The sequence below is a fragment of the Polypterus senegalus genome, chromosome 4 (assembly GCF_016835505.1).
Source record: "Polypterus senegalus isolate Bchr_013 chromosome 4, ASM1683550v1, whole genome shotgun sequence".
Classification (NCBI taxonomy): domain Eukaryota; kingdom Metazoa; phylum Chordata; class Cladistia; order Polypteriformes; family Polypteridae; genus Polypterus; species Polypterus senegalus.
Genome location: NC_053157.1, coordinates 252,220,916 through 252,293,004, shown reverse-complemented (window position 1 = coordinate 252,293,004; position 72,089 = coordinate 252,220,916). Strand labels below are relative to the sequence as shown.

The 72,089-nt window shown below is 40.0% G+C and overlaps 2 protein-coding genes across 2 annotated transcripts in view; one reads left to right on the top strand and one right to left on the bottom strand.

The window, feature by feature from the left end:
* Positions 1-938, bottom strand: part of LOC120528485 (zinc finger and SCAN domain-containing protein 2-like) — a 422,905-nt gene extending 421,967 nt beyond the window's left edge. The window contains exon 1 of the mRNA XM_039752663.1: positions 852-938. The gene's annotated coding sequence lies outside the window, so the exon portion shown is untranslated. The remainder of the gene's footprint in view (positions 1-851) is intronic.
* A 24,101-nt stretch (positions 939-25,039) lies between these two features.
* Positions 25,040-69,136, top strand: LOC120529047 (tripartite motif-containing protein 16-like). The gene is made up of 7 exons (XM_039753108.1): positions 25,040-25,528; positions 29,730-29,825; positions 54,111-54,344; positions 57,892-58,051; positions 62,624-62,689; positions 66,536-66,567; positions 69,011-69,136. The coding sequence occupies exons 1-7, from the start codon at positions 25,520-25,522 to the stop codon at positions 69,134-69,136; spliced, it is 723 nt and encodes a 240-aa protein (XP_039609042.1). The 5' UTR covers positions 25,040-25,519.
* The last annotated feature ends 2,953 nt before the right edge of the window (positions 69,137-72,089 follow it).

The window sequence follows — 72,089 nt, the reverse complement described above, 5'->3', positions numbered from 1 at the left end:
TCAGATAAACGATGAGATTTGTTAATTATAAACAATGCAGCATAACTATTATATATGTTGTTACTTTTTTATTTATTCTCACCAAACTTTACATATCTAGATGGAAGTTAATATGGTAATATGTTTACAATAATTCTGATTAAAGTACACTGTCAAAATATATTAATGAACAAACTGAGACACATTGGCCTTTTATCACAAAGCGTGTGCGCTGTCATTTAGGACACAATGCATTGTTAACGTGACGCACTCTCTACTGACGCGATGTCACGAAAACAAAGAAACAGCGCAGTCCATGTAACTCACAGCCTCCTTGATTTCTGACCTTATGATTAGTTGTCAAGATCATATAAATAAAGTCATTTTAAGAAGATGACAAGTCTGCTACAGTCTGTTCAATAAACGCTCCGTTTAAAATGTTTTCATATACAGAATATAAAACAGAATCTCAATGAAGCGGGACTCGTGAGTAGTAACGAATAATATGTGACTCTGATTAATCATAATTCATAATAAAAACTGCGACTTCCTACAACGGGCACTGTAAACGTAGACATTTCAATAACTCATTTAGGAGGCTTGTGTGTTCATTTCAATATCGATTTAAGAGCTCAGTAAGCCACCTGTTGTACTAAACGGCCGCTCAAACAACACTTAACAGTAAATCGTCTAACAACTCAATATAAGACAATGAAACGAAGAGGCCGCGCCGCCGACAATGAAGGCTCACGCTGTCCTGCTGCGTGTTTGGAAGGCGCTGATTGGCTGAAACTGTTTATAGCGAATTGTGCCAAGATGGAAGTGCCGTATAGCGAATATAAAAGAAAAGACACATTTAACATTCAACCTACCGACAGATTTTACATACACGAACTGCTGATTGGGTGTTGACATATAAATGTAAAATGCTCTCAATTGAAAGAGGTGTTCCCTTCTTAAGTGCTCGCGTGATTTTGATGCACGGTGGTGCGCATGTGCATGCAAAAGATTTTTTTTTTTGTAATAAAAGGAGACTGCATAACCGGTATATTTTACGCTGGTCATTAAGCTTCAGAGAGTGTTGTTATTTTTTCGATGTCAGTATATTACCCAAGTGTTGGCTACTCTGTTAATAATTTTCTTGTCATCTCAAGGACATTTAGTCTACATGTCAACAGGTTATGGGCCCAGGACACGCGTAAGTTAATTGGCAAGAAATTTCGAGTCAGACGGCATGGCGGGTACTGCAGACTTACGGGCTACTGGAATTTAAAAGAGAGAACAGGGTAACCGATGGAATAGGGTTAGTGTTCGAAGGAGGAGAGAAGAACTATGAACTGTGGGAAACAACATCTTTGGGCTATCAGTGGTTACAAGGGTTAAAAGAGACGATACTGTACGAGCCAAGTGAAGACGAAGACAGAGAGGAAGACGCTGAAAGAAATGGTGAGGCATATGCTGAATTAATACAGTTTCTAGACGATAAGAGCCTCTCCCTTATTATGCGAGAAGCTGCAGATGATGGCAGAAAACCAGTAAAAATCTTAAGAGACTGTTACGCTGGTAAGGGCGAGCCACGAATAATTAGTTTGTACACTGAGTCGACCTCATTACAGGAGGCACATGAAGAAAGCATGACCGATTATATAATACGCGCAGAGGACGCCATTACAGCGCTAAGAAGTGCGTGGGAAACATTAAGTGACGATCTCCTGAGAGCAATGATTTTGAAGGGCCTTCCAGAAACATTTAAGCCGTTTACTGTGTATGTGACACGTAGCGATGAGACTATGACCTTTGCTAAAATTGAGAAGTTACGAAGAAACGGAGAAATATATCGTTTGTGCATTAGATGATCACGTGATGAGAGTACAGATTAAAGAAAGGCTCAGCAGCGCACCAGCACAAAGCCGGGCGGATATTATATGCTATAGTTGTGGTCAGAGAGGACATATAGCCAGAGTATGTCTGAAAAGGCGTTCTGGACAGACCAAGTGGTGCAGCTATTGCAAAAGTAAGACACACAGAGATGCAACGTGCCGATGGAGATGGCAATGACAATGACAATGCAAAGCAGATGGCTGAGGAGGACACCAAACACACTTACGCTTTCAAGATAAGTGAAAACCTGAGCCAGCCAAGGCTGAACCTAAAAGGCTTGATGGTCGACACAAGAGCAACATCCCATATCATTACAGACATCAAAAGGCTTAAGACATTTGATGACGAGTTCCAGCCAGGGAGGCATACCATGGAGCTGCTGATGCAACCAAAACCAAAGGAATCGCGCAATGGAGAGGAGATGCGGAAGTGGAGCTGATTGACAGCAGAGGACGACAGTGCACAGCGATACTCAGAGAAGTGCTGTACATTCCCTCGTACCCACAGGACATTTTCTCAGTGAAAACAGCGATGGCCAGTGGAGCCAGCATGATCTTCCAGCAAGACAGAGATTTAATTCAGCTCAAAGACGGTCATTCATTTGACATCAAAGAGTATAACAGACTGTACCTATTAAACACGGTATACCGTGATGGAAACGATGACAGTTGTAAAAGTTGTCAAGCTGTGCAGACATGGCATGAAATTCTTGGCTATTGTAATTATGATGACATATTGAAGCTACAATATGCTGTTGACGGGTTAAAAATCAAAGGTAAAGGTGATAAGACCAGTCTTACCTGTGAAGTTTGTACTCAGGGAAAATGAACCCAGGGTAAAATCAGATGTCCTGACAAAAGAGTCAAAGAAGTACTTGAATTAATTCACGCAGATTTAGCAGGTCCAATTGACCCAGGATCAAAGGGGGGTATAAATATCTGATGGTATTCACTGATGACTTTTCCAGTGTAATAATTATCTATTTTTTAAAGTATAAAAGTGGTACTGTGGTAGCTTTGGAGAAGTTTATTGCTGACAGTTTCCCTTATGGGAAAATCAAATGTGTGCGGGTGGTCGGACAATGGTACAGAATTTAGGTCAGAAAGCTTCAAATCACTGCTGACCAAAAATGGTATCAGGCATAAAGCTTCTTCACCTTACTCACCTGACCAGAATAGTCCTGCTGAATGACAGCGGAGGACACTATGTGACATGGCCAGGTGCCTGTGCATTGAGAGTAACCTCCCCAAAGAGCTATGGACGTATGCGATGCCAACAGCAGCGATAATCAGGAGCAGGTGCTACAATCGCACCAAACAGATACCATACTTTCTGTTGACATGGAAAAGGCCTAATGTTTCTGGGATGCATACTTTTGGGTCAGTGTGCTATGCATACAAACAAGACAAAAAGAAGTTAGACAGTAGGTGTGAGACAAAGTGTTTCTGTTGGCTGTGACAAGTATAGCCGAGCCTACATCATCTACTATCCAGATACTGGCAGGGTCCTAAAGCACAGACTAGTGAAATAAATTGAGAAGGGTAGGATAGAGCAGAGCACACAAACCGACCGGGAACAGACTGATGACAGTGATGATTATGACCTGAGGAGGGGTAATACTAGGCAGATTAGCAGAATTATTAGTAGTTCTGACATTACTGATGAAGAGTTCATGCAAATCAAACTGGAGCAGATAACCAAGACTATCCAGGTACACACTATCCCAGCTGAGAGGATAGGAAGCCAGCACACTTGGATGATTATGTATTTGATATAGATAACAATGACCACCCAACAGTTAATATTGATTATTGTTAGAATATTAAAGTGCCTTTCATCTATCTATCTATCTATCTATCTATCTATCTATCTATCTATCTATCTATCTATCTATCTATCTATCTATCTATCTATCTATCTATCTATCTATCTATCTAAATAATATTAAACAGCTTCAATAATGATCAGTAATTTGACCACAAAGGTGCCACAATCCAGTGAGTGGAAGAATGCAATGAAGGAAGAAATGAACTCCTTGAAAGAAAAGAAGACTTTCACGTTAATCACCTTACCTGAGGGTAACAATGCAATGGTTGGGGTCGATGGGTATCTGCCATTAAGAACAATCCTGATGGTTCTGAGACGTACAAAGTGAGGTGTGTAGCTAAAGGGTACAGTCAAGTGGCAGGAGGAGATTATAAAGAGACGTTTTCTCCAACTGCAAATATGCCAAGCATAAGAGTTTTGATCCAAATAACTGCACATCAGATGGATGTAAAAACTGCATACTTGCATGCGCTGATAGACTGTGAAGTGTATGAGGAACAGCCAGAAGGATGTTAGGTTGATTCTGAGAAAGGACAAAAATTAGTAAGCAAATTAGAGGAATCATTAAAACAGTCAGGCAGGAATTGGTACAAAATGTTACACGATCACTTGTATAAAAATGGATTTATACAAAATATGGCTGACCATTGTGTGTATACCAAAGAAACTGGATATGACAAAATAACAATCATTATTTGGGATGATGATTTGATACTAGCTGCAAGTGATGGAGGTAATGAAAAATGTAAAAGAAATGCTAACAGAGAAGTTTAGAATGAAGACCTGGGAAAACGGAAACATTTCTTAGGAATAAACTTTGAGCAAGGAGATGATTTTGTAAAAAAGGACCAAGAGGGGTATGTTAAGAAAATTTTTAAAAAGGTTTGACTTGACAGAATGTAAAACAAGAGCAACACTTTGTGAGCAGAACCTGGAGTATGATAAGTCCGTTGATCCCAAAAAGGTTTAGAGAACTAGTTGGCAGTTTGCCTTTGGCAAAAGGATTAATAGCAGCTGTAACCTCTATGTAAATGTACAAATATGCAAATTAACCCTTGTATCTTCCATAAATTGCCATTGAGACTGAGCTTTTTTATTTATTAAAATGCTCTTGGTTGGGAAACCTGATTAGATTTTTTTTATTAGTTTTGAAATATTTTGTGAACAGTTTTGTTTAATAAAACAAACATTTTTTGTTGTCGACGATTTTATCTCCGCGTTGGTAATTACCGAGATTGCGTTGCGCAATTCTTGCTTGTGAATTTGTTGAGCTAAAAGCTTATTAGCTTTCTCTCCATGTTCATAATAATGATGTCTGGATTTGTAAATTAGTTGCTCAGTTTCTTTAGTTGTCAAGAGGTTTAGTTCTGAATGTAGAGCCTGCCTCCTCTTATGTAGAGTCTCGCTTGGTAGTCTGGCGTGTTCTTCATCTATTTTAGTAATTTTGCTTTTTATCTCTGCTACTTTCTTGGCTTCAAATTTATTTCTGTTGGGAAAGATATGAGATAATCTGCCCTCTTAAGAAGGCCTTAAGAGTTTCCCGGAGAATTCCTGCAGAGATCTTGGAGGATGTATTTGTCTCTAGAAATAATTTGATTTGTTTGGATATAAATTCCGTACAATTCTCATCTGCTAATAGAAGCGGGTTGAGACACCATCTTGTGGTGAGTGTATGGGGCTTAGTAATTTTAGCTCCAAGATCATCGGTGCATGGTCAGAAATAACAATAGCATTGTATTTGCAAGATTTAATCTTAGGCAAGAAGTTATTGTCTATAAAGAAGTAATCAGTTCTTGAGTAACAATGATGTACTGGTGAGTAGAAAGAATTTGGGTTTAAAAACCTCCAGGGGTCTGATAAGTTGTGATCAGTTATAAACTTTGTAATTATCTTTGCAGTGTTAGATGCCGTTCCCCCTGTGTAAGAAGTCCTATCTAAAAGTGGATTTAGAACATTATTAAAGTCCAATAAGTGGGTCTCCTGTAAAAATATTATTTTAGCATTTAGACCTGTTAGGTGAGAAAGTACTTTCTTTCTCTTTAATTTGTGATTCAAGCCTTTAACATTCCAGCTCACAAAGTTAACTGTCCCATCATGGAGACACTGATTCTGAGTTTTTGATATCATTTTATAGTCTTAACTGGAAGTGAGACAGCTTCGGCCTTAATTTCCTATTTCCCCAAGAGTTGTTGCCATGCAGCTTATTATTATGTTGGTAGTTATAATTCTAAAGATTAAGAGGATAGATTAGGTATAGATCAAGCCTGCTCTCTTTCTCTCCCCTCCTTAACCCCCCCAACCTCCCTTTTTGCCTCCCCAAGCGAGGCTAAAACCCACTTCATGCAGTCCCAGTCCTCTGACATACCCAGAGACAGAGCACGTCCAAAGCAAAACAAGCCCCCTCGCAGTGGCATTTTAGGGTTAAAAGATAGAGATATCTATTACCAATATAGTCAAAAAAAAAAAAAATATACGGTAATCCCTCCTCGATCGCGGGGGTTGCGTTCCAGACCCCCCCGCGATAGGTGAAAATCCGCGAAGTAGAAACTATATGTTTCTATGGTTATTTTTATATATTTTAAGCCCTTATAAACTCTCCCACACCATTTATAAATATTCCCCGCACAGTTAAACAGCATAATCCCTTTGTATTCTCTTAGATATTAGGGTAAGATTCATTGAAATTATGTATATAAACACACTTTTCATACACAGTAAAACCTAAATATTATTTTAAAGATATCACGTATGTTACAGCCATTACGATAGACAGGCCACCAGCAATAAATGCGTACAATGCAAGAAAAATAGTATACAGTAAATGTGTGTACAGTGACAGTAAACGTACGTGCATGTACTAAGTACTGTAAGTAGAAAATTAATTATGTTTACTCACCAACAATGACTTGTCCGATAATGATTAGTTTAATTTTACTGCACAACAAAGGAGAGCGTTACAGCCCCTAAAGGAGCCACTTCAGGTGATTGTGTAGCACTGCCGTTGTTCTTCTTCTGGCAGTCTTCAATCCAAATCCCTAAAGCAGATTCAATCCAGACTACTGCCTTATTACATCCACTTACAACTCGTTTTGCACCCTGGTTAAAAGGACACTGCGGCTGTAGATCTTATATTCCTTTCCTACTTTTTAAATAAAAAGAATCGTAGCCTCATTGATGCTGTAATGGCATCCTACAGCGGTGTAGCTTTTCCATTCCTTCAGCATATCCAAAACGTTTACCTTTTCGGCAATCATTAACATCTACCATTGGCGTTTGGGCACGGCCCCTGAAGCAGAAGCAGATCGTTTTGGAGCCATAATGAAGGGCTTGACTATGCACAAAGATAAACACAAAAGAGCACAAAAGTTAACTCTTTACACAGCGAAACACGTTGATGCTGAATGAGCGAGACAAGACTTCCTGGTTAACACTGCATTCAGCACACAGGAACTTAACTGCGTGCTCTGATTGGTTAGCTTCTCAGTCATCCGCCAACAGCATTCCTTGTATGAAATCAACTGGGCAAACCAACTGAGGAAGCATGTACAGGAAGTAAAAAGACCCATTGTCCGCAGAACCCGCGAAGCAGCGAAAAATCCGCGTTTTATATTTAGTTATGCTTACATATAAAATCCGCGATAGAGTGAAGCCGCAAAAGTCGAAGCGCGATATAGCAAGGGATTACTGTATATAGTCTTCAGCAATCTTAGTGCATTAAGATAATACACCCAGATAATAAACCCGGGGGGTGGTGTTAGAAATCTGTCCAGAATAAGCATAATAAGTCTTAATGCAATAATAGCAATAACAATAAACCAAGGGTATAATGTTGAACAGTCTCGTTTAGGGTAGAGATAAAATAATTAGCTAAAAAAAAAAGAGAAAAAAGAAAAAGTAATTAAGCACAATAAAACATAAACAGATAGCGCCCTAGTAATACTAAGTAATAATGAGAATATATGATGATAAAAACCCGTATTTTAAACAAATAGATCAGACAGTAGATTATTAGCCCTTGCTAACGGTCATGACTCACTATTATCTATCAGAATAGTCCCGGGATCAGCTTTCTTAATTCCTTTTCTGCTTCTTTCTTGCTAGCAAAGATGTAGAATTGACCTTGCAATTCCACTTTCAGTTTGGCCGGATACAAGAGGCTGTATTTGACGTTGGCTTGCCGTAACCGCTGTTTAATGTTGTAGAAGGCTACGCGTTTAGTAGCTGTTGCTGGAGAGAAGTCAGGGAAGATACGAATGTGGTTATTTTCATATATAATATCTTGCTTGTTTCTGAAGAGTGCCATCACCTCTAGCTTAAATGATAATCTTTCAAAGCGAATAATAAAAGATCTGGGTCTAACGGTATTTGATCCGCGTATGCGGTAAGCCGCTGCTATCTCAGATTCTGCTTTAAAGTCCTCCCCGATTATTTTAGAGAAAAGTTCAGCTGCGAATTTCACAGGATTTGGACTTTCTCGATTCTCAGGCAGACCTTCAATTCTGACATTATACCTTCTGCTTCCATCTTCCAAAGCAGCCAGTCTGTTTCCGAGTTTTTGCATTGGGCTGACATTTACTGCTTTTTCTTCGGCACTGGCAGCTAAATTTTTGGCTATTTCAATCCGAGTCATGAATGTCTCTTTGAGATCCTCCAATTGATCAGTAAGCGTACTCAGTTTAATTGAGTTTTCCTGAAGGTGCTCTTCAATTTTACCCAGCACCTGCCGCAGCTCCAGTTGCATTTCCTGTCGCAGCCATTCATTTGCCTGTTGCAACTCCTGTCTCAACTCCTGTGTCAGTTTCTCATTTGCCTTTACCCTTGCCTTCTCATTTGCCTTCTCGCTTTTCTTCATATCTTGCATGAGCTCAGCGAACATCACCTGCAGTTTAGACATTTTAATTGTGCTTTCTTGTACCGTAGGTGAAGCGGCAGGCTGTACTGTAGCCAGTGTCCCTGTCCCGGCTCGCGTGGAATAATTGAAGCCGTGGACTGCACGGCTTTTTCAAGTTTCAGGTGATCTTCACCGATCAATGAGCTTTCGAGATCTGCACTCACGATCGTATATTCGCTCCCCTTTTCACTCTCAGCCGGCGACGATGTTAGCCGACCGTGGTCCCGAAGAGTCTGTACTTTCGCCCATCTGATCCAGGTCTGTCCCTGAAAAGCTGTATCTTGAACTAGGGCTTGCTGATCTTAGCTTGGGTGCAGCTTTAGTTTTCGATTCTTTCAGACCCCCTTTCTTGTTGGCCATGTTTATATATGCTTACATACACTGTAGCAGTCCCCTCGGGTTGAATAAATACAGGATATCTCAGGATAATAAGCAAATAATATGAAAAATAACACCGCTGCTAGCAGAGCTCCACTTCAGACGTCCATCTCTAGCATCGGATGAGACCAAAATATAATGCACACTTTCAGAGACTACTATAAATCCTTATATACTACTGAGTTTAAAGAAGACAATACACAATTTAATGCATTTCTAGATACATTACAAATACCACAAACAGACACTTTTAGTGCGGAGGAACTCAAGAAACCTCTGGCGTTATCAGAATTACTAGATGCAATAAAGTCACTCCAAGGCGGGAAAGCAGCAGGCCCTGATGGCTACCCTGTAGAATTTTACAAGAAATTCTCCGCTCAGCTAGCTCCTCTCCTATTAGCAACATTTACAGAAGCCAGAGATAACCAATCTCTTCCTCAAACCTTTCGCCAAGCACTAATCACCGTTTTTCCAAAACAAAATAAGGACTTATCACAATGTGCATCATACAGACCAATTTTACTTCTGAATAACGATGTTAAAATACTCTCTAAAATCATAGCTAGAAGGATGGAGAAAGTGCTCCCCTTGGTAATATTACAAGACCAAACTGGATTTATCAGGGGCCGACACTTATCTTCAAATCTTCGATGCCTGTTTAATGTAATATACTCACCAACTAAATAAAACACCCCAGAAATATTATTATAATTGGATGCAGAAAAAGCATTCAACATGATTGAATGGAAATACCTTTTTACCACAGTGGAGAAGTTTGGGTTTGGCCTGAACATTTGTGCATGAATTAAATTACTGTATACTAATTCAGAAGCTTCAGTTTGCATCAACAACATTTGCTCAGACTACTTTAAACTAGAACGTGGTACTAGACAAGGATGCCCCTTGTCACCGCTGCTGTTTGCAATTGCCATTGAACCACTGGCAATACATTGTCGAAGTACTGATCAGATAAAGGGGATTGGCAGAGACGGACTGGAACAGAAAATCTCATTATATGTAGATAATATGATACTGTATATATTGGACCCAGAAAATTCTGTGCCTGCTGTCTTAACAGCACTCACAGAATTTCAAAAGATCTCTGGTCTCAGAATTAATCTGAATAAAAGTGTACTCTTTCCAGTGAATTCTCAAGCATATAATATTAGATTACACACCCTACCTTTTATCATTGCAGAACAGTTTAAATACCTCGGGGTAAACATCACAAGTAAACATAAAGCTTTTTATCAACAAAATTTTGCCGTCTGCATGGAAAAAATTAAGCAAGACTTGCATAGATGGTCAACCCTTCATCTCACACTAGCTGGAAGAATTAACACTGTTAAGATGAATATTCTTCCGAAGCTCCTTTTTTATTTCAAATCATTCCAAAATACATTAATAAATCATTATTTAGGCAATTAGATTCAACAATAACCTCATTTATTTGGAATTAAAAACATTCATGCATCCAAAGAGTGACCCTACAAAGACAAAAGGCAGAAGTTGGCATGGCTCTACCTAACTTCCAGTTTTATTACTGGGCAGCAAATATACAGGCAATAAGAACCTGGACACAAATAGAAGAACATACACAGGCATGGACCGCAATAGAAGTAAAATCCTGCAGTACTTCTTTGTATTCCTTGCTCTGTGCCCCAATAAACACACATTATCGGCAATACACTAATAACCCAATTGTGCACCACTCACTTAGAATCTGGAACCAATGTAGAAAGCATTTTAAGACGGAGAAGCTTCTATCTGTGGCACCTCTACAAGAGAACCACCTCTTTCAACCTTCGCAAACATATGCAGTTTTTAATATTTGAAAAAAAATTGGAATTAACTTGCTTAGAGATCTTTACAGTGGTGTGAAAAACTATTTGCCCCCTTCCTGATTTCTTATTCTTTTGCATGTTTGTCACACAAAATGTTTCTGATCATCAAACACATTTAACTATTAGTCAAATATAACACAAGTAAACACAAAATGCAGTTTTTAAATGATGGTTTTTATTATTTAGGGAGAAAAACAAATCCAAACCTACATGGCTCTGTGTGAAAAAGTAATTGCCCCCCGAACCTAATAACTGGTTGTGCCACCCTTAGCAGCAATAACTGCAATCAAGCGTTTGCGATAACTTGCAATGAGTCTTTTACTGCGCTCTGGAGGACTTTTGGCCCACTCGTCTTTGCAGAATTGTTGTAATTCAGCTTTATTTGAGGGTTTTCTAGCATCAACCGCATTTTTAAGGTCATGCCATAGCATCTCAATTGGATTCAGGTCAGGACTTTGACTAGGCCACTCCAAAGTCTCCATTTTGTTTTTCTTCAGCCATTCAGAGATGGATTTGCTGGTGTGTTTTGGGTCATTGTCCTGTTGCAGCACCCAAGATCACTTCAGCTTGAGTTGACGAACAGATGGCCGGACATTCTCCTTCAGGATTTTTTGGTAGACAGTAGAATTCACGGTTCCATCTATCACAGCAGGCCTTCCAGGTCCTGAAGCAGCAAAACAACCCCAGACCATCACACTACCACCACCATATTTTACTGTTGGTATGATGTTCTTTTTCTGAAATGCTTTGTTCCTTTTACGCCAGATGTAACGGGACATTTGCCTTCCAAAAAGTTCAACTTTTGTCTCATCAGTCCACAAGGTATTTTCCCAAAAGTCTTGCCAATCATGGAGATGTTTCTTAGCAAAATTGAGACGAGCCCTAATGTTCTTTTTGCTTAACAGTGGTTTGCGTCTTGGAAATCTGCCATGCAGGCCGTTTTTGCCCAGTCTCTTTCTTATGGTGGAGTCGTAAACACTGACCTTAATTGAGGCAAGTTGGGCCTGCAGTTCTTTAGACGTTGTCCTGGGGTCTTTTGTGACCTCTCAGATGAGTCGTCTCTGTGCTCTTGGGGTAATTTTGGTCGGCCGGCCACTCCTGGGAAGGTTCACCACTGTTCCATGTTTTTGCCATTTGTGGATAATGGCTCTCACTGTGGTTTGCTGGAGTCCCAAAGCTTTAGAAATGGCTTTATAACCTTTACCAGACTGATAGATCTCAATGACTTGTGTTCTCATTTGTTCCTGAATTTCTTTGGATCTTGGCATGATGTCTAGCTTTTGAGGTGCTTTTGGTCTACTTCTCTGTGTCAGGCAGCTCCTATTGAAGTGATTTCTTGATTGAAACAGGTGTGGCAGTAATCAGGCCTGGGGGTGGCTACAGAAATTGAACTCAGGTGTGATACACCACAGTTAGGTTATTTTTGAACAAGGGGGCAATTACTTTTTCACACAGGGCCATGTAGGTTTGGATTTTTTTTCGCCCTAAATAATAAAAACCATCATTTAAATACTGCATTTTGTGTTTACTTGTGTTATATTTGACTAATGGTTAAATGTGTTTGATGATCAGAAATATTTTGTGTGACAAACATGCAAAAGAATAAGAAATCAGGAAGGGGGCAAATAGTTTTTCACACCACTGTATATAGACGTCTTTGCATCCTATGAACAATTACATTCCAAATTTAACATTCCAACTACACATTACTTTCATTATCTTCAAATCAGGAACTTTGTTAAACAGAACCTTCCAGATTTTCCTCATCTTGCACCGTCATGCACGCTTGAAAAAATATTGCTCAATCTCAACGATCTCTACAATATATAAAATCATTTTACAATCCCTCCCCTTCAAAGATCCAAGAGGACACTGGGAAAAAGATCTCTCAATTAATATATCAGAAAAGGAGTGGAAAGTAGCAATGCAGAGACTTCACTCGAGCTCCATATGCGCAAAGCATACAATTATACAACTCAAAATTATATATCGAGCACATCTGTCTCGACTAAAACTTTCCAAAATGTTTCCAGGGCTGTGATGATCCAACCTGCGAACGCTGCAATCAAGTCCCAGCCTCACTGGGTCACATGTTCTGGGCCTGCACCAAATTAACATCATTCTGGACCAAAATTTTTAATGACCTCTCAGACAGCCTTGGACTCACAATCCCTCCTAACCCATTAACAGCTGTGTTTGGTGTTCTTCCAGAGGGTCTTAAAGTGGAGAAAGACAAACAAATTGTGATTGCATTCACTTTACTGTTGGCACGCAGGCTTATTCTGATAAACTGGAAGAACCCAAACTCTCCTCTTTTAAGTCAGTGGGAAACCGATGTGTTATACTATTTGAAATTGGAACAAATCAAATACTCAGTTAGAGGATCCGTAGAGACTTTTTACAAAACATGGCAGGATCTAATCAGTAATATTTTAAAATAAGCTCATAAAGCACAGAGAATTTATTAATGTAGGTATGTTTAGAAGCCTTAAATTTCACGCTGTTTGGCTTGCTCTCTCTCTCAGGGGTGGGGATCGATTTGTCCTTAACTTAATTTTTCTTTTTGTAAAAACTTGATTAATTTTTATGGGTTGTAATAAAATTAATAAAAATGAAAAAAAATAATAATAATAAAACAAACATTTGGAAAAGTCTTAATTCTTGTTTTTTAAATCTGGTGTATAATGTGTATACATGAAACTTTCATTAATGTGACATTAGCTTCTAAATGAAACGAGGTGCGGTAACTTAATATCCATCCATCTATTATCCAGCCCGCTATATCCTAACTCCAGGGTCAATGGGGTCTGCTGGAGCCAATCCCAGCCAACACAGGGCGCAAGGCAGGAAACAAACCCTGGGCAGGGTGCCAGTCTACCACAGCCCTAACTTAATATTGCATCTAAAATAAACCAATGCCAGATATACTGTACAAACACTCACTATTAACATATTGACACTCCCCACTTGTCAGGTGTTAAAATCAACACCGTAAGAGTTATTTTTTCACACCAACAGAGTGTTTTGGGAATTCAGTTTACATCAACTCTATGTTCAAAACACTGCTAGTGTTAAAAAATTAACTCTTATGGTGTTGATTTCAACACCTGACAAGTGTGGAAAATGTGACACGATTTGGTGTGGACCTATATAAACTCTGAAGAAGATTTAAGATTAACACTGCAGGAGTGAAATTAACACTTTGGATTTTGCTGTGAATGTCAATTAAACCAATTTACCGTGCTTATGTCAAATATAATATATTGCCTCCATCCGCTGCGCTAAGAACAGTAGTAGTAGTTTAGATGTGCATAGCTCGTTAATTACCCCATTAGCTGGCTCAGTGGTATCGTAACAGTCTCTCAGTAAAGTCCCCAGAGGGTCACGTCGTTGATCCTCCTCTTACAGACCGACAGTGAGCGAATCGAGCTCTCAAGGGAGGGTTGGGACGCCATAGTCGGCCAGGGGGCACAGGCCCCTGATTACATTGTGTACTGTATGTAAAGAGTTTCACTGTAAAACGTAATCAGCTTCATATTTGAGTGTTTGGAGACCCTGGTGTCGTACTGAATTTGTATTGTAGATAAACATCACATAAACTACTGTCCAACATGATTAACCCTCATCCTACTGAATGGGGTCTTTGAGGACCCCAGAGGTATATATTTTGTTATACCTCACAGTTGCTTTTTTATCATTCCTATTTCTATGATTTGTTAAGCAGTTTGTTCCTAATAATATCACATCATTGTCTTCTGTTTCTGCTGTGATTATTGCTTTTTAAAAATTCAAATGTGAAAGCACCCATAAGCCCTCAATCCTGCCTATGTAGTGTTAAGAAATGTAACAATTTATTCAGTCACTGTTTGTGAAGGGTCCTCAGTTCGAGTGTCACACATTGTCACCGGTGTAGGGACACTCTGTTAGTCATTCAGAAGCAGACGGACACAGCAGCAGCTCGAGATTTCCACAGCTCCTCTGTTCACAACTTGAGAGACTGCTGTTCTGAGGTGAGGTAAGTTCAGAGTCTGAAATACAATGCATAGCTTCATCATGAAGTGTTAGGTAACTATAACATGTAAAGTTTATGTTCTATTATAACAGATAATAATGTAAAATATGATGAAGACAGGGTGTGAGTGTGGAAATAAAGAAACTGTAATCCGTTTGGAGTCTGCAGTGAGTAAAGGCCCTTCATTCAGCCACAGATAGACATGAGGAGGAGCAGCTTGTTGGTCTGAGAAGCAAGTGCAGTTTCAGACAATTCATCTCATCCAAGGCTGACAAATATGGAATACAAATCGAGTGGATCTGTGATGGAGTGAGCAGCAACCCTCTCAAGGGTGAAATATACATCGACAGACAGCCAGGTAGGAAATGAGATGTAAATCAAGGGGTCCGTGTAGTGAAATTTGAAATCTATTGATTTGTCAAAAGTCACACAAACTGGCAGCCCCGGTCTCAACTGAAAAACTGAAACCCTCTGTAAGTGACGGCTGGCCTCAGTATGTTAGGCTGGTGCAGGAAATGCGGGTGAGATGAAATCCAAAAGGCAGAAGACCCGATAAGAGGTCTGGTCGCGGGAGGTGCTGCTATTAACTCCACAGCTGCACAACTTGACTGCTGTAAACTCCCCCTTCCAGGTGATATAGAAGTAAGAAATCACTTCAAACGCAGTTTGAACTCAGGAAAGACTTTAATTCCTGTTGCTGTAGTCTGTAAATAAAGTTAAATACATACGCTCAGTCACAACATTACATTCAAGTACACATTTTAACTATTCTGAACGTCTAACGTTAACAAACATTTGAACCTCTTTATATTAAATTATCAAGAATAAACTTACTTTTCCGCAAGGACGCACAGCATTAATGGCTCAGGTTAAATGGAAAAAAGACAAACTGATCTTACAACGTGTAGTAATACTGAGAGTGGCCACTAGAGGGGGCAGTTTGGCTACAGAAGAGTCAACTCACCTGTCAGCTCTGAAGGTCATGTGACTGTGTGACGCGTCACCCTTATTTTGCTCTTAATTCTTTTAAATCTTAATTAGTTTTAGATATAATATTTAAAGTTCAGGTGTTTTATTCTTGTGTTTTTACTTTATTCTTATTTCTTTTGCACTGCACTGTATTCTCTTCTCCCCCCTTCACTGCTGACCTTTCCCATGTGTGTAATATGGCGGGTGTCCACTAGAGGGCGCCACTGCACTTCAGTCCCACCCCTCAGTCCTCCTGTTAAAGTCTCCATTCGTCGGACTCTCTGATTGTTTCTCATTCTCTCCTTTCATGTTTCACTGCTCAGGATTTCACTGAATGCTTTCTGCTTTTATCTTTTAGATTTACATATTTTATAAATTGCTGTGTAATATTTAGAGTGGCCACAAGATGCAGTATTGTGGCGACTGACCAATCAGTGACCCCTTCTGTCCATTCGTTGTCTTTCTTATCCGCTTTTCAATTTCCAGTTTGTGGACAAGGTGGTCAACCCTGGACAGTGTGCCAGTCCACTGCAAGGCCACACATGTGCACCCATGTCAAGTGTGTGCCAACTGACCAAGAATTCATTTCTTGAAGATGTTGGAGCTTTCAGGGTACCAAGAGTGACAAATCTGGGGACAAGGAGGAGGTGCACTTTAAAGTTTAATGTGACATCAACTAAAACACCAAACTGTCAGTATGGCCAACATCTGACTGACCGGTGAGTCCTCGTCTTCAGACATTCACAGTGAATTCATTCTGAAGTGAAGGACCCTTTGAGTGACCAATTGAGGGTCACAAAATGTCTAGATGAAGCTTTACTCCAGATACAGAGAGTCTCATATGGTGTTTAGCATTTTGGTTCGTATGTGGAAAACTTCCCTGGTTGGGTGGATAGGCTCCTAGCTGGAGCAGGGAAGGAAGGAGCCAGTTGTCATTGTCACATGTGTCCAGTTCTAATTGAACAATTATAAGAGGTTTGATCAGACCACCAGTTCTGCAGGACAATTTAAAGACTTAGGTACAAAGCTGAGGAGCAATAGTGACATAGTGATCAGAAGTTCTGTCTATGCAACACAGTAGTCTACATAAGACTGAGGAAATTAGATAGATAAAATGTCCATTATAGAATCTTTATATATTTAAAGATTTATTCTTCATAAAGTAATATTTCAAATACACTGACACTCTTTTGAGACGGACAAGGCAATTCAAAACAAACAAAATTTCAAAACAGAATCCAAGGAGAGAGGTTGAAAAACAAAGCACAGGTTGAATAATCTAGAAAATCTCAAAAGTATAAGGCACTGCGAAAAGAAAAGAACTTGACAAACTCACAGAGCGCATTCACAATGAAACCGTGGGAGACCTCAGGGTTTATAGGGCAGAAGGGAAGCTCCTGGTGGTGATAGGCGGATGGTCCACCTCTTGGTGAACCACACACAAACCAATGGGACATAACACAGGAAGCTTATAGACAAAATCAAATACAGTACAAAGAATAAACCAGAGTGCTGGTATCCCAAAGGTTGCCAGTTCGAATCCCCGTCACTGCCAAAAGAGATCCTACTCTACTGGGCCCTTGAGCAAAGCCTTCAATTGCTCCAGGGGTGCTGTACAATGGCTGACCTTGCACTCTGACCCCAAGGGGTATGTGAAAACTAGCAAATTCCTAATACGAGAAATTGTATAAGGTGAAATAAAGAACAAAAAAAAAAAAATCAACATTATCATTAATAAACAAAAAACACATGAAACTGGACTTTGAACACTTTGCAGGGAAAGGAATCCTGGCTGAAAAATGTGATAGTCAGCATGGGTGTAAAGAGGGGATTTCATGCATCACTAATAAGCAGGAGGAAACAACAAAAGTAGATGAGTATAAAAGCATAAAACGAAGTGAAGGTCAATCTGTGAGGTTGGCTCTCCTTTACTTGTACTTCTTCAACTGTCACCTCTTTGTCTGGATTGGACTACACAGTGTTGAGTGACACATTGAACCCGCCTACTTTCTTTGAACTAAAGACACACCCCACTGGTCAGGGCCTGCTCCATTTAGTACTTTAAAACACTAGATGGTGCTGGTCTGTTTAATGTGAGTCTACACTAAATAATTTAGGTTGGATTAGTTTGGTTTGTCTGGGCACAGAAATGTGTCTGACTCTGCTGGATAAGAACTGGGCATCAGAGAGTGTGCTACCTTGGACAGTCTGCCAGCACATTCCAGGGTCAAACCCGCAGTAGCAATCACTAATAGCCAATTTGGAGTTTCTGTCAATTAACCAAACTAAAATATGAAGCTGTGGGGCAAGATCTAGAATAACTGGAGGAAACCCACTGAGATACTGGAAGAAGGGGTCAACACCACATGGAAAGTGAATAGAGGACAGTGGATCTGAGATTCAGCAGATTCCACCACAAGACAACCTTACTGCCCTTTGTCATAAAATGTTGAAGCTTAAGTAAAACATTTGGAGGTGTATGTTATGTAAAGTCTGCACTCAGTCAAACAGTGGAGATCCTTAAGCAGTAGAGTCTAATAAAACTGAGAAATACCAGAATGAACAAGAAAAAATCATTGTGACATCCAGAATAAATCAAGAATATGCCAGATCTCCAAATGAGGCATTTTACTGGAAAGGACAGGATCTCCAATCAGAATGTAACCTCTTGACAACAAAAGAACCTAAATCACAACATCATTACGGTGAACATGGAGAGTGGGCTAATAAGATCTTAGGTCAGCAATCAACAAGCAGGAAGTTTGCAATGCAGTAACAGAAATTAGAATCACAACTGGAGATAAAGTCATGAAGCATAAAAATATAACTCACACATTTAGCAAATACTATAAGTCTTTATATTCTACTCAGTTTAAAGAAGATTCTAAGGAGTCCTTTGATGTAATGCAAATACAACAGCTGGAATCTCTTAGTGAAGAGGAACTGGACAAACCTCAGACACTATCAGAACTACTGGATGCTGCAAACGCACACCAGATTGGGAAAACAACAGGACTTGATTGCAACCAAGTGGAATTTTCTAAAGAAATTTTCAACTAAGCTAATTCAATTATTATTAACAAAGTTTACAGAAGCTATAGACAACAAAATTCTACCTTAAGCTTTTCACCAAGAATTAATTCCTGTTTTTTCAAAGACTTATAAGTATTTATCACAATGTGCAGCATACAGATCAATATCACTTCTGAATAATATAATATCACAAGGCCAAACCAGATTTATTAAAGGCTGACAGTTACATTCATTCCTTCATTTTCTTTTAAATGTAATATACTCACACACAGCATCTAACACAGCAGAGATCTTATTATCTTTGGACACAGAAAAAGCTTTTGAACAAGATGAATGGGTCTTTTTATTCACCACACTGCACATGTTTGCACATTTAACAGCCCACCGGTTATAAGTCACTGGGTCACTGATGTTCTGAACTATTTGAAATTGATATAAAAACAAAGTGTCACTTAGAAGTTCTGTTCAAAGTTTTTTTTTTTTTTTAAATATGGCAAGATCTAATTAATAAAACTTTAGAATAAGCATTCATAGCAGAGGAAAAGGATATTATGTCTTCTTTCTTTCTTTCTTTCTTTTCATAAATAATTTTGGTCCTCTTTTTCTTGGGTGCGGGACATTTCTGTTTGGTAGTTTTTCTTTTGTTTGTTTTTTTGTTCCTGTTTTCTATTTTAACATTCTGATTTTTATTATCATTATTATTTTTTAGTTTGAATTTTAAAGTCATTTCATGCATATGTTGAAGTTGATTGCATGCAATGCTACTTTTTTAAAACAAAAAAAATGACCATTAAAAAACAAATTCAGAACATCAGCATCGACCTTCATTGTGAGTTTCTGTCAGTAGAGTTAAGTCCTCTTTAAGCAGCTGATGGAATATCAGAGGACTTTAGGGTGATGCTGTCTGAATCTCCACTGAATAACACCTGAGAATCTGTCAACAGTGAAAGGCCATGAAGGACACCACACAACGTCTTCTCTAACTCTCCCTTCTTGTGTCCCTACTCATCATCACCAGTGAAGCTCTGCTGCTCTTCAATTCTCATTTATTTCTCCTCTCTTTGATATGAAGTGTTGTCTTCATATTCCACTCACCTTCATCTCGTCTGTTGCCCTCCTTGTCTCCTTCAGTGTCTTCTCTCTCTCCTCAAGTCCCCTCTTGATGTCACTCAGTGTCACCCCCAGCTGTTTCTGTTTGGACACACAAGAGGACACGTGCGTGTGGTCAGATCAGGATTCACGTTCACTTTGTGATTTCTTCTTCTCTTTCTGACTCCTGATATTTTCACAACACATTTGTTTTACATTTCATAACTCAACCTATACTTGAATTAGTAAACAAGAATGACAAAAAAGATTAAAAGAAAAAAGTGTGTGTGCCTGTAACGCTGCTCTGAACTGCTCAGAAGTTCTCAGACTCCAAACAGGTGAAGTCCTGACTTGGTTTATGGTCACTCAGGTGGAGGTGATGTGGGTTTGATTCCCAGGTCCCCGTATGGTGCTTGTAAAAGTTAGCATTTTTTTTTAATTCATTTTTATTCTCTCAGTCACGTCAATAAAACACCCACCCCACCCCGAACTGGCACTGATTGTGCAAAATGTTTGCTAAATGTATGCACTTCAAAGTTTATGTGAAGATTAAAATCCACCAAACATAGTACTTGATCATCATATACTTACTTTTGATAAACACCGGTAAATTTAGTTGTGAACAGGGACTACAGCACAGGAGGTCTTAAAATTAATAGCAGAACATAAGAAAATAAGAAATTTGACAACCAAAAGGAGTCCAGTCACACCATCAGGCCCATTTGTTTAGCTAATATCTGTGCTGCCCCAACATCTCATCAAGATTCTTCTTCAAGGTTCTCAATGTTTCTGCTTCACCTCCATGTCTCAGTAGTTAGCTCCACAGTCCTACAACTCTTTGTGTAAAGAAGAGCTTCCTGACTTCAGTTATAAATGCACTGCCCTTTAATGTCCAGTGATGTCCTCGAGTGTGTGATTCACCCTTAAGTCTAAAAAATGTTGCTGCTCTGCTTTATCGATGCCTTTGAGGATTTAAAATACCTGGATGAGGTCCCCACGCTGTCTCCTCTGCTCACACTAAACAGGTTTAACTCTCTGAGTCTGTCACAGTTGGCCTTGTCCTGAAGTCCTGGGATGCCCATGGCTGCTCTCCTCTGCTCAGCTTCATGTGCTGCTTTGTCTTACTTCTGTTTCACTTGAATATCAGCACTTCTGAAGAGTCACCCACATTTTTAGAAGTCCTGTGTAGCTCCTCACATAAACTGCTCCAAGGCCTCTTTATTGGCTGACGTTTCTTCATTTATGAAATTAAAGTTTTCTAATTTGCCAGGGCAGTTTGCAGTAAATTTTCTTCCATCTGACTCTGCTCCCAGTAAATTATATCAAGTATACATCCTAGTTGTGTGAATCATCAGAGCTTTACTCCAAGCAAGCAACATTTTGTTGAATTTATGGGCTGTTGTTCTGTTTTTTTAATTTGATGTGAATCACTTCACTAATAGAGGGACCATGGCGGAGGAATTGATTTTCAATCCTGGTCTGTTTATGTCATTTATTTTTTTTGACTGTTGATTCATTTGGGTTTTTTGAATACGTCAATTCCTGAGATGCCCCAAAGGTTAACATCTGGTTTAATATTTTCAGCAGTTGCTTAATTTAATATATTCACCCAAAAGTGTCTGAGTTTCCAATGGTTCTGTTGTGTTTGGATTAGGAAGAAGTTTTTGACAGAGTTGAATGAGGACATTTGTGTATTCAAATAAAAAAATATGAATTTTGTTTCAATGTTGTGCATAGATTAAGCTACCGTACAGCAGTTCAGAAGTCTTGGTTTGTATAAATAAGATCGATTGTGACAATTTGAGTTTAGAATGTGGAACCAGGCTGGGGCGTTCATTATCACCACTGCTTTGTGTATTTGCTATTGAACCTTTACCCGTTCATTTACAGAAGCAGTCAGAGATAAAAGGCATCATAAGGAAATGTGCTGTAAAATAAGCCTTCCTGTTGCACTGGTGCGCTTTATCGCCGATCCACACCCGACATTGTTCATCTGCATTCCAGGTTTTGTAAAATTCTGTAATGCTTCTGTGTTTACAGACTTTTCCTGCTTTGTATGCCCTGTTTATAAACCTGCCCCCCTGCCCCTCCACTGTCTAATATTATTATTATTTTTACGAGTTTGTCTCTATTAGACCAGTTTTCAGTTTTCTTTACACCTTTCAGTCCACACAATGTGAGGCTTCTTATCTCTGATCCTAACAGATAGTCGACCTTTACCCTGAATTCTGTTCTGTTTATTACACAATAAAGACTTTGGATAGGTGGCTTCTTATCACTTTGGTGTTTCAACATTCTGTGTTAATAAACAGCCAGAAATTACACTGTTGAACTCTGTCTGTGTGTCATATTTTATAAAGTTTCCCAGTTAATATTTGGATAAGTAAACTGCACCATTACTATCATATCATCTGCAAATTTGCTTTTTTCATATTACTAAAAACTTGTAATTTGAACTTGTAGTTTTTTTCCAATGTGGACTACTGAATTGTGTGCATCGCTGCAGGCTCAGACTACAAACTTTACAAATTACAACTGGTACACACATAAAAATAAAGATTAGTTTACAATTAACAAATCAACTTCAACTGACTAACACTAAAGGATTAAACAGGATGTTACCCAGTCGACACGATAAGTCAGCGCGTCCGTCCTATTGCAAGTGGTAAAAGTGCCATTTAAACTAATACAGGTAGACGTGGAAACCGGGTTTTCTGATAAAAAAAACAATAATGTTTAAAACAGTATCGTTTACATACAACAGATTTTGGCGAATCGTTTACATGCAATTATTTATATCCATTTATACACTAAATACATGCGTATCCCATGGTCTTAGAGTTGGTGGACAGGGCTCTGTGATTTGGAGGGCGTGGCTCTCTGTCTTGCATGCGCTCTCTGTCTTGCTTGCCCTTAGAGTTGGTGGGCGGGGCTCTGTGAGTTTTTGATCGTGGCTCTCTGTCTTGCGTGCGGTGTAAAGTCAACGTGGCTCAGAGGTGCATGTGGACTTTTGCACAGACGAAAGCGACTGAGGCAGTGTTTGGTGAGTTGTTGCATGCCTCGAGAACGACGCTGGACTCGGGAGGACGGTTACAGTTGGAGTGCGTGGCTCTGTCGTGTGTATCCCATGACGTGGTAGGAGGGTTAGAGTTGGTTGACGGGGCTCTGCCTTGCTTGTGCTCACTGTCTTGCGTGCCCTCAGTGTCTTGCTTGCGATCAGTATCTTGCATGCCCTTAGTGAATTATATATATAGTTTAGTGTTTTTATTATTATTATTGTTATTTTTTCATTTTATAGGAAGAAAGTTTATGTAGGATTTGTATATTGAAACTCATTGTAGCATATAATAACAATAAAGGAATTAATTTCAATTCAATTCAATAGAAGAGAGTGCGCATTTGCAGATGATGTCAACTGGCTTCTTTTTGGAGCTCTAAACATCATTTTTAAGATGAAATGAAGTAAAGTGTGTTTATTACATTATACAGATATATTTTTAACTTCATTTAAACGATGTGTGCTGATAATAATTAAATGTGTGGGGATGATAGTGTAGTCGTAGCAATGAGCTGGCGCCCGTCCAGGTATTGATCCTGCCTTGCACCGTATGCTTGCTGAGACTGGCGTGACCCTGGATGGAAAGATGGATAGAATAATTAAACATGTACTACGAAGATATTTCAATGTTCCTTAAAAGTTTTGAAGAATCAGCGTTCTAAGCTTACAGAGGGTCTGACATTTATTAAAGAGCTGATTGTGTGGGGATTGGTTAATTGGAGAAAAAAGGAAGGACAGGAATTGGTGGTTGGTAGGCTTGAAAGAGACAGTACTGCTGCAATAAATGATTTCATTGTGGGTCACACATGGCGCAGCAAAGCATCTTGCGGGAGGCAGGAACAATCTTTGAATGGGCGTCAGTTCATCGCTACCACTGCACCACCATGCCTGCCATGTTTAATACATGCGTTAAGTTATTTAATCTTGAAAATGATATCAAGTATACATCTTAGTATTTAAATTGTCCAGAGAGCTGTAATATCATGAATGTAATGGATTCTGTGTCCTGTCGGCATAAGAGAAAGCCACTTTAAGAAGTACGTGGTGATTCACACACATAGAGAACATACAAGAACAGAGAGAATACAAAGCATTTAATGTGCTACTTTAGTTACAATGGGATCTGAAAAGCTCTAGTAAATTAAACATTGATTTTAAGATTAAGTTTACAACAATCTACTTTAATAACAAAATAATCTACAAGATTAAAGTTGAGTTTTTGACCTTTATATTCCCTGTGTCCATTTTTTGTTTTCTTTTCTCTGAACCCTAATACGCTTCCATATGACACTCAGATGGTGGGCTACACATTTTCACAATGACTTTAACATCTGACCACTTCTTTTTTCTTTCAGGCACTGTGTGACTTCCTGGACTTGAACTTTTGAGTGTCTCCATCACTCTATGTCACTTGATCAACTTCCTTTTGTTGCTTATACCACTGCTTAAGCCAACAAATACTACTACATTTTTCCTTGCCTCCACTTTGCATTCGCTGAAATTCTTTTTTTCATATGCTTTTGCCATTACGTTTTAACCAAACAATGAAATGGGAATTTCATATTTATATTGATTTGCATATTAAAATATGCAAAATTCTGGGTGGAGTCAGGGTGGTGGCTGGTGCATGCACATGTATTACTTTTGCCAGCTCAATTTGCGGACAACAGTACAGATTTCCATACCAGATTGGTCGAGGCCCAGATTAACAACGACCACAACCAGTATGGTTAGCCAAAAGAGTGTTGGTGGATATTGGGCAACTGTTGGCTGAGAAAGGAGAAGAAGAGGTATGAGATATGTTCAAAGGCAGGATGAGAGGAGGAAGGTAAAGAGAGTGGCACTGAGGGTGGGAACTTGTTGGCAGTATGACTGGTAAGGGGAGAGAGTTAGTCAATATCATGGAGAGAATGAAGGTTGATATATTGTACACTCAAGAGACTAAATGGAAGGGGAGTAAGGCCAGGTGGATTGGAGGTAAATTCAAATTGTTCTATCATGGTGTTAATGGAAGGAAATATGGGGTAGGGGTTATTCTGAAGGAACAGCACGTCAAGAGTGTTTTGGAGGTAAAAAGAGTGTCAGGCAGAGTAATGATTATGAAGCTGGAAATTGGAGGTGTGCTGATGAATGTTGTTAGTGTATATGCCCCTCAAGATGGGTGTGTGATGATCTGAGAAAGAAAATTTCTGGAGTGAGTTGGATAATGTGGTTTACAGTGTACCCAAGGGACAGAAAGTGGTGATTACAGCAGATTTCAATGGACATGTTTTTGAATGGAACAGAGGAGATAAGGAGATGATGGGTAGGTATGGTGTCAAGGAGAGGAATGAAAAAGGTCAGAGGATAGTGGATTTTGCGAAAAGGATGGGCATGGCTGTGGTGAATACGTATTTTAGGAAGAGAGAGGAACAAAGGGTGACATTCACTTTGAAGACGACACCTGGAAGGGTGATAAGCTAACTGATCCTGATGGAAATCTGAAGGAGAAACTCTGTAAGAAACATCAGAAATGTCTGGAGTTATTTTGCACCACAGAAGAGCTGTGCATCTGCTTGATGTGTGAGGTGAGTGGACATGAAGGTCATAAAATGGTTGCACTGGATATGAAAAGAGAAGAAAAACAGATGAAGGGGGTTTAATGTCAAATGGAGACAAATGAAGTAAAAAGAGTTAAGGGATCTATCAGTGTGATATAAGAGAGAAATCCATTCATCTGCTTTATAAATTTCATTGTGCACATATGGATAGTGTGGAGCTGGAGCCCATTCTGGTCAGACTGGTGTAATACATGAAACAGCCCAAGATGGGACCCCAGTGTTATCCATGGACAGTCGAGTGGTCTGAGTGATCTCGTTAAACTGAGCTGAGGTTCTCAGGCCTCATATAAAAATACATTACAGTCACATGTCAGTTAATATTGTTCTTCAAAATGAACACTAGGATATTTATAATATTGTTAAATTTCAATATTGTATTACAGTATAGCTGTTCTCATGTTAATTAATAAATTATTCACTCCATTAAAGATCAAAGATGATTTAGTGGTGTAATAAGAACATTTAGAACACCCTGACTGATAATTCAACCTGATGTATGATGGTGAGATGGACTCTGACCTTTCACAATGTGGCCAATCCCACCAAGTCCAGTAGGCATGTAAAACATTTGAAAATGTGTCTGATTTCACACCTAAATCAATATTAAACATGTGTGAGATCACAACAGTAAAACTACACATTAATACCATCCAGTTAACCCTGTTAAGTGGTAAACTCAGCTGGATGAGCCTGTGGTTTCCTGGATAGTGAGCTCTCTATCCAGCAGACCACTGTAGCACCACAAGGAACAGGCCTGTCATCCTTTCTGTTACCACTATACACCTTAGACTATTAAAATAACACTGGGTCAGATAACTTGCAAACATTCTCAGGTGAGTCTGCAATAATGGAATTTATTGAAACAAAGAATAGGAGTCAGCTGGAGAACTTTGAGAACTGTCAGCAAAACCAAGGAACAGCTAATGGACCTTCACCACAGCAAAGAGTCTCCATGCTGTATCTGGTTTAGAGGTGACATATTGGGCTCCTTATCCCGGCCTACCACTACACATTACGGCTTATACCACCAGACAGTGTGTCCCCCTCACCTCTCCACTGTGGTGTGGTTGTCATCATCTCTCCCTTATTCTCTGGATTGTGGTATCCTCCTGTACCATTTTAGGTGTACCCACCATCTCTCTGAATGTCGCCTGGCTGAGCTCCTCCAGTTCTCTTTCACAGCACATGCTAGCTAACCTTAAATGTCTTAGTTATGTTACCCACCTCCACACCATTGATTCAAAGTTCTCATTAATGTGACAGAATTTCAGTTTTTCTTTATCTTAGCTTGCTTCTTCTTTCCTTTTGAACCCATCAACAGGTGAACGAGCCCTGCACAGTTTCCTACTGTGTTTGTTTTTGTTTTATTTGTGACATTTTTGTTTTCAGAAATGACATTCTTCTGCTTTGAGTTCACCTGCCCACCTTCACCGTGTTGTCTTGCAGACCTTATTCCTTGGTGTTACCTTCATGACCAGATTGTATATCAATGATTGATTTGCATCCTTGGGCTGTAACCCCCGGTTTGTCTTGCAGATCCTGCTTGTCGTTATTGACCTTCTCTATTGCCTGTTAAATTCTCAGTCTTTTCACAGTTGTCACTTCACCCATCATTAGTAATCAAGGCTAAATGTGGTCCTTTTCTATACCACAATGCAGCCAATTTCCAATTTCTCTGGATTTCAGATATTATGCATTTTAAATGTTTTCACTATTTTCTCATTTGATTTTATGCCATCTGCTGCCTTAAGGCCATAGATGTCTCTCAAGGTGGCAACACAAGGAACCAATGGGTGATACCAGAGGTAAGGGATGCAGTCAGCCTTCCATGGGAGACTCCTGAAGCAGCAGAGGGTTACCAACAGGCCAAAGGTCTGCTACTTTGGTGGTCAAGGAAGCATAAACCCAGGTGTTGGAGGATTTTAGACCATAGAAAAAGACTATTGTTCAGCCTCAAAGAGGTTCTAGCAAACCATTAGGTGTCTCAGAAGGGGAAGTCAAGGTTTCATCCAGGCTGTTATGAGCAAGGTTTGACCCATACTGAGGTTAGTGGATGAAACACTTTGAGGAGCTCCTGAACCCAACAGAAATGCTGTCTGAGGATTAGACAGAAACAAAAGCTGATGGGGAATTAATACTCCTGTCCATGAGGGAGGTCATTGAGGTAGTTAAGCAACTCCATTGTGGCAAGTCCCATCTGGTGGATGAGATCTACCCAGAAATGCTGAAGGATTTGGACATTGTTGGGCTGTTATGAATGATGTGTCTTTTCAGTGTAACATGGTCATTGAGATTTGTCCCCCTGAAATGACAGACCAGGGAGGTGGTCCATAGTTTTAGAAATGAGACTCAGTCATGGAACCTCAGATGCAGAAGGAGTAATGTTAATTACATTCAGGATGTTTGAACACTGGACTAGCTCTTAATCCTCATAATAATCCTGGGGGCCTGGGAGTATGCCAATCAGTCTACATGTGTTTTGTGGACTTTGAGAATGCGAATGACTGTGTTCCTCTAGGGATTCTGTGGAGAGTGCGGGGAAATTCTGGGATTCCAGGGTGCTTAATAGGGCTATTCAGTTCCTGTATAATCACAGTGAGAGCTGTGTCGACATACTCGGTAAAACATCAGCACCATTCCCAGTGAATGTGGAACTCTGCCATGGCTTTGTTTCCATTGCTGTTTGAGATTTTCATAGACGAGATCAATGCACAGCAGGGTAGGGGAGGGCATCTAGTTTTTGGTGGCATTAGAATCATGTCACTGGTTTCAGTTGGCTTCATCCTGCTGTGAATGTCAGCATTGGGATGGTTTATCACCAAGAGTGAAGCGGCAGGGGTAAGGATCAGGACCTCCAAATCTGAGGTCATGGTTCTTAGTAGGAAAAAAAGTGGACTGTCCTCTTCAAGAACAAGGTGAGTTACTGCTTCAAATGATTAAAAAATAATTGTAATATCGACAGATGCACAGAGGAGGTGAACACAGTTATGTTGTTGCTATACTGATCTGCAGTAGTGAAGAAGGAGATGAGCCAAAAGATCAAGCCTCCATTTACTAGTTGATCTATGTTCCTCCCTCACCTATGGTCATGAGCTTTGGGTGATGACCAAAAGGACAAGATGGTGGGTACAAGAGGAGGAAATGAGCTTTGTCTGTAGTATGAGTGGGCTCTCTGTTAGAAACAGGCTGAGAAGCACAGATATCTGGGAGAGGCTCGAAGTAGAGCTGTTGACCCAATGCATCGAAAATTGAAAATTAAGGTGGTTCAGACATATTGTGGTGATGCCTCCTGGATGAGTCTCTGTGGAGGGTTATAAGGGTATAATGAGTTGAGAGGAGACACTGCGGAAGACCCAGGGCTCACTGAGAGTATTATATTTCCCAGGTGGCTCTGGGAATGCTTTAGGATCCCACAGTATGAGTTGGCAAGTGTGGCTGAAGAAAGGGACGTATGTGCCTTACTACTAACACTGTCACCCCTCACAGCCTGGTCTTGGAGAAGTGGTTGAAAATGAATGAATCAATAAATGATTTACCACCAATTTTATCTGAGCTTATCAAACTCCTCACCAGTCTTTAAGTTTCACTTCTTACTGAACTCCTCAGAATCATTAAATCTTAGTGGCCTCAATCATCTCATTTGACTCAAAGAAATAATAAAGCACTTCACAATGTTCTCACAAATGTGAACTCTGGAATGGCCTTGTAGATCCTATGATTACAGCCATTATGTTTAAAAGTCCTTCTGGGATTTCAAGATGGTAAAGGCATGTCGTCTTAGTAAAAGTTTTTTTTTTAATGTAGGAACGCCATATATACTGATCGCAGATGTGATGTCTTCTAAATATGAAGAACTAACTCAGAAACCTGTTTGCCTTTGAGCAGTTTTCTTTATCTGTAACACTCTTTAAGCACAGACTCTATTTTCAATCTAAAATGTAAATTAAACTTTGCGTTTAGTGTTTCTTGTTATTCATATTTGTTGTGTCAAGTCTCAGTGTCAATGTAAAGATAAGTGTGACAGAAAAAGTAAGCTGTGCCATGAAATGTAAAACAAATATACTTTATGTGTTTAACCCTAACCATAACCCTAATTGCAGGGTACAGAAAGACAACAAGAAATTAAATTCTGCTAAGACCACACATGTCCTCTTGTGTTCTTAAACAGAAAGACCTGAGGGTGACACTGAGTAAAATCAGGAGGAGACTTGAGAAGAGAAAGCAGAAACTGAAGCAGACAAGGACAGCGATGGAGCAGATGAAGGTGAGATAAGTTAAGATGACAGTTCATATTAGACACATAAAAAATTAAATTGGAAGAGTTGGCACAGCTTCTCTACTAATAACATGTAAGGGCAGGGAAAAGGGGGATATGGAGAGGACATTCCATTGTGTCCTTCATGCCATTTCACCATCCAGTGTTTATTGTGTTATTCCTTACAGATTCAGACAACATGACTTTAATGTCCATTGAATTGTCACCCCAGAGCCTAAACATGTACCCCCTCCACATTACCTTGTACTGCAGTTTGGCACTGATGTTCTGAATTGGACCAGTTGGGGTAACATTCCTTAATGGTCTCTTCACAGCTTTATTTGGCTCCACAGCATAATGTGTTCAATTTAGTGGTGTTAAAATATACATTAAAGTGAATTGTAACTATTTTTGAAAATAGCAGAAATACCTGTAACTGTTGTGATCATTTACAGAATACTTTAAGTAAGTGTAGCAGCTTAAAAATGTCAGACTCACTGACTTGTCAAACAGCCAAAAGTCTGTGAAACGTCCATTAAAACTCTCTTATGACACATATCGTAATTCCAGATGAATAAGACTTCTCTCCAAATGTATGGCTTGCCTGCCTGTCTTTGTCTTTGTTGTCTGTTGTCACCTTTTTGTTTTTTCTTTTAAATTTCCCAAAGGATTCTGTCCAATCAAATGAGCTCTTCACTATTGATGGCACTTAAATGGCACACATTTGAGTCTCATTAGAGCAGCTCCCGATTGGTTCTTGTTAATTGATTTGTTGTGCTCCACCCCCAGTCCCATTACACACTCACAGATTTCCTCACTTATTTTCTTTTCTCTCCTTTGAGACTTCTGTCCCCTCACACTGGACATCAACACAGCAAACAGAGACCTCAGTCTGTCTAATGAGAACAAGGAGGTGTCACATGACAGGACAAATACCCCCATCATCCTGAGAGGTTTGTCTGCTGGCCTCAAGTTCTGTGCAGAGAGGCTCGGACTGGGAGTCGACTGTTACTGGGAGGTGGAGTGTATTGGTGAAAGTCTGAGGATAGGAGTGTTTTCCTTGAGGGGGCGCTAGCTCCCTGAAAATATGTTCATTTTGCAATTGTTGTGTTTTTTATGTAACCCATAACTATATACATATAATATTAAAAGGAGATACACCTCCCTTAGTGATATGGCGGTAAGAAATCACATAGGAGAAATAACTTAGCTTTCTGTAATGATGATTTACGCGGCATTACAGATGAAGGAAGCCATAGCAAGACTTTTCACCGAAGTGGGATCTCTATGTATACAGTCTGCCATTTTCATCTCTGTGCTGGAAGCATTTTCAGGATCAGATGACGGTATCTCCCATCCATCCGTCGGCTTCAAAAGTGTGCCGGCAAATGTTCCAAGACTTTATACTCTTTCTCCATGTGCAGCCCCTCACTTAGGTAAATCATGCCATTCCAAACAAATCAAAGAGAGGATTAAATTTCATGCTGACAACACGCAGAAATAGTGCACATTGCCCATTTGCAGTTGATTTTAACTTGTCTTGTCTTAAGATGCTTGCCTAGCAATTCTACAGTCATATGAAATAGTTTGGGAACCCCTCTCAGCCTGCATAATAATTGACTCTCCTTTCAACAAAAAAGATAGCAGTGGTATGTCTTTCATTTCCTAGGAACATCGGAGTACTGCAGTGTTTTCCGAACGAAGATTTTTAGTGAAGCAGTATTTAGTTGTGTGAAATTAAATCAAATGTGAAAAACTGGCCTTGACATTTTGCTGATTTGAATGCCTGTCACTGCTCAATGCTGATTACTTGGTTGGATGAGCTCGTTAAGCCTTGAACTTCATAGACAGGAGTGTCCAATCATGAGTGGTCAAAGGTATTTAAGGTGGTCAATTGCACATTGTGCTTCCTTCCCTTTGACTCTCCTCTGAAGAGTGACAAACAAAGACTGAAAACAAAGATTTTTGAGTCTCCTGGTTTAGGGGAAGGCTTCAAAAAGCTATCTCAGAGGTTTAAACTGTCAGTTTCAACTTTAAGGAATGGAATCAGGAAATGGAAGGCCAACCCAGCAGGTCTGGCAGGCCAAGAAAAATACAGAAGCTGCATATGCAGAGGCAGGATTGTGAGTATGGTTACGTACAACCCACAGATCACCTCCGAAGACCTGCAAGAACATCTCGCTGCAGACGGTGTATCTGTACATCGTTCTACAATTCAGCGTAATTTGCACAAAGAACATCTGTATGGCAGGGTGATGAGAAAGAATTCCTTTCTCTACTCACGCCACGAACAGAGTCACTTGTTGTATGCAAATGCTCATTTAGACAAGCCAGATTCATTTTGGAACAAAGTGCTTTGGACTGATGAGACACAAATTTAGTTATTTGGTCAGAACAAAAAGAGCTTTGCATGGCGGAAGAAGAACACCGCATTCCAAGAAAAACACCTGCTACCTACTGTCAAATTTAGTGGAGGTTCCATCATGCTGTGGGACTGTGTCACCAGTTCAGGGCCCTTCTTAAAGTCGAGGATCGGATGAATTCAACCCAATATCAATAAATTATTCAGTATAATGTTCAAGCATCAGTTACAAAGTTGAAGTTACTTAAGTAGGGGTTGGATATTCCAACAAGACAATGACCCCAAAGCACAGTTCGAAATCTACAAAGGCATTCATGCAGAGGGAGAAGTACAATGTTCTGGAATGGCCATCACAGTCCCTGACTTGAATATTATCGAAAATCTATGGGATGATTTGAAGCAGGCTGTCCATCAAATTGAACTGAACTGGAGAGATTTTGTAGAGAAAAATGGTCAAAAATACCTCCATCCAGAATCCAGACACTCATCAAAGGCTATAGGAGGACAGCGTCTAGAGGAGCAAAAGGAGGCTCAACTAAGTATTGATGTCATATCTCTGTTGGGGTGCCCACATTTAAGCACCTGTCTAATTTTGTTATGATGCATATTACATATTTTCTATTAATCCAATAAACTTAATGTCACTGCTGAAATCCTACTGTTTCCATAAGGCATGTAATTTATTAAAAGGAAGTTGCTACTTTGAAAACTCAGCCAATGAGAAACAAAACTCCAAAGTATTAAGAAGAGATCCCAAACTTTTTCATATGACTGTAAATGATGAGCCCCTGTATGCTAAATATGGCTTTGTGTTAGCAGTACATATGAGAAGAAAAGAAAAGCAGATTTAAAATATTTGCACAGAGCACAGGGTCTTATATTGTAATTATATTCTGGAGTCACTTATGAAGGAATGAGAAGGAAAGGATGGGGCTTGGACTGCTGCCTTGGGCCAAACGACGTCCTGGATTTTATGTTCTAATTCTGAGTCCTCTGTGTGTCACAATAACAAAGACACTGTAATCAGCGCCCCCTACAGCCCCAGAATAAGTGTGTATCTGGACTGGCCTGCTGGCTGGCTGTCATTTCATAGAGTCTCACACACAATGACTCTCCTGCACAAGTTCAACACCTCCTTCACTGAGTCCCTCCATCCACGGTTTTTGCTTGGACCTGACTGCAGTGTAACAATCTGACAGCAGGTGACCACTGACCAGTAGGCCTACCCTCTAATGGTCATCTGATGTCTCCACAAGCACAGGTCCTCTTTGTGTTTGTAGTTTAGTGTCAAAATGAATTTCACAGGATGGGTGCGGAGAAGCACCTCTGTGAGTGAAATTGGGGATGAGAATGAAGGGTGAGTGTCACAGTCAGGATTTCCATTATTATTCAGTTTGATTTAATCTTTGAGTAGTCAATGAGGTGTGTGTGTCATTGTGAGGTCCAAAGATCCCACAGATCTACACTTAGCAGACTGACCAGCAGGGGTCACGTTTGATTTACAACTGCATTTTCAAAAAATGGTAAGTGAACCCTTTGGAATTCTTTGGATTTCTGCATTAATTCCTACTAAAATGTCATCTGATTTTTACCTAAGTCCCAATTCTAGACAACCACAATCTAGTTAAACTAATAACACACCAGCTGTTGAACTTTCTGTATCTTTTTTTGGCACAATGAGTGATTGTTCATAGTGAAGCCTGGTAAAACTAATGGACCCTTTAATTGTAATAACTTGTTGATCCTCCTTTATCAGCCACAACCTCCACCAAATGTTTCCTTTAACTGCTTATAAGACATGCACAATGTTTGGGATGACTTATGGACCATCCCTCCCTCCAGATCTGTTTCAGTTCCTCAGTATTTCTGGTTGCACAGCTCTCTTCAGGTCACTCTGCACTGTCTCAAAGGGGTCAGGAATCTGACTTGGTCAAACTTCTTTACCAGCCATTCTTTAGTTGATGTACTTGTTTGCATTCTTTCAGGTTTCCCAATTGTGCTCTTGGACTGATTGTTACCTCATGCCCAATCCAAGGGGTGACAACAGTCCTGAACTTTCTACATTTGAAGACATTTTATCTTACCGTGGACTGATGAACATCCAGGTCTTTAGCAATGCTTGTGTAGCCTTTTCCAGCTTCATTCATTTCTATGACGAGTCTTCTAAGGTCCTGTGACATTTGTTTGGATTGAGGTGAGGTTCACACTAACCACTTTAATGAAGAAAGCAGAATTGTCAGTTGCCAGGCTTATAACTTCATCCTCTTTATTGAAACAACTTCCTCAATTTAGCTTTAGGAGAAGTCATTAACACTGCGGGTCAATTAAATTGTCCAGCCTGCAATGTCTAATGACGACTCAATGTGCTCAATAACAACATGGAAAGTAGAACAGTTTGTGTGTCATTAGTTTAGTCAGATTGTGCTTGTCTTGAATTGTGACATCGATGAAGATCAGAGCATAATTTAGTAGAATCAAATCCATGGAAATCCAAAGGGGCCACTTACTTTTTCTTGCAACAGTACATACTATATATTAAAGGCTGAGACATCAATAACTGCTGTGTCCCCTGAATGTCACCTGTTAGGTAGGACAAACACGTGGACCTGCTGGAGCAGAACAAATGAAAGGCTTTATAAAGGCCTCAGTATAAAGAGCTATTGACAGATGTGTACGAGTGACAAAGTGCTGTCCTGTCACCAGATATTTTTTGCTCCTCAATTGGTCACTTAGGGGGTTTGTCACCTCTGAATAAATTGTCTGTGAATATCTGAAGATGAGGACTCACTGGTCACTCTGCTATTGGTCATACTGATGGAGTTTGGTGTTTTACTGAGGCACTTGATGTCACATTAGACATTAAATTGCACCTCCTCCTTCCTGCTCTCAGGTTTGTCAAAGTCACCCAAACATAAGGAGTTGAGTCAGCTGACTAACTTCATCATCACTGTCAACATTTAAAGTACAATCACATGTGATACCTGTGAACACCTTTATCAAGCCCTAATTCACAATTCCCTCAGGACCCCTGAATATGCTACATGTCACTTGATGTCAGTCTGTATAAACAGGCAGATTGTATTACAGGCCTAAGCAGCAGGTGGAGACTGTGAGTTCTAAATCTGTCATCTTCTTGGAGCTGGACGAGGGGTCAAAAGGAAGTGGAGAAAGTAGAGAAGGAGTGAGGGGTGATAGTGAGACAGAAGAGTTTCAGATGGATAAAGGGCAAGATGAACAAAGTCAAAGAGCTGAGTAAATCACGTGAGTGTGTCTGTGCTGGTGTGACATAACTTAATAAATAAAGAATTGAGATTTGTTCATCCTGTCAGACTTTTTCTTCTTTGACTTGGCACACTCTGATAGCCATCCTGTGATCACAGATTGCATTCCTCGTTGGTGAATTGTGTGTCCTAATTTATGTCTGATGTCTAATTCTTTAAACACTCTGTCATCAGAAAGGCCATCACACGAGCTCTTTAATGTTGACTTAAATCCTGTTCACAAAGTCGCACAGTGCCCAAAATGAAAAAGAAGTTGTCAGATATCAAAGTCGCCATAAAAAGGTGAGTCGTAGCCAACCGTTTGAGTGTCATATGAAAGCTTATTAGGGATACAGAAAAGAAAAAAAAAAAACAGGAACACAGTGAGAAAAAAGCTTGAAATGTCAACTTTAATCGCATAATTTATTTTGTCATTAAAGTAGAACATCATATACTTCATCTCAAAATCGTTTAATTTGCTAGTTTCTCAAATCACATCGTAACTAAAGTAGCACGTTAAATGCTTTGTTTTGTGTGTTTTTCTATGTGCTCTATGTGTGTGAATCACTACGTGCTTTTTAAACAGGCTTTCTCTTCCTCCGACAGGACACAGAATCCATTACATTTGTGATATTACAGCTCTCTGAATAATTTAAATACTGAGATGTATAATTGATGTAATTTTCATGATGATAAGAATTAAAGCATGTTATTAAACATGGGAACACAGTGGCGCAGTGATACTGATGAGCCCCGTTCACAGATTGTTCCTGCCTACTGCAAGATGCTTGCTGCGCCATGCGCGACCTTCGATGACCTTCTCTTTCAAACATACTAACCTCCAATTCCTGTCCTTCCTTTTCTTTCTCCAAATACCCAATCACCACACAATCAGCTCTGCAATAGATGTCAAGCCATCTGTAAGCTTAGAACGCAGATTCTTCAAATTTTTAAGGAACATTGAAATATCTTTGTAGTACATGTTTAATTATTCTATCCATCTATCGTTCCAGTGTCGCGCCAGCCCCAGCAAGAATGTAGCGTGAGGCAGGAACAATCCCTGAACGGCCGCCAGCTCCTTGCTAGTGCTGCGACACCGTGTCCACACATGTTTAATTATGAAAAATATAGATAATTTAAATGATGTTAACATTTTATCTGTATAATGTAAAAAACAGATTTTGCTACATTTCATCTTAACAATGATATCATCATCATATGTAAATACGTGCTTTATAAAGCAGCTCAGATTGTGCAATATTATAACTGTATCGCAAGTTTACAGTATAAACAGTTCTACAAGGAGAAATTGATGGACTGATGGAGTGCGTTTATAGTTCTTGGGAAGAAACTGTTTCTGAACCGCGAGGTCCGTACAGGAAAGACTCTGAAGCGTTTGCCATTTGAGAGCAGTTCAAATAGACAGCATGGCTGAGGCAGCGTGTGCTTGATGCTTTATACCGATAATGCTTTTTCCTATCAACTGCTGTTCAGCTGTGATTCCACACTCAGATACAGCGGGATAAATACTCCGAGTGCTGCCGTGAGAGTAATATGGAAAAAGATGATCCGCTATGGCAACCCTAAAAAGGAGCAGCTGAAAGAAGAAGAAGAAAGTGCAGTGAGAGTAACAACGCTAAAGCAGCTATGGTATTTGGAATAGTCTGACCATTCTGTGGACCATTATACTGTTACTGGTTAATTACAATCACTGTGCCTTAAATGCCTACAATCACCAATGCCTTAAACTAATAAACAATATGCGGTTAATTTCAGTGTATTTGATAAAGCCACGTCAGGGATGTGGATCAAAAAGGAAATGGAAACCACAAGTGAAATATAAGAAGATAACAAATGAACATCTGGAATGTAGTAACTGTTTACCGCTAATAAACTGCAATGTATGCATTTGACTTAAGCAGTTTTCAATTGTGTAAATAGTACAAAGTTCACAGTTCAACAATGAGAAGTGGGAAGGGGCGGCTTAAGCATTAAAAAGTCAGACAGCATGGGGGACGACTGTCACACAGTCTGTATTATTTGACTCGGATACTGCAATACCCATCTGCTAGAGGGCAGGAGCTCAAAGAGCCCATGTGCTGGGTGTGAGGGGTCGGCCACATTGCTGGACACCTTGTGGAGGTTGTGTGTGCTGCAGGTGTCTTGTATGGAGTGCAGAGACACACCGATGAAGTCCATCCTCAGCTGTCTTAGCAGTCCTCTGAAGTATCTTGTGATAAGCAGGACTATAGTCCACATACCACACCATGATGGAGCTGGTCAGCACATTAACACATTCATGTGTGTGCTTAGCAAAGTGGCTTATGTTTGATCAGTGGAAGTGATGGCGCTATATAATAAGGACTGATTTACAAGGCTGTGGATAGGATAAGAAATAGCAATTAGTGGGGAGCAGGGTCATAAGGAGCCCTCCCTGGCACCTCAACGTGAAAGACACCAACCAGATCTGTAAAGCAAGCCAGTCCTAGGCAGGGCTCACTCTGTCACACACAGACACACATGGATGCTATCCGGGCCGATTATAGTATGTCAGTATTTAAGAAGGGTCATACTTCTGTAATCCTTGTGTTTATAATAAACTGTATGTGTGTGTGTGTACGTGTGTGTGTGTGTGTGTGTATGTGTGTGTGTGTGTGTGTGTGTGTGACTGCCATCCTGTCCAGGGGTTGTTCCATCTTAGCCCTTAATGGTTACTGAGGTAGGCTCCAGTTTCCCCATGGCCAACTTCAGTATAAGCATCTTTAAACATTGATTGATGGATGGGTGGTTTATTCGGTTTCTTAAAATGAGGGGCTTCACTTACCTTGATGGAAGTCTAACAGCTGAGAACTTCAACTACAGAGAAAAGTAAGGAAAATAAAGTGGGGGCTTTACTTAATAATAAAATGAATTACTGGCATTGACAAAAGGCACAACTGGTTATGAGTTATTTGACAGATTAACATCAATCAATTGCTTTTTCTCCTCCTAACATTCCTACAACTTTGATAAGTTAGAGAAGAGAACTTACTATAGGATGGACATTTTGACTAATAAAGAGCACCAGCATGAGTAGAATGAATCTTCAGTTTAACAGCTCACTGTCTCAATATCCTGAGGCCTGCCTGGCCATCACATTACAAATCTGTTAATGTTGATTGATGTGTTGTATCTTCCTTTTATTTTATTTCATTTGTAAATGTGCACTGAGCTCTGAGTCTGTCTAATGTAAACTGCAGTATGTAATAAATAAATAAGAAATACTGACGTGAATGACACTTTAGCAGACCCCCTGTGACAGGTCATCTCTTCTCTCACTTTTGTGGTCTTCACTCTCTGAGCTCATGTCTCACATTAACTGTTCACCCTCAGTGTCTCCTCAGATGTTCTCTATGTGAGCTCTCAGCTTTATCTTTAAATCTCCCCCTCCTCCTCTTCCTCACTGAGCACAGACAAACTTTCACTTTCGTTTCTTCACAAGTCTCACAAGTCACTTCCTTGTTTGCCTGGCTGATTCTCCCTGCCTGCCTCTCCTCAGACTGATGATTGCTGAAGCCCTGCTGTGTAGGTTACATGATGAGTTCACCTGTTCGATTTGTCTGGACACCCTGACTGACCCTGTTGCAATCCCCTGTGGTCACAGTTTCTGTCTGAAGTGCCTCACCAACTATTGGGATCACAGCCAAAAGTTCTTCTGTCCGCAGTGTAGAGAGAACTTCAGCACAAGGTCTGCTCTGCGAAGAAACACTCTGCTGAATGAAGTCATCAATAAATTAAAAAAGACGACAATCAGTCCTCCTCCGTCTCAGAATTATGCCATCCCTGGAGACGTGCAGTGTGATTTCTGTACTGGGAAGAAGTTGAGAGCGGTGAAGTCCTGTCTAACATGCATGGCTTCTTTCTGTCAGCCCCACCTGCAGCCTCACTATGAAGTAGCAGCCTGGAAGGAACACAAGCTGGTTGATCCTGATAGAAATCAGAAGGAGAAACTCTGTGAGAAACATCAGAAAAGTCTGGAGATGTTTTGCAGAACCAACAAGACGTGTATCTGCTTGAGGTGTGGAAAGACTGAACACAAGAGTCATGAAAAGGTTGAGCTGAAAATGGAAAGAGAAGTAAAACAGGTGAGCGGAGGTTAATATTTAATGTAAGCTCAATACAAAAGGAGTTAAGTGATACATAAATGTAGTTTTTCAGAGAAATCTATTCCTTCCTTTGTGGAGTCTGAATTTGCTTGTGTAGGACAGCAGGAAGCTGGAGCCTGTCCTGGTGAGACTGGGTGGAAGACATGAAACAGTCCAGGAGGAGATACCCAGTGTGATCCATGGACAGTCGAGTGAGCTGAGTGCTCTCATTAAACTGAGCGGAGGTTCTGTGTGTTCTGATCACTTGTATCTGGAGTACCTCAGGCCTCTCTAAGAGACACGTTACACTCACATGTCAGTTAATATTGATGTCTGGGATTAGATCTAAAATTCTTACAAAAACCATAAAGTTTTAAGTGGCTTTATATTCTAGATGTTCTCACTTAATTCAGTAATTCTGTGCCTAATTAGTGATCAGACATAATTACATTTAATCAACTCCTTCAGTGAAGATTACACCATATGATTGTGAGATGGACTCTGAACACTAACAGTTTGGAAGGAATATTTACTAAATATGTCTATTTCCAAATATATGTGAAAATAAAAATCCATTATCCACACTACATGATCATCATATAGTCAGGGTTAATTATTCAGTTATGAATAGTAAATATGGCCCCCAGGGAGTCTTAAAATTATTAGTAGAACTAGAACATAAGAAATTTGACAAAGAAGTGGAGATCAACAAGGCCGTTTGTATTGCTAATAACTATGCTGTCCCAAAATCTCCTCCAGATTCTTCTTAAAGGCTGTCAAGATTCTCGTTAAACTCCATGTCTCAGTAGTTTGCTCCACAGTCCTACAACTCTTTGTGTACAGAAGTGCTTCCTGACTTCAGTGTTAAACGCAATTCCACTTAATGTCCAGTGATGTCCTCTAGTGTGTGATTCACCCTTAAGCCTAAATAATGTTGCTGGTCTGCTTTATCGATGCCTTTGAGGATTTTAAATACCGTGGTGAGGTCCCCACGCTGTCTCCTCTGCTCACACTAAACAGGTTTAACTCTCTGAGTCTGTCACAGTTGGCCTTGTCCTGAAGTCCTGGAATACCCATGGCTGCTCTCCTCTGCTCAGCTTCATGTACTGCTTTGTCTTACTTCTGTTTCACTTGAATATCAGCACTTCAGAAGAGTCACCCACATTTTTAGAAGTCCTGTGTAGCTCCTCACATAAACTGCTCCAAGGCCTCTTTATTGGCTTACGTTTCTTCATTTATGAAGTCAAAGGATTCTAATTTTCCAGGCCAGGCCATTTGACTCTGCTTGCTGCTCTTTACTCCAAGAAAGCAAACATTTGGCAAGCAACATTTTAAGCGGCAGTGGTATCTATGAGCTGTTCTTGTTTTAAGTTTATTTAAATCACTTACTTAATTCATGGTGGAGAATCTGATTTTCACTCCTGGGGCCTCATGTATAAACGGTGCGTACGCACAGAAACGTTGCGTAAGAACTCTTCCACGTTCAAATCGTGTATAAAACCTACACTTGGCGTAAATCCACGCACTTTTCCACGGTACCTCATGCCTTGTCGTACGCAAGTTCTCCGCTCGGTTTTGCAGACTGGCGGCACCCAGCGTCAAAGCAGTGCTACTGTTCCTGTGTGGTTACACCTTATTTTACTTTATAAATACACCGAAACTAACCGCATATTGTTTATTAGTGTAACGCATCTGATTGTAATTAACTCGTAACAATATAATGGTAGAGGGAATAGCCATAGTATTCCAAATACCATAACTGCTTCAGTGTTGTTACTCTCACTGCACCTTCTTCTTCTTCTTTCAGCTCCTCTTGTTAGGAGTTGCCACAGCGGATCATCTTTTTCCATATTACTCTCACTGCACCACTCAGAGTATTTATATCACTGTATCTGAGTGTGAATCACAGCAGCAGCTGATCGGAAAGGGAATTATCGGTGTACAGCTTCAAGGATACGCTGTCTCAGCCACTGCAAAATGATTTAAAGCCTTTCCTGTACGGACCTCGCGGTTCAGAAACAGAAACGATATCATTTATAAGGTGAAATTCAGCAAAATATGTTTATTAAATTATACAGATAAAACTTTAACTTCATTTAAATAATCTATATTCTTCACTGGGACTGGCGTGAAGGATAGAGTAATTAAACAGTACTACGAAGATATTTCAATGTTCTTTAAACGTTTTGAAGAATCGGCGCTAAGCTTACAGATGGCTTAACGTCTATTACAGAGCTGATTGTGTGGCGATCGGTTACTTGGAGAAAGAAAAGCAAGGACTGCAGTGACGGCTACGCCAATATATATTGAATATGAAACAGAAAGATAAAATAACAACACAGCTAAAAACACAGCAACAAATTTCGGCAAAAGTTAAATGCTTGTGTCATGAGCACGAGGCGGCTATGCAGTGTCCGCAACGGACGAGGCCATCCACTGTGCATAAGCTACCTTACTGACGGGCGGGCGAAGGAGCCACCGATTCTTTCTCTGCCCAGTGCCACCACAAGCCTAGAGCCGCCCCTGAGTACTGCTGCAATAAATTATTTCATCGAAGTGAAACACATGTTTAATAACGTGCTTTAACTCCTATCATCATGAAAATGACATCACGTATACATCTCAATATTTTAGTTATTCAGAGAACTGTAATATTACGAATGTAATGGACTCTGTGTCCAGTTGGAGGAAGAGAGCCGGTGTAAAAAGCAAGTAGTGATTCACACACATAGATCACATAGAAGATCAAATACAAAACAAAGCATTTTAAGTGCTACTTTAATTACGATGTGATTTGAGAAACTGGTTAATTAAACGATTTTAAGATGAAGTTTATAATGTTCTACTTTAATGACAAAATAAACTACGTGATTAAAGTGGAAATGTCGAGATTGAAGTTGACATTTCGTGCTTTTTCCCCACTGTGTGCCTTTTTTCTCTGTACCCTAATAAACTTTCATATGACACTCAGACGGTGGGCTACAACTCCCTTTTCACGACGACTTTGATATGTGACTTTTTTTTTATTTCCAGCACTGTGTTATTTTTTTGTGAATGTGAGCTTTCAAGTTTCTCCAACACGCTATGTCACTCGATCAACTTCCTTTTGTTGATTATACCGCGGTTTATTTGAACAAATAGTATGTTTTTCATTTGCCTCCACTTGGTATTCGCTGAAATTCTTATATTTCCCCCCGTGCTTTTCCCATTGTCTTTTCACAGAAGGCTGCGCTTAAGGGCGATTTATATTGATTTGCATATTCAAAGAGGCGTAATTCTGTGAGGAGTTGGGGCGTTACATAATCTTGGCGTGCACGAGCGTTAGTTTTCACGCTGATCGGGATTTATGTAGCGGAAGAACGTGGAGGTTGGAGTACGCACAGATTCCTGCATCTGGATTTTTCTGTGCGTAAACACATTTCGGCTTTTGTGCTTACGCCATGTTATAGTGTATATATTATACATGAGGCCCCTGGTCTCTTTATTCATCTGTTTTTTAACTGTTTGTTCATTTGGGTCAATTTCTGAGATGCCCCAAAGGTAAACTTCTGGGTTTCAATTTTCAGCAGTTGTTTAATTTAATATATTTACCCTAAAGTGTCTGAGTTTCTAAATGTTCTGTTGTGTTTGTATGAGGAAGGAGCTTTTGATGGAGCTGAATGAGGACATTTGTGTACTGAATTGTGCAAATTTGGATTTGGTCTCAATGTTTGTACATGGATTAAGTTACCGCACAGCAGTTCAGAATTCTTGGTTTGTATAAATAAGATCCATTGTGAATGTGGAACCAGACAGGGATGTCCATTATCACCAATGCTTTTTGTAATTGCTATTGAACCCTTAACTATTTATTTCCAGAAGCACTCAGAGGTAATAGACATCATAATGAAAGCTGTTGAAAAGCAAAATGTCTTCATGCTGACCTGGGGCCTCATGTATAACGCCGTGCGTAGAACTCGCACTATAACATGGCGTAAGCACAAAAGCCGAAATGTGCTTACGCACAGAAAAATCCAGATGCAGGAATCTGTGTGTACTCCAACTTCCACGTTCTTCCGCTACATAAATTCCGATCGGCGTGAAAACTAACGCTCGTGCACGCGCATTATGTAACGCCCCAAATCCTCCCAGAATTACACCTATTTGAATATGCAAATCAATATAAATCGCCCTTAAGCGCAGCCTTCTGTGAAAAGACAATGGGAAAAGCACGGGGAAAATATAAGAATTTCAGCGAATACCAAGTGGAGGCAAAGGAAAAACATACTATTTGTTCAAATAAACCGTGGTATAATCAACAAAAGGAAGTTGATCGAGTGGCATAGCGTGTTGGAGAAACATGAAAGCTCACATTCACAAAATCGCACAGTGCTGGAAATAAAAAAGAAGTCACATATCAAAGTCGCCGTGGAAAGCCGAGTTGTAAGCCCACTGTCTGAGTGTCATATGAAAGCTTATTAGGGTACAGAGAAAAAAGCCACACGGTGGGGAAAAAGCATGAAATGTCAACTTTAATCTCGACATTTCCACTTTAATCACGTAGTTCATTTTGTCATTAAAGTAGAACATCATAAACTTCATCTTAAAATTGTTTAATTAACCAGTTTCTAAAATCACATCGTAATTAAAGTAGCACGTTAAATGCTTTGTTTTGTATTTGATCTTCTATGTGCTCTATGTGTGTGAATTGTTTGTGTACGTGATATCATTTTCATGATGATAGGAGTTAAAGCACGTTATTAAACATGTTTCACTTCGATGAAATAATTTATTGCAGCAGTACTCAGGGGCGGCTCTAGGCTTGTGGTGGCACTGGGCAGAGGAAGAATCGGTGGCTCCTTCGCCCGCCCGTCAGTAAGGTAGCTTATGCACAGTGAATGGCCTCGTCCGTTGCGGACACTGCATAGCCGCCTCGTGCTCATGACACAAGCATTTAACTTTTGCCGAAATTTGTCGCATGCTTTTTAGCTGTGTTGTTATTTTTCTTTCTGTTTTATATTCAATATATATTGCGTGGTCCCCAAGAGTCCTTGCTTTTCTTTCCCCAAGTAACCGATCGCCATACAATCAGCTCTGTAATAGACGTTAAGCCATCTGTAAGCTTAGCGCTGATTCTTCAAAACGTTTACAGAATATTGAAATATCTTCGTAGTACATGTTTAATTATTCTATCCTTAACGACACTCCCAGTGAAGAATATAGATTATTTAAATGAAGTTAAAGTTTTATCTGTATAATTTAACAAACATATTTTGCTGCATTTCACCTTAAAATGATATCGTCATCATATGTAAATACGCGCTTTATAAAGTGGCTCAGGTTGTGAGATATTATAACTGTAGTGCAAGTTTACAGTGAGGTGATTGTACTGATAAGTACAAACAGTTCTACAAGGAGCACTTGATTGGCTGCATTTAAAGTTCTTGGGATTAAACTGTTTTGAACCGCGAGGTCCGTACAGGAAAGGCTTTGAAACGTTTTGCCGTGGCAGAGACAGCGTGTGCTTAATGCCGTATACCGATAATTCTCTTTCCGATCAGCTGCTGCTGTGATTCACACTCAGATACAGTGATATAAATACTCCGAGTGGTGCAGTGAGAGTAATATGGAAAAAGATGATCCGCTGTGGCAACTCCTAACGGGAGGAGCTGAAAGAAGAAGAAGAAGAAGAAGAAGATGGTGGTGGTGGTGCAGTGAGAGTAACAACGCTAAAGCAGTTATGGTATTTGGAATACTATGGCTTTTCCCTGGACCATTATATTGTTACGAGTTAATTACAATCAGATGCATTACACTAATAAACAATATGCGGTTAGTTTCTGTGTATTTATAAAGCCGCGTCATGAAAATAATGAGTAATCACACAAGAACAGTAGCATTGCTTTGATGCTGGGTGCCGCCAGTCTGCAAAACTGAGCGGAGAACTTGCGTACGACAAAGCATGAGGTACCGTGGAAAAGTGCGTGGCTTTACGCCAAGTGTAGGTTTTATACATCGCGATTTGAACGTGGAAAAGTTCTTACGCAACATTTCTGTTCGTACGCACCGTTTATACATGAGGCCCCTGGTGCGCTTTATTGCAGATCAACACCCGACATTGTTCTTCCTCAGAACAGCTCTTTTAAAATTCCGTAATGTTTCCATGTTTGCTTACTTTTCCTGCCTTATATGCCCTTCTTCTAAATCTAACACCCTGCCCCTCGACTGTCTACCAGTTGGTCTCTTTTAGATTTTGACATATTTGCATCACTTGAATTGACCCGTTTTAGGTTTTCTTTACACCTTTCAGTCCACACCTTCTGATCTCTTGATCCTAATAGATGGATGACTGGTACCCCTGAATTCTGTCCTCATTATTACACAATTAAGACTCTAAACAGGCTGCTTCTTCTCTCTTTAGTGTTTAAACATTCTGTGTTAATAAAATTACACTGATGAACTCCATCTCTATTTCATAGGGATTCCCAGTTAATATTTGGATAATAAAGTCCGCCATTACTATTATATCCTAAGTAAATGAGATTTTTTTCAAATTGTTAAAAACTTGAAGATATTTTTTCAGTTTTCAGCATTTTCTGTATTGTCCTCATCACTGCATTTTCAGTTCACTGGAGACAAGCTGACAGTTAAAATATAATTACAAACTTTACAAATTACAACATGAACACACATAAGAATAAAGATTAGTTTAAACAGACATTAAACAAAGCAACTTCAACTGAGTAACATAAAAGGATCAAACAGGACACCTCCATTAATATCATTGCCGAAACGAGGCCAGTTAACAAAAGAGGAGAGGAAATCAGAAACAACAACTGTCAGCAAATCTGGAGGTTCAGCGGCCATTATGAACAGACAGACGTCAGACACGTCTGAAGTCCTCAGCTTACTGGCTCTCCACCTCCTGCTGGTCCCTCTACCGCACATGTCTGTGCTGGGCAGGCTAATCAGTCCTTTAACTCTTCAATTCCAAGGCTCCTGATAACCTCAGGTGTCCTAGTCATGGGCTACTAAACAGCTTGGCAGTGGAAAAGGGGAACAGCAGAATACTGAAATGAGAGGAGAAACAGAACAGAGAAGGTTTAGTAAGAGTTCATGGTGATTATATAACCTAACACTTTTATACAAATGACTAACAGAGATGTAATAAACACAGCTAACAGTCAGCACTACCAGCTATGCCAGGCTAAAGTGGTGAGTCCTCAGCCTGAAGGTGAAGGGGCATCTCTTATACGAGTAGGCAGATCAGATCACAGATTTGAGACCCCGCAGCATAAAGTTCAAACACCCTCTGTTGTTTTACTAATCCTTCAACTCTTTAGTAGACTGAAATATAGAGATCTTAATGTGCGCTCGGTTGTGATTTTGCAGATCATCTTCAGATACGTACAGTAAGTGGGGCCTCAGCCATTTGTTACTGTTTATGCCTGTTTGACACTCCTATCTGTATTTGGTGGTCTATAGCCCACTCCTAAAGTCAGACCTGTACCCTTGAAGCATTTGGTTGTTAATGAAATTCTACACCACCAGCACACACTGTCATTTCTAAGTCTTGTGTATCCATTTCTGTTCTTGGCCTCCCTTGGCCTTAGTCAGGTTTTCTTTCTTGTTTAAAATGCATTGCCAATTTGATTTTGACTTATTCCTTGTAGACAAGACATTTCAAAGTTACCTTTTACACTTTTATTATTCTCACTGCCTTTTCCACTTCATGATCTTCTAATCCTGGTCTTTCATAAACTCACGGACTGTTACACACTCCTGTTATTTGAGTTCTCTTTCACTCTCATTCGAGGTTTTCACTCTTTTGTAATTTACTCGTATTATAATCTTTTAATTTATTAATCTTATGTTTTTAGTTTCCAGTTCTCTAGTTTGATTCTATATTTGTTTTTTGTATTAGTATATATATTTTTTTTACTTTATTGACTTTCCTATTAATATCCACCCCAGCTTATCCCTTAGTCTTATTAATATCACTGCCTGTTTCTGATTACGAGTTTGTACACCTCGACTTCTTAAGCTCCTTGTTAAAAGTCTACGACTGACCTCCTTGTTTGCCTTCCCATAACATCAGTGGCTCCCATACCAGGGGTGCAGCTGCCATCTTCTGTAAAAATCACCCCGATGCCCCTTAGCTCTGTGCCCCTCCATCTTAAACCCAATCTGAGCCTCCTATTAAACTCTCTGATCTCTCCAGTCCTCCCAGGAGTGTCTTGTGTCACAGACAGCACTTCTGATAAGACCACCGGGTGTCTTCTCCTCCATTTTCACTCTTTTCTTACACAATTGCCAGTCTGCTCTCACTTTTGTCACTTACTGTGATGTTGACAATGACAACTGTATCTACGCCTCTCTGTAAAATAGCCAAGCCACATGCCCTCCAAACCATAAAGCAGCCCACTGTGTGCGACTCGTTTGCTCTTCATGTGTGAACTCCTAGTTAGTTAACTTTCACTTATTATTTATTTCTCTGATCCTCAATTATAATGTTAATAATAAGTTTCTTTAAGTATTTCTATTAGTGACTTCTTTGATTTATTGTCAGATTTCTCTGAGCTTATTAAACTCCTCTTCAGATTTCACTTTTTCCTGAACTCCTCAGACTCACTCGTGTCTTCTCGGCCTCAGTTATCTCACTTGACTCCGTAAAATGACCAAACACTTCACAAAGTTCTCACAAGTCTCAACTACACAATGGCCTTGTTGGCTCTTCAATTGCAGTCCTTAGCCATTCGAGGTCTCCTGGGTTTGCAGGTTTCTTCAGTTTTTGTGTGTGAAGCTCTGATATCCTGGTTGTCGATGTGATGTCCTCTAAATCTCAAGGTCTGACTCGTACACCAGTGAGCCTTCAGACTTTCTCCTTTATTTGTAGCTCTCTTCAAGCCAAACTCCATCTTGAATTGAAGTGTTAAATTAAACCTTTATTTGATTGTTTGTGTGAAATTCATATTTGTTTCATTAAATCTCTGAGTGTCACCTACTGTGTCAATATGAAGACAAGTGTGACAGAAACAGTAAGTTGTGTCATGGAATGTGAAACAAATGTGTTGAACAAATTTAATCACTCAAAATGACACCACGAGCTGAGAAAGTGGAAGAGAATTCTGATAAGACCCCCATGTGTCCTCTTGTGTGTCCAAACAGAAACAGCTGGGGGTGACACGGAGTGAAATTAGGAGGAGACTTGAACAGAAAGAGAAGAAACTGAAGGATACGACGAGGACAGTGGAGGAGATGAAGATGAGTGGAATTAAGATGACACTTCACATCAAAGAGAGGAGATAAACTAAAAGGGTTGTGAGAGTTTGTGGTGATGACGTATGAGGACAGGGAGATGGAGAAGGAGAGAAGATGGTTTATTGTGTCCTTCATGGTGTTTCACTGCTGATAGCATTTCATGTTTTAGTCATTAGGAATTCAGACCACAAGACCCTCATGTCCTCAGGTTCCTCATTCCTCCACTTAAAGGTGACTTCACTCCCCCTAACAATAACTCATAATGAAGGTTGACACTGATGTTCTGAGTTGGATCAGTCAACACAACAATCTCTAATGGACGTTCTCTGTTCATTCTGACGTCCGAGGTTCAATCCCGATGACGGGTGCAGTGGAGTGTGTACGCCTGATGAGCCCAAAATACGGCTAAACACGTGTCGCGTACTCTTTGCATTATTTGACAGTTGACTGTTTAACATTCTATGATGTGCTTCTCGCAACTGAGAGGGCACCCGTGGCGGATGTTTGCCGACTTGCTGACCAACCACACTTGTTACCTGGTAGGTAATCACCCATACAATCAGATTGTGAATCAGACTTCGAATGACCGTGTAGGTGGAAGGCTGAAATTTGGCAGGCTCATTCCTTACAGCTTACTTACAAAAGTTAGGCAGGTTTCATTTCGAAATTCTACGCGTAACAGTCATAACTGGAACCTACTTTCATTCATATATACTTCTATAGCCTGCAGCTCAGTCGCCGTGTGAGGTGGAGTTGCGTCCTGCATCATCACGCCTCCCACGTAATTGAGTGCCTGCCCATATAAGACCGTCTGTCAGCAGCTATCCAATAGACATGCTGCCGCGAAATATTCGCGGGTGAAGGACTGTGCTTATGCAAACGAAGATGAGATGGTCAGGCACAAACTCAGTGAAAGTGTGATAGAAACTTTTAAATGTCGGGTCTAACATTAAATAAAGCTGTGGACATTGCAAGATCGCACAACATAGCACAAGCACAGCTGAGAACCTTCGATGCATGTACTCCGAGCGGCTCATGTGAACTGACTTTGCAGGACTGGAAAAGGTAAACCCATGCATGCAGTGTGTGATGTCTCAGATAAAGAGGAAGATGAGCTGCTTATTGATGCAGTAAGAAAGGAACTACCCTCTAAATCTGAACAAGCCTTTGTAGACATATCAATAGGAAAGCAAGGTGTAAACCTTAAGTTTAAATTACGTTCATAGACACGCTGCCGCTAAATATTCGCAGGCAAATCCACAACTTAATACCGGGAATTCCTGTTAAACATCTTACTTTCACGAGTACCGATTTGGGTAGTGAACACTTCGATGAATGAAACTTGTTCAAAAAACGCATTACACAATTGAGAAGGCAGCAAAAGAATATGAAGCGAGTGACGCATACAAGCATATTCATAAGTGCAGCTACTGCAGAAACAAAGCACGGTGTAAACCTTAAGTTTAAATTAAGTTCATACACACGCTGCCGATGGCATTTGTCATGCCTACGACGAATACGATATTCGCAAGATACAAGTTTAATGAGAAGACGCAGGGTATAAACGAGACTTTTGATCACTTTGTAGTAGAGTTAAAATTGCTGGTGAGGGACTGTTCTTATGCAAACGAATAGGAAAGCAGGGTGTAAAGCTTAACTTTAAATTAGGTTCATATACACAGTTCCACTAGCGTTTGTCATGCCTAAGATGAATACGATATTCGCAAGATAGATCGCACAAGATTGCACAAGCACAACTGAGAAGCTTCGATGCTTGTACTCCGAGTGGCTCACGTGAACTGACTTTGTTCTGGCTTTAACTACTGTGAAATAAACAGACATAAACTGGAAGCGTGAGTCTGTGCCTTTGAAAAATCTCTAGAGAGAAACATGGTGGCAGTGTAGGTGATGGAACTACGCCGAAAGTCACTGCAGTTTAAGTTCAGGACGCGGAGACGCTAACACGAAAGGAAAATGGAGGGTCTGAGACCGCAGCTGACATTAAGCGTCGATGCTAAAGACCTGGCGAAGCCATGGAGAACATGGAAGGACGAGTTCAGATTATTCACAGAACTTGCAATGCCGGAGGCAGAGGAAAACACTAAGGTCAGATTATTCCGTTATCTTATTGGAGAAAGCGGCAGAGAATTGTGTCAGGCACTGACCGGTGATGTAAGACCTGATGAGTTAACCATGAGCTTGATGATACGCAAGTCTGATGGTGGAGTATAACTTGACAACCCAAAAATAAACGAAACTGTAGAGAGGTACAGATTTTTTTCAAGAAATCAGGCAAGGGGAGAGAATATAGACAACTACGTCACAGATCTAAGAGTGTCAGCAGGCACATGCAATTTCGGGGAGATTAAAAGTTCCCTTATACATGACGGAATTGGGAACCAGTGATGCAAGTTTAGAGAAGTGCATACAAATATGCAGAGCCACAGAACTGTTGAAGAAGAACAGCAGAACAGTCACATGGGGTTCCCTATTCTAGTCTCTCTAAACCCTCCATGCGGGAACATTGTCATAAGGCTTAACAATCCTATTGTTACACCTTCTATGTGCACCTTATTACAGAGTCTTCCTTGCTTTACCGCTGGCTGCTTCTTTTCATTCACCTTCCCAGCACTTTAATCAAACAATTTTCCTTCTCACTTTTCCACTCCTTCGCTGTCTTCTCCCTTATCGTTCAAAATACACGCCTCCTTGCCTTTAGCGATTTGGGTAGTGAACACTTCGATGAATGAAACCTGTTATCTTTACAACGGCTGACAAACACGGAATGTAACTTGAACACAATACGTCCTCCAAATACGAACCTGCTTGAAAGAAATAATGATAATCAAATCCTTGATGACAGCAACACTCATAACAGTCACAAAACAATTACATTGACAATCATGTTATGTTAATTTGAAAATGTTTCCTTTTCTTTTTCATAACTTCTTTAACACACTACTTCTCCGCTGCGAAGCGCGGGTATTTTGATAGTATATATATACTGTATGCAGCAGGGGCGTCCGGTCGCCCGTCACAATATATATATATATATTATATATATATACAGGTATATCATCCTCTTTAATAAAACCCTTGTGTGCATCCAGTGTCCGTGTGTGTGCCTTCTGGTGAAGTGCGCATGCGCAGGGCCACACAGCATGTGTTCAGTCTCTTCCTGTGCATTCCCTGTGCAGAGAGGTAGACAGATACACACACAGGCATGCGCGAGTCACACACACACACACACACACACACACACACACACAGGTGTGCGTCTCACACACACACACGAGTCACACACACACACACAGGTGCGCGCGAGTCACACACACACACACATAGGGGAGCGCACGCGTCAAACACACACGGAGGCGCGTGTCACACACACGCAGGCCCGCACGCGTCACACACACACACACACAGCGCGCATGCGTCTCACACACACACACACGAGTCACACACACACACACGGGCACGTGCGACAGACAGACAGACACACAGGTGAGAGACAGACAGACAGACACACTCACACACACACAGGTGAGAGACAGACAGACACACACACAGGCACAGAGGCGCGCGCTTAAGAGATACACACGCGAGAGACACACACACGCAGGCCCGCAAGAGAGACACACACACACAGGGGCATGTGTGCATTGTTGCAATGTTACTTTTCTTGGTTGTTTATTAAATTACAGATTTTTCAAATATTCATTTTTCCCCTGTGCTTAAAACTCATTAAAAAAGAGTTTTTAGCGAGCGGGTCATAAGGCTATAGCGCAAATTCTTGCAGTGTTAGTTTTCTGTGTTGTTCAAGGTTTTCTTAGTCTTATTCAATGTTTTTTACATTTAGTTTACTATTACGCTGTGCTTTCTATGGTATAGTTAACTATATTTGTGCTTAAAAACTTAAAAAAATATATATTTACATACAGTTCATACGGTCTGGGACAGATTAATTGTATTTACATACACTCCTATGGGGGAAATTACTTCGGTTCACGACCAAATTGGGTTTCAACCAGAGTTTTGGAACGAATTATGGTCGTGAACCGAGGTTCCATTGTATTACTGTCAGACAAAATTACAGACATTTCACGGAAATGCAAACCAGTATTACTGAGAGAGAAAATTGAAGGCACACAATACAGTGACGCATATTACAGCCACATACAAGGTCCCTTGCGATTTAATATAGAATGTTCATACAAAAATATATATATATATATATTAGAATATTAGAGTACTCTAGACAAGAACAGAGAATTGAGCCTAACAAACCTTGCCAGTCCTATACACTTAATTCTTCTAAGAAAACATAAAGTCGAGTTTTGAAAGTCCCTAAAGTCTTACTGTCTACCACACTACTTGGTCACTTTTTCCAAGTTTCTATTGTTCTTTGTGTAAAGAAAATCTTCTTAATGTTTATGCGAAATTTACCCTTAACAAGTTTCCAACTGTGTCCCTGTGTTCTTGATGAACTCATTTTAAAATACAAGTCTCGATCCACTGGACTAATTCCCTTCATAATTTTAAACACTTCAGCCATGTTACCTCTTAATCTTCTTTTAAGGCTCAGCTCTTTAAATCTTTCCTCATAACTCATCCCCTGTAGCCCTGGAATCAGCCTAGTCGCTTTTCTCTGGACCTTTTCTAGCACTGTTATGTCCTTTTTGTAGCCTAGAGATTACAACTGCACCCAGGACTCCAGATGAGGCCTCACCAATGTGTTATAATGTTTGAGCAGAATTTCCTGTGACTTGTGCTGCACTCATCAAGGCACTATATAACCTGATATTCTGTTAGACTTCTTAATGGCTTCTGAACACTGTCTGAAAGTCAATAGCTTAGAGTCCACTATGATTCCTAAATCCTTCTAATAAGGTGTATTCTTAATTTTTCCCACCATCCACTGGTTATCCTGACCTACAATTTTTACTTCCTATGTGTCTTGCTCCATATCTGCTCTATTCCTCTCTAACTGCCATTTAGCCCTACTAACATCCTTCTTACAGGTTGCCCTCATGTTCACAAACGCCTTATGATTCACAATAGAGTTATTAGTCTTAAACACCTTATCATCTGTTTTTTCCTTCGCAGCTTCTTTTTTAACTCCTTATTAACTCACTGTGGAGTTTTCTTAAATTTCCTATTAATTAATTATTAATTTCTTTTTCTTCTTCTTCTTCTTCTTCAAATTCAAACTCTCCTCTACAACATCAAAATACTGTGTAAGTGTTTTGAAACTGTTATTTTTTAAATTATGTGACTCAATTATTTTTTTTTTCTCCTATCTTAAAAGACTTCTGTGGAAATAGTGATGGGGGAAAATAAGAAGAGCTTCACTGATTTGGTTCACTACATTGAGGAATCCTACAAGAAATTGACCAAGAGAATCAGAGAACAAGAAAAAAGAGAAATGGAGAAGGCTGAAGCAGTCATGGAGCAACTGAAGAAGGAGATTGAGGAGCTGAAGAGAAAAGACGCTGAGCTGAAGGAGCTTTCAGAGACCAAGGATCATCTCCACTTCCTACAGGTGAGAGCGACACTTCACAGGGAGTCTGATCAGACTTGGGTGTTTGGGACCTGAACAATTTCAAAATCAAAAGAGCTGAGGAGTTTTTTTCATATTTCCCTAAAATTTCCTAGTTTTTTTCAAAACCCAGCTGCAGGGGATGCACAAGCCAGTGTCTTTCTTTGTGCCAGTCCCAAGCCTGGATAAATGGGGAGGGATACATCAGGAAGGGCATCTAATGTAAAATTGTGCCAAATAAATATGCGGACAACAATACAAATTTCCAAATCGGTCGAGCCCTGGGCTAACAACGACCACCACCAGTACTATTAGCCAACAGGGTGCTGGTGGAAATTGGGCTACTGTTGGCCAAAGAAGGAGAAGAAGAAGAAGAAGAAGAAGAAGGAGAAGAAGAGGGGTGAGACATGATCAGAGGCAGAAGGAGATGAGGGATGTAAAGAGAGTGGAACTGAGGGTAGGAACTTTGAATGTTGGCAGTATAACTGGTAAAGGGAGAGAGTTAGCAAATATGATTTGGATTCAAATTGTTCTATCATGGTGTGAATGGGAGGAGAAATGGAGTAGGGGTTATTCTGAAAGAACAATATGTCAAGATTGCTTTGGAGGTGAAAAGAGTGTCAGACAGAGTAATGATTATGAAGCTGGAAATTAATGGTGTGATGATGAAGGTTGTTAGCGCATATGCCCTGCAAGTTGGGTGTGCGATGGATGAGAAAGAAGATTTTTGGAGTGAGTTGGATTAAGTGATGAACCTAAGTACCTAAGGGACAGAAAGTGGTGATTGGAGCAGATTTCAATAGGACTTGTTGGTGAAGGGAACAGAGGAGACGAGGAGGTGATGGGTAGGTATGGTGTCAAGGAGAGGAATGAAGAATGTCAGAGGATAGTGGATTTTGCCAGAAGGATGGACATGGCTGTGGTGAATTCATATTTTAAGAAGAAGGAGGAACATAGGGTGACATACAAGAGTGGAGGACGATGCACACAGGTAGATTACATCCTATGCAGAAGAGAAGGAGAAGGAGATTGAAGAATGCAAAGTGGAGGCAGGGGAAAGTGTAGTTAAGCAGGCTTGGATGGTGGTTTGTAGGATGATGTTAGAGATCAAGAAGAGGAAGAGAGAGAGGGCAGAGCCAAGGATCAAATGGTGCAAGTTGAAAAAGGAAGTCTGCAAGGATGAGTTTAGGGAGAAGGTGAGACAGGCACTAGGTGGCAGTGAAGAGTTACCAGACAGTTTGGCAACTGCAGCAGGTGTAGTAAGGGAGAAAGCAAGCGATTTATATAGCACATTTTCATACAAAAAGTAGCTCAAAGTGCTTTACAAGAAGGGTGTTTGGTGTGACATCTGGAAAGAGGAAGGAGGAAAAGGAAAACTGGAGGTGGAATGGGGAAGTACAGGAGAGTATACAGAGGAAGAGGATGGCAAATAAAAAGTGTGATAGTCAGAGAGATGCAGAAAGTAGACAAGAGTACTGGGAGATAAGGCACAAGGTGAAGAGAGAGGTGGCAAATGCTAAAGAAAAGGCGTAGAATGAGTTAACTGAGATGTTGGACACTAAGGAGGGAGAAAAGGACTGTTGGGCTAGACAGAGTGACCAAGCCGGGAAAGATGTGCAGCAGGTTAGGGTAATAAAGGATAAAGATGGAAACGTGCTCACAAGTAAGGAGAGTGTGTTGAGCAGATGGAAGGAGTACTTTGAGAGGTTGTTGAATGAAGAGAACGAGAGAGAGAGAAGGTTGGATGATATGGAGATAATGAATTAGGAAATGCAACGGATTAGCATAGAGGAAATGAGGACAGCGATGAAGAGGATGAAGAATGGAAAGGCCGTTGGTCCAGATGCTCCATACCTGTGGAAGCATGGAGGTGTTTAGGAGAGATGGCAGTGGAGTTTTTATTCAGATTGTTTAATGAAATCTTGGAAAGTGAGAGGATGCCTGAGGAGTGAAGAAGAAGTGTGCCGGTGCCGTATTTAAGAATAAGGGGGATGTGCAGGACTGTAGTAACTACAGGGGGATAAAATTGATGAGCTACAGCATGACGTTATGGGAAAGAGCAGTGGAAGCTAGGTTAAGAAGTGAGGTGATGATTAGTGAGCAACAGTATAGTTTCATGCCAAGAAAGAGCACCACAGATGTGATGTTTGTTCGGAGGATATTGATGGAGAAGTATAGAGAAGGCCAGAAAGAGTTGCATTGTGTCTTTGTGGACCTGAAGAAAGCATCTGACAGGATGCCTCGAGAGGAGTTATGGTATTGTATGAGGAAGTCAGGAATGGCAGAGAAGTATGTAAGAGTTGTACAGGATATGTACGAGGAAAGTGCGACAGTGGAGAGGTCTGGTAGGAGTGACAGATGCATTCAAGGTGTAGGTGGGATTACATCAGGGATCAACTCTGAGAGAAGGTTTATGGATGTGGTGAGAGAGGACATGCAGGTGATGGGTGTGACTGAGCAAGATGACGAGGACAGAAAGATATAGAAGACGATGATCTGCTGTGGCAACCCCTAACAGGGGCAGCGGAAAGAAGAAGAAGATGCAAAACTCTGAAAGTTCCTGCCTTTCATCTACATGACATGCAGGTCAATCTACAGTTGTTTGTTTGAGGAAACAAACTTATGTGAAATGTATTCTTAATGAGAGTAATTTTAAAATGATGCCACCTGACAAAAAAGACAGCAACTCCCTTCATATCTTTACTCACTTTTGTCATGTCACTTCCTCAAGTCTCTGTCCTTTAAGTGATGACATTCAAATCCTTAAGTGTCTCCTGAAAGCTCAAACCCCTCAGTCCAGTCTTGTTTCTCTTCTTCTTCTTGACTTTCTTTTCTGCTCTTTTCTCTTTTCTCTAACACACAATAGTCCTGATGTGATCCCACAAGGGTGTTCTACTGGGCAGATTACAGAACTGTGATGAGCGCACAAAGGGCTCTCAAGTCCTTCTTATAAGTCACACACTTTCTAATTGCAGACCTTCAATTGTAAGATTGTACTGAATAGTGTATGTAACTCTTTGGATTTAATTTAATCACCAGATTTCCCCCTTGGGACAAATATACTATCTATCTATCTATCTATCTATCTATCTATCTATCTATCTATCTATCTATCTATCTATCTATCTATTATATAGTGCCTTTCATATCTATCTATCTATCTATCTATCTATCTATCTATCTATCTATCTATCTATCTATCTATCTATCTATCTATCTATCTATCTATCTATCTATCTATCTATTTAACTGTAATTAACTGTATCTGCCCCTGCCTGTTCGCTGCCCCATCAGTCCACTTATCCACAGTCTCATGACTCGCCTCTTATGGACTTCTGTGTGAAAAGCTTTTTGAAAGTCAATGCCAATGACATCTTTGGACCATTTTAATGAAACATTCTCCTATAAATAAATAATAAATGATTGAAAAGTAATCTCTCTGTCTAAACCCAAGATGACTGCCCACCACACTGATGTTTAGTTAAGAGGAGGTCCTTCTTATTAATGTTACTTTTGATTTCACCTTGTTCCTTTCTCACTCCTGATGCAGACTTTCTCATCTCGTTGTGTCCTTCCTTCTGATGGAGACTCGCTCAGCTTCACTGTCACTCCTGACTTTTCTTCTGAGGACCTGCTAAAGAAGCTGTCACATCTGAAAAAGATTTTGGAGAAGATCAGCCAGTGGGACATCCTGCCTTTGACTCCACCAGGTACTGTGACTCTTCATGTTTTGTTAAAGTCCATTAGGAGGACCAGAGGGACAATTACAGGGACAGTGAGATGCACAAAGAAGACCTGCTCTTTTACATTTATCTCTAAGCCTTTACTGTTAAGAATGTTTTCTAATGTCACCTTTAGTGACTAGCTGAGTGATATCACACTCTCATATTAAACAGAGTTCTTGAATGCTTAATGCAAATATTAGATTTCTTATTAGCAGTGTTAATGGTACAATGATACGTCTATCTGTTTTGAACATGTTGTACATTTATGAACCTCTGCTCACCTGACATGCTAGCCCTTACATTCATCTTTCTTTATATCCTTGTTCTTTGGACATTGCTGCCCTCTGGTGGACACTGAATAATATTATGTCCTGCCACAGATGTCAGACGTCAATTTATGTATATAGAGATACTTTTTCTATTTACTGTTTTAAAAGTTACTTCTTTATCTGACATTGTGATTCTTTTCATGTTCTCTGCATAACAACCAACATAAAATAAGGAACAAAGAATTGTGTTAAACTGGCAGGGCCTGCTCGGTGTACAAATGAAGAATTGTGAACTTGAAAGCAGTGACGACATAAATGAAATCGAATTGGGATCAACTTCAGTGCTTTGTAATATCATGAAATCTGAATGAGCTTCTGCTGTCTTCTCTGTCCTTTACATTCTGTCAGATGGGCTCCTCATTAAAGTTCACGTTAGTCCATTTTCCGCCATACTTTCACAGGCTCATGTGTTTTCTAAGGGTGGTGTCGTATACTCAGACTCATTACACCCAATGACACTAAAGAGAGTTTCACACAGCGAGAGTATTTATTAATATATTTTAGTGATAAAGATAAGCAAATTAGAGGAGTGCATTAGAACCCTGACCACTTCAGGTCCACCTGAACACTCCACTGAGTGCACATAACAAGTTCACAGGTGAAACACATTAACAGACTTTATAAATTATAAACTATATAATGTCTACATATTGTGATACTGTGTGTTTAAACAAAGCTGTAAGCTCAAGGAGTTCTGCACTGATGAACATAAATGGAACCTAACAATGACTGTAATGAACAGAACTGCTGAGCTGTGGCCAACTGACAACACAGGAGAGGAAAACAGAAAGTGAGGTGACAAATGTTAACAGGTCAGACATGTGCACTGTTTACTACCTGGAAGAAAAGTCTGAGATCCAATGGTGGATTGGACTGGGCAGGCTGAACTCAGTCAGTTTCTTATCATGGAGCTCTGAGATGTTGGTATCTAAAGCAGAAGTAAAGTCCACAATAGAGACCCTCGCATCTGTACTGCTGATCAAGGTGCTAGTAAATAAAGCTCAGACTCAGAGTCAATGCATCATCAACACACTGGTGGACTCTGAGTGTAGACTTGATCTGCATGGTTTGTTGTTTTATTTTAACTGCATTACATTTTTAATTGGTGTTTAAGAATTTAACATTATAAAATTACATCTTAACTAGAACTGTCAGCATTAATGTGTTAACACCTGAGCTTAATTTAAAAGCCTTGATCTATTAAGATAACACAAAGTACTGGCGAGATTCCAGAATTTACCTTCTCGTTCCTTCTCTTGTCACCCCTTTGTCATTTGAAATGCACTGATCTGCTCTCCTGCCCTCATCTCATCTCATCTGACACAGCCTGCTGCAATGTCCTCAACTGAACTTTACTTTATATGCTGTATACAAATGTTTTATCCCATACATATCACAGTCAGGAGCATTGCACTTCTCAATTCAGGCGGGATTAAGTCGTTAATGTAACAATGGAAGAGACACCTGTGATTCTTCTTTCTCGCTGAAACTTTCATTTTAACAGAAGCATTTCAGACATCTCTCTGTGTAAAATCAAAGTAGTATATATACACGACAATGAAGAGCTGGCCATGTTAAAATCTCCAGAGTCAGATAAGCTAACATGGCTGGAGAAACTACTGGAACTGTGCAGGTGAATTATGAGCTTTCAGACATCTGCTTATGGATTGTTGTGTTGTTGTTTTAGTAATTATTGAGGTGATGATAAAACGTCTCATTATTAAGCTAACTATGAACACAAAAAGGGCAGCTCTTTGTATGTGAATTATTTGCAAGGAGATCAGATCCTGAGATTTTTTATTCCTGAATGTTAATTGTTGCTTTTAGGGTTATTTTAGGTAAGTGATCACTTCTTCAAACCATTCATTATAAAGGTTGAGAACGCTGTGGCACCTAAAGCTGTAATGTAACAACAGTTGCCTTGATAACGAAAGGCCTTCTTTAACTAGACATTTATTCTAGAGCTCCTGAAACTGTAAGCATTCAAAATAAACACGATGAGTTATCACAGAAGCAACTCTCAATGCTGTGCTAAGTAATGTTATTTAATTTATAAAATCGAAACAAAATATTAACAAATACAATCAAGCAGAACTATTTGATTACAACCTGAAAATAGAATTATGATGTTGCAATTCAGATTCATTTTTTCATTTCAAAATCAGTCTTTGATGCTCCTGTTCCATACTGTTTTGTGTACCTGCATTTTTTCTTTTTTATTTTGTGCACAAAAAGAGATCTACTCTGGAATATGAAAACATGAACAAACTTGTGTGCCTTAGCAACTGGTTAAGAAGGTTAAATAACTATGACATTGGCCTTGCGCAACATTATAGACATGTCCAAAATACTGTGTGTTGTTTATCATAATGAATGGAATTTCTGAAATCCTCTGAGAATTATTTCCAGTATATCACAATACTGACATTATTATATTTATAGCTGGTGTGATGATGTTCATAGGATATCTCTCTATTATAAAAAAAAAATCCTGGAGAGAAACACAAGGGCATCGAGACGTGATCTTCACTTTAAGATCACAGAAGACATTTAAAAGAAACCGCGAGATGGCCACAGAGTGTCTAGCGGGGACCTTAAACATGAGACTTTGTGCCAAGAGATTGACCCAGGACCGCCTCGTGATGACGTGGAACGTGTGATTCTTGCAAGACACGCCCTACTTACAATCAATATCAAATAAGCCAAGAGGCAGCAAAACATTCAGTCGTCTAAAGGATTTGAGCAGACACAGATCCAGGACTCTCAGCGCATATAAATTGTATAAGGACAGTAAGTTATAAATGAAATGTTGACATCTAAGCGAAGAACAAAGCAGCACAGAAAAAACTTACTCAGAAGCGTTGGAGAGAAAAAATAGCAAAAAAGATAATGAATAATCGAGGTGCAAATTCAGAAAATAAGGAAAGTAATTATCAGCCCAGAACAAAAAAACACGTCCAATCGGGCTCAGAATTAAAAGACAGAGTAAAATACAAAGTAGAATTCATAAAGACGCTCACAAACGTTGGCGCTAAACACATGCTGAGCAAGTTAGAGATTATGAAAGCAGTGGAATTCGAAAGGCTTAACAAAAAAAACAAAAAACGGCGCTATACACATGTGGAGAACGTTAATTGATATGACAGTAGGAAAATTAGAAAATATAAAATAAGAAAGTAAAGATCACAGGAGTGCAAACAAACAAACTGCCTCATTTAACTACACACCAGTCTAACTTTAGTTTTGCACAATAATCCCTTCACTATTGCACCTTAACACCTAATTCTACTTTATTCACATAATTTTACTCATTTATTATGTTCTACTATACTGTTATCTTTCAATCTGTGACTTTTTGTTAATCTAACTGATATTCTTCTAACTTTGCACAGTTTTTGATAAGCGGATCAGGATGCATTTCACTTCGTGTTGTCCTGTATAACTATTCATGTGACAAATAAAGAAATCTGAGAATTTCAAAAATGGAGTTTACCGCACATGCATTTATTGGTTACTTTGTAAAAAAAAAAATATTAACTGCTGATGATGAAGATCGTGTTGTCTGTGCTGAAATTCCAAACAGAGAAACCTATCCTGAATTATGGTACAAAGTCATTAAATATGTCTCACTGACCTCATTAAAAAGATTCAGCGTATTGGGACTCATAAGATTACAAATATTGTTTTTACAAAAGTTCTGAAATAAAAGTGAAACTAATGAAATAGCAACAATTCAAAGAAAAAACAAAGCTTAAAAGTGTGTATCTGGAAAACCAAACACGGGGGTTGGCAAGTGAAGCGAGCAGGGGGTTAAGCCACCTAGTAATAATAAACCAAAATCAATTCAGATTAAGTGTCCATAATTACACTGTACTTACCAAGTGATTACCCGTATAATTACAGAGTAACAGGGTGTTATTACCTTGTACTTACTGTGTATTGCAGTGTAAAACTATAATAAAGTACTTCCACAGTTTTTCTAAGGAGGTATGAATATAAATTGTGGAATAACAATAACAGTTAAGTGGTTAACCACAGCATTACACAGTAAGTACTGGTAATAACACTGTAATTATTTTGTGAAATATGTACCATAATGTGCGATTAATCATAAATAATTTCATCAACAAAGTTCAATTAAACGCAATTTAAAAAATCAATCTACTGACAGCCGTAATTTTAACATTTTCCTTTCTTTTCTTTTCTTTTCTTTTCTTTGTATTTTCAGGTCGTGAAGCTCCAGTCTTCACCCTACAGCCTCCTGAACCTCAGAGCAGAGAGGAGTTTTTACAATGTGAGTCTGTCAATTCATGGACTTTATCATCATTTTGCTTTTAATATCTCAGGCCAGGCTTATGATATGAAAAAATTATGTGAGTGAGGTGGGACTGATGAACTCAAAGTGACGGGGTCCTGTGACTGGTGCATTATGGGATATTGACATTCAGGACAGGGAAGCACCAAAGCAGCTTTTAGACTTGAGTATCTTAAGTGTCAAGTGAACTTATGGGAAATAAAGAAATCCTGCCAACTACGCCGTATCCACCTTTAAAAATAGTCTGACCTCCACTGTCCTTTGTCTTTTTTCTATTGTCTCATTTTTTTCTTGGCTGTTTTCTTTTTCTGTATTCCAGTATGTCCTTTGTGATGTTTTTCTACTTCAGTCATTCCCTTATAATACCAATAATTATAATTCATTTATACATCACATGGCATTCAATGAAAACAGCTCAGTGTATTTCACACAAAAACACAATGTCCACCACCATTAACACATACATGTACAGTATATGGATTTACAGACACAGCGAAAATATTGGATTAATAAAGAATCACAAAATTTTGTGAAATAAGTTAAAGCTGACAAAGGTACTCAGTATCTGCCATTCTTTTCTCCATAGAGCAGAAACTTAGTTATTTATTTATGACTTTTTAACACATTGTAAGAATTAAACCAAAAGAAGACGGCTTGGAAAATTTTGTTGAAACCATTGGATATTAAAACACATCATTGAATAAGAATCAGTCCACTATGAGAATCACAGGGGTCTTCAGTCACTCAGCCCTCACAAAGCTTTGCTGAGTCATTGTGTGCATCACACTGGACATGGATAAGAGAAGAGGAGGAAAGGAAGAAGGTCACAGCCCAGCATGGTGACGGTAAAGGCTACAAGGCCATCTCCAGAGAGCTTCATGTTCCTGTGGTCTCAGTAACTAACATCAAGAAGTTTAAGGTCCATTGGACTGTAGCCAAACACACTGAATGCTGCTGCAGATGAAAAATGGACCCCCAATTGAACAGAAGGAGAGCTTCATTGGTGGAGAAAGAACCAAGGCAAACATCAGAACAGATTCAGGCTGAATAAATAACTGACTAGAGTTTCCTAAAACACATGTTGACAAGCCACAGTGCTGGAGAAGTTCCTTTGGACTGATGAAACTAAACAAGATCTTTAGAGTAAGTCACAGCAACTCTGTGTCCACAGAAGACTAAACAAGTGCTCAAAGAAAAAACACAAACATGGAGGAGGCTCATTAATGTTAGAGGGGTACTGTGCTGAATCTGTGCAGGGCACAATACAATGAGAAGATCATCAAGTTATTCTGGAGCAAATGTCACAAAGCTCTGTCTGAAGTGCAGATCATGGATCCTCCAGAACATACAAATAAGACCACCCAAATATGGTGGAAATCACATTGCAATGTTCTGAAGTGGTCCACTATGAGTCCTAAAATGAATACAAGTCAACATCCATGAGAAGAGCTGGAAGTTACATTTGGGAGAAGAAGTCCATCGAAGCTCAAGAAGAGTGGGCTGAGTGGGCAGTGAGAGGAGTAGATCTCATCCGGAGCTGCAGGAAGCACTTGATGGCAGGTCTCATCTGAAGACAGTCAGTTAGAGAACATTAGGTGAGGCTCCCGATAATCGTATTCACACCATTGTCATTTTTTTTTTATTGTATACGTTTGAAATTAAAGCAAAGAGTCCGCAATGTACAAAAAAGAATGGTGGATGACAATCACTGTGCTCAGTTTACACTTATTTGAAAGAAAATTAAGATTCTTGTTTAAAAAGTAGACAAGGACAAAAACTACTGGGGGCATGTCAGTGACACAAACAGTAGAGAGATAGACGTGACCGGTGACATATAAAGATATCAATAGGAATCATTCAGGCCAGCAGACCATCATGGCCGTGGTGGGTTTACATTGAAGTGATTTTAACACAAACTCTTGGATCCTTCAGCTCTGAGGTGGTTTTATCAGCAGCCACTTCTTCACAAAGCCTCTCCCCTCATCTCCCTTTTCTATGAAGGAATACGACGACGTCAGGAAGTTGTTCACAACACAGAAGTGGAAGAAGTCAGCTGGCCCTGACTCTGTCTCACCTGACACAATCAAACCTGTTCAGGCCACTTGCTCCTCACTTCACAGACATCTTTAACTCGTCTCTTGCTCCGTTCACTCTATCTGCTTTAAATCTTCTGTTCCTGTTCCTAAAAGTGATAAAATAAGGTTTCCTTACTGATCACAGGCCTATTGCTCTTACATCAATTTTAATGTAAATATTTTCTACATTTTCTTCTAAGCCATCTAAAGTCTGTCACTGCTACAGATCTCGACCCTCTACAGTTGACATATCGAGCACAAAGATCTGTGGATGATGCCATCAACATGGGCCTTCACTGTGTGCTCGAGCACCAGGACTGTAAAGGAACTTCTGCCAGAATCCTGTTTGTAGACGTCAGCTCAGCTTCTAACACCATTGGCCCTGCGCTGTTGATAACTAACCTTCTACGCTCTGAACTGAATCATTCCATCTGTGACTGGATTTACAGTTTTCTGATTAACCTGAAACAATATGTTTGTGTGGACTCCCACCTCTCTGATTGTCACTGTAGCAGCACAGGTGCCCCTCAAGGCTGTGGACGGCCCCCCTACTTTACTCCTTCTACCCCAATGACTGCAGGTCCACTGATCTTCAGTTAAATCATTAAGTTCACTGATGACACCACCATTATTGGTCTAATTACTAACAGCAATGAAGCACCTTCTAGAAAAGAGAGATCTCGTCTTGTGTCTTGGTGACCATCAACACCCTGCTGCTCAAGACCCCCGAGACAGTGGAAATGGCCATTGACTTTCACAAACAGCAGTCAAAACCTCTGACACTAGAAATGAATGATTCAGCAGTCAATATGGTGGACTTCTTCAAAGTTCTGAGCACAACAATCACAAACACTCTCAGCTGGGACATGAACACCACCACATCACTAAGAAGGCACAGCGGTGATTGGACTTCTTACGCCAGATAAAGAAATTAAATATTTCACAGCCAATCCTCGTTCAGTTTCACAAAGCCGTAATTGAAAGTGTAATCACATTCTCCATTGGTGTCTGGTTTGGCTCACCAATGTCACACTCCATAAATAAATGAGAGCGTGTGGTGAGGTCCGCAGTGCTCCTCATCTGTGCAGACCTGTCGACATCTCGTGTCACTAACTGTGTCATAAGGACCACCACACTCATCTCAGCAGCTCATCACTTCTTCACACAAACTCCCAAACGCTTCAGTCAATTGAAACTCAAACTAACAGACACCTCCAGAGTTTCTTAGCCAGAGCGACAGCCTCTCCCAGCAGTGACTTAGCCGTCTTCTGTGTGTGTTCATGTGTTCTGTCAGAGACTGTGTGAAGGTGTGTGTGTGTACAGTGTGAGGACATGTGTGTGTGACACGGCAATAAACACACACTCTCACTCTCATTGGCACATCACTATCGGCACATCTCCTTTATAATTGGATTATTCTACCACTTGGTTTGAAGTTTGTCTTTTTAACTTCAGCTCTTTCTGTTATTTGTCTGTGATGTTGTGTTCTGTTATAAGGAGCTCCAAATCTACCAAGTCAGATTCCTGCACATGAAGTACTGGAGAATAAAAGGGATTTGGATTTATTGTGATTCAAGAATTTCATTTTAAATCCCCACAGATTCTGTCCAATCAAATGAGCTCTTTACTATTATTGTCTCATCAGCGCAGCTCCTGATTGGTTCTTGTTAATTGTCTGTGTTGTGCTCCGCCCACAGTCCCGTTACACACTCCCAGATTTCCTCACTCGTTTTCTTTTCTCTCCTTTCAGACTTCTGTCCCATCACACTGGACATCAACACGGCACACAGAGACCTCCATCTGTCTGAAGGGAACAAGAAGGTGACATGGGAGGGCACATGGACTAGATATCCTGATCATCCTGACAGATTTGAATGCTGGGAACAAGTTCTGTGCAGAGAGGCTCTGACTGGGACTCGCTGTTACTGGGAGGTGGAGTGCATGGAGATTGGAGTCGCATATAAAGGAATGAGCAGGAAAAGATGGAGCTGGGCATGTAGCCTTGGAAACAACAAGAAGTCCTGGTGTTTGTGGTGGTCTCATTCCCAGTACTCTGTGCGTCACAATAAACAGGGGACTGTAATCAGCGCCCCCTATAGCCCCAGAATAGGTGTGTATCTGGACTGGCCTGCTGGCTCTCTGTCATTTTATAGCGTCTCACACACAATGACCCTCCTGCACAGGTCCAACACCTCCTTCACTGAGCCCCTCTATCCAGGGTTTTATCTTAGTCATAACTCCAGTGTAACAATCAGCCATCTGACACCATGTGACCACTGACCAGTACCCTCCACTGGTCACTTGATGTCCTCACAAATGCAGGTCCTCTTTGTGTTGGGTTGGAGGGCAGCACCTCTGTGATTGAATTTGTGGATGAGAATGCGGGGTGAGTGCGGCTGTCAGGGTCTCCATTATTATTGGGTTTGATTAGCCAATCAGATGTGTGTGTCATATTGAGGGGCGGTGACACCTCAGACCTACAAATACCAGTCTGACTAGCAGGGGTCACTGTTGACTCACAGCCACATATCTTTCAAGCTGACACCCCAACAACTACTGAGGCCCCCAAGTGTCACTGAATGTCACCTGTTAAGTAGGACAGCCGTGTGGTCCTGCTGGATCAGCACAACTGAAAGGCACTATACAGACTCAGTATGGAAAGCTCTTGAATAGTGACTATATGTAGGAGCAGAGAGTGAGAGATGGGACTGGAGTGTTGTCCACTCACCAGACATTTTGTGACCCTCCATTGGTCACACAAAGGGTCCTTCACTTCAAAATGAATTCATTGTGAATGTCTAAAGATGAGGACTCATCGGTCAGTCAGATGTCAGCCATACTGACAGAGTTTGGTGTTTTAGTTGATGTCACATTAAAGTTTAAACTGCACCTCCTCCTTGTCCCCAGATTTGTCACTCTTGGTACCCTGAAAGCTCCAACATGAAACATGAAAGGAGAGAATGAGAAACAATCAGAGAGTCAGATGAATGGAGACTTTAACAGGAGGACTGAGGGGTGGGACTGAAGTGCAGTGGCGCCCTCTAGTGGACACCCACCATATTACACACATGGGAAAGGTCAGCAGTGAAGGGGAGAAAAGAATAGAGTGCAGTGTAAAAGAAATAAGAATAAAGTAAAACACAAGAATAAAACACCAGAAAAAAAAACTTTAAATATTATATCTAAAACTAATTAAGATTTAAATGAATTAAGAGCAAAATAAGGGTGACATGATCACACAGTCACATGACCTTCAGAGCTGACAGGTGAGCTGCCAAACTGCCCCCTCTAGTGGCCACTCTCAGTATTAAATGAATGTCAAGGCTGAGGGGGAGGAGATTTCTTAATATTGTCATTACCTTTAAGGACAGTGCAGCTTTGTTAGGATATGGAAGATTCTCTATGGGAAAAAAAACATTTATTTGAATTAATCTTTGTAATAATGGTTATGTATTAAGAAAATACAAATCTAATAATTGTTTTCATTTTGTATAATAAACTTCCAATGGTGTTTGGAGAATAAACAATAAGAATGACTGACATTTGTCAAATCTGCTCATCTGTGACCTTCTGACTTGTCACCAACTCTGGTCACATCTCCTGTGTTGTCTGATCTGAATATTTAACACTCTGTATTGATGGTACATTTCTTATTAATATTAATATATTTCTTCAATATTAAATGAATGGCAAGGCTGAGGGGGAGGAAAGATTTGGGTTTGATCAAATGGATATTTAGTGAAGATTTCTTAATATTGTCATTACCTTTAAGGACAGTGCAGCTTTGTTAGGTTATGGACGATTCTCGTCATAAAACCCTTTGCCAGATTAAATGGTGACCTCTATCGGCAGAACATTAGAAACCACTTGTGGAACTTTTTCTTAAATACTTCCAGATGAAAGTTCATGCTTCGTTATTTTTTCGTAGATTTTTTTACTTAGTGCACATTGTAAGATCAGTTTGTCTTTTTTCCATTTAACCTGAGCCATTAATGCTGTGCGTCCTTGCGGAAAAGTAAGTTTATTCTAGATAATTTAATATAAAGAGGTTCAAATGTTTGTTAACGTTAGACGTTCAGAATAGTTAAAATGTGTACTTGAATGTAATGTTGTGACTGAGCGTATGTATTTAACTTTATTTACAGACTACAGCAACAGGAATTAAAGTCTTTCCTGAGTTCAAACTGCGTTTGAAGTGATTTCTTACTTCTATATCACCTGGAAGGGGGAGTTTACAGCAGTCAAGTTGTGCAGCTGTGGAGTTAATAGCAGCACCTCCCGCGGCCAGACCTCTTATCGGGTCTTCTGCCTTTTGGATTTCATCTCACCCGCATTTCCTGCACCAGCCTAACATACTGAGGCCAGCCGTCACTTACAGAGGGTTTGAGTTTTTCAGTTGAGACCGGGGCTGCCAGTTTGTGTGACTTTTGACAAATCAATAGATTTCAAATAAACATCCATTGCCTCTGTCGACGGGTGTTCTTCGGAAGTGAAATGTTCAGAGTAGTGATGGGCTGTTCGATACTGAAATGTCAACACCGTGTCGAGCTTTCGAAGCGCTGCTCTTGTTTCAAATGTGCCCGTCACGTGATTTTGAGGCACGGTAGCGTCATGACGTCATTGATATCTGTGCAGTCAGCTGCCGATTTGGTAGAAGCATTCACTTGCAGAGCCAAAGCACCTAACGTCACCGCAGTTGTAGACCCGCAGTTACAGACCTGGGGCCTCATGTATAACGCCGTGCATTGAACTTGCACTATAACATGGCGTAAGCACAAAAGCCGAAATGTGCTTACGTACAGAAAAATCCAGATGCCGGAATCTGTGCGTACTCCAACTTCCACGTTCTTCCACTACATAAATCCCGATCAGCATGAAAAGTAACGTTCGTGCACGCACCTTCTGTCCCACCCCAACTCCTCACAGAATTACGCCTTGTTGAATATGCAAATCAATATAAATCGCCCTTAAGCTCAGCCTTCTGTGAAAAGACAATGGGAGAAGCACGGGGGAAAATATAAGAATTTCAGTGAATACCAAGTGGAGGCAAAGGAAAAACATACAATTTGTTCAAATAAACTGTAGTATAATCAACAAAAGGAAGTTGATCGAGTGACATAGCGTGTTGGAGAAACTTGAAAGCTCACATTCACAAAATCGCACAGTGCCGGAAATAAAAACGAAGTCACATATCAAAGTCGCCGTGAAAAGAAGAGTTGTAGCCCACTGTCTGAGTGTCATATGAAAGTTTATTAGGGTACAGAGAAAAAAGGCACACGGTGGGGAAAAAGCACGAAATGTCAACTTTAATCTCGACATTTCCACTTTAATCACGTAGTTTATTTTATCATTAAAGTAGAACATCATAAACTTCATCTTAAAATCGTTTAATTAACCAGTTTCTCAAATCACATTGTAATTAAAGTAGCACGTTAAATGCTTTGTTTTGTATTTGATCTTCTACTCGTATGTGCTCTATGTGTGTGAATCACTACTTGCTTCTTAAACCGGCTCTCTTCCTCCAACTGGACACAGAGTCCATTACATTCGTAATATTACAGCTCTCTGAATAACTAAAATACTGAGATGTATACGTGATATCATTTTTATGATGATAGGAGTTAAAGCACATTATTAAACATGTGTTTCACTTGGATGAAATAATTTATTGCAGCAGTACAATCAGGGGCAGCTCTAGGCTTGTGGTGGCACTGGGCAGAGGAAGAATCGGTGGCTCCTTCGCCCGCCCGTCAGTAAGGTAGCTTATCACGGTGGATGGCCTCGTCCGTTGCAGACAGTGCATAGCCGCCTCGTGCTCATGACACAAGCATTTAACTTTTGTCGAAATTTGTCGCTGCATTTTTAGCTGTGTTGTTATTTTCTCTTTCTGTTTTATATTCAATATATATTGGCGTAGCCGTCACTGCAGTCAGTGCTTTTCTTTCCCCAAGTAACCGATCGCCATACAATCAGCTCTGTAATAGAAGTTAAGCCATCTGTAAGCTTAGCGCCGATTCTTCAAAACGTTTAAGGAACATTGAAATATCTTCGTAGTACGTGTTTAATTATTCTATCCTTCACGACACTCCCAGTGAAGAATATAGATTATTTAAATGAAGTTAAAGTTTTATCTGTATAATTTAATAAACATTTTGCTGCATTTCACCTTAAAAATGATATTGTCATCATATGTAAATACGCGCTTTATAAAGTGACTCAGGTTGTGAGATATTATAACTGTAGTGCAAGTTTACAGTGAGGTGATTGTACTTATAAGTCCTAACAGTTCTACAAGGAGCACTTGATTGAGTGCATTTAAAGTTCTTGGGATGAAACTGTGTCTGAATGACGAGGTCCGTATAGGAAAGGCTTTGAAACATTTTGTCATGGCTGAGACAGCGTGTCCTTAAAGCTGTATACTGATAATTCTCTTTCCGATCAGCTGCTGCTGTGATTCACACTCAGATACAGTGATATAAATACTCCGAGTCATGCAGTGAGAGTAATATGGAAAAAGATGATCCGCTGTGTCAACTCCTAACAGGAGGAGCTGAAAGAAGAAGAAGAAGAAGAAGAAGAAGAAGAAGAAGAAGAAGAAGAAGAAGAAGAAGGTGCAGTGAGAGTAACAACGCTAAAGCAGTTATGGTATTTGGAATACTATGGCTATTCCCTCTACCATTATATTGTTACAAGTTAATTACAATCAGATGCGTTACACTAATAAACAATATGCGGTTAGTTTCAGTGTATTTATAAAGCTGCGTCAGGAAAATAAGGAGTAACCACACAGGAACAGTAGCATTGCTTTGACGCTTGGTGCCGCCAGTCTGCAAAACTGAGTGGAGAACTTACATAAAACAAGGTATGAGATACTGTGGAAAAGTGCATGGCTTTACGCCAAGTGTAGGTTTTATACATCACGATTTGAACGTGGAAAAGTTCTTACGCAACATTTCTGTGTTTACGCAACATTTATACATGAGGCCCCCGGTGTTCTAACGAAACATCCTACCCATTGAAATGATCTACTCACTGATACTACGCATGCGCAGACCAAAATTACGCAACTTAGCCTTACTACATGAATGCATTTATTACAGTTTACTGCATAGGTATTTACTATCAACATTTTATAAGTTGTATATTTTGCATGTGTGACTTTTAATCTTGTACAGGCCATTGTATCCATGCACGAGTAATGACCTTCTTGTGAAATCTTTGCATCAGGCTGTGTCTCTTTCGGGCATTAAATGATGCATATTGAGTAAATTGAGAAATGTTAACAGTTCCATAAATTTGATAGA

Excerpts from the sequence above, each read along its gene's own strand:
- LOC120529047 (XM_039753108.1), top strand. Across the intron at positions 29,826-54,110 it reads CAGCGATGGAGCAGATGAAG|ACTTCTGTGGAAATAGTGAT; the intron begins GTGAGATAAGTT and ends CTATCTTAAAAG. Across the intron at positions 66,568-69,010 it reads TCACACTGGACATCAACACG|GGGGAGTTTACAGCAGTCAA; the intron begins GCACACAGAGAC and ends ATCACCTGGAAG.